Consider the following 61762-nt stretch of genomic DNA (forward strand, 5'->3'; position numbering starts at 1 on the left):
GATAGAAGATAAGTACCCCTCTGTAAACTAATATAACTGACCTAGAATGTCTTATATTAGTTTGTAGAGGGAGTATAATCAAGAAACACTATGTGTAAGAGTTTAAGAAAATAATCGAATTCTCGGATTGCAAATGTATAATCGATGTTTTCTTGTCGTAAGTCCTCGCTTGTGCAACAGCCCGTGAGAACGAAAATAGTATTGCACGAATTAAACAATAACTTGTGAGAACGTAGTAGTGTCATCACTATGTATTCCGAATATGTAAGAATGATATTTCCTTGTGCATAAAGCTCAAGAACAATAAAATGTGCATTACTGTCAGGTCCAAATTCAAAGAGGATCATCTGCAGTTCAAACCAAAGACATTATTAAACGGTTGAACCCTCGGTAAGTACAAATCCACTGACTACAAAGGATATTCAAGAGCATAAGATTGAAAACATAAAAAGAAATGATACATCCAACACCAGATGGTTCGACATATACTAAGATCGAAGATGAAGATGATACAAAAAGCCCATTAGGGTACTTTCTGCTACAAATTAGTCATCCACCACGCTTGACACTAGCACTAACAACCAAGCCTTGTTGAAACCACCAAACATGTGGCCTGACATATTCTGCGATCAAATCCGGGCAGCCGTCTGCACTTCCCCATCAAACATCCAGCCTAAGGCCCATCTTAAATAAGGGCTCAATACATCTACATACCTAAATAAAATACCAAATAATGTAATTTGTAGAAGATAATGTCAACTCTATTATGGGGTTGGATAGGGGGCCATTGCCCCCTCCCTCGCACTTCACCGTGTATATTTATTTAATATTTGTTTATGGTTAAGTACATGTATCCCGGGACAAAGCACCCACTACGCTACTTGCAACTACAAATAAAATCATCCACCAAGCTTGACAGTATCACTAATCCACTGATCTTCTGACATATCCACTGATCTGATGCAAAACTGGCTGCTAAATCCACTGACCTGATGTGAAACCTCTGTTCCTCCAGTCTGCAGACACCAGCAGACGAGTCTGTTCCTCGTCCACATGAACATTGCCAGGCAGTGGCCAACGATTACCTCCAACCGCGCCCTGTCTCCAATGCCCCAGACGACGAGCCAAGAAGGCCACCTCCTTGAAGAAGCAGAACACAAAGAGGAGGATCATCAACCCACGGTGGTCCACCAGAAGATCTCGAAACCCTTCACAGCCTTCTCCATGACGTAATCGTTGGCGGATTTTATTTTTTTTGGCTGTGGAGGCGGAGGGATCGAGGAGGAAGCTGCAGCAGGCTCGTGGCACTGTTGCAGTTGTGGAGGCGGAGAGCTAGATGGAGGAGGGTCGTGGGGGGCTCTATATTCGCCCGTTCGGGTGGTTATATCCCACAGCGAACGGTAGCTCGAAGGTGAGGTTGTAGAGAACATGCGCTAAGATTCGTGCGCCCAAATCCAACGGCTCCCGTGTGTTCGCTGGAAAAACGTTCGCATGAACGTCGGCACAACAACATATGTGATCATATATGGGCTGGGCCGAGCCGGGCTATCCGCGACCCTGCCCTCTTTCCCTCCCACTCCTCCCTCCCCGCCGCCGCCGCCTCCCCAACCTGCTCGATGGACCAGACGCCGCAGCGCCGCCGCCGGAGAAGCGCCGAGGTCGCCCCCTCCGATGGCGCTCCTGTCGCGGCGGAGTACAGCCTCGACGAGCCGACCATGGCGGAGAAGCTCGCGGCCCTGAGCCCGCCCGCCGAGGCGGCCGGTGGCGCCGCCGTGGTGCCCCCCAGCGCGGACTCCGTCCACGTCTTGCTCAGGCAGGCCCTGCAGGCTGACGACCGCGCCGCGCTGCTGGGCTGCCTGTACAACAGAGATGGCAAGGTATCTGAGCTGCTCCGGCCTCTCTGACTTCTCATCTGTGGCATGGTGAATGGTATCTTGATAGCTTGGTAGCTTCATCGTCAGCGCAGCATAGGTTACAGTCTTGTTCATAGGGCGCGAGTCTTGAGTCCGTCGCGCAAATTAGGAAGGGATGTTTGTCCAACTTGTCAGCCTCCCATGGCCGATCACTCCTGGCTTGGTCCAAAGTTCAGGAAGACAGCTAGTTTGAGCTTCTGCTCGATTAAATTTGAGCTGTGTGTTTGTTTTGTTGGGTTGTACATTGCGCATGGGCAATGAATTCCATGAGTGCGGACAATGGCTGTGGAACTTCCCATGGCCAATCACTATTGGCTTTAGCCACACATTCAGAAAGACAGATTGGCTTGAGTCTCGCCGACCCGTGCAGGACCCCGAACCCGTATCCGCGCTCCAGCACCGAGACTGTCTTGGTTTGATTAGCTTGTTACTCTCCTTGCAGCAACCTACTGGTTGTTGGACTGCTGTTATATACTACTACCTCTGTACCAAAATGTAAGACGTTTTTGCAGTTCAATTTGAACTGCAAAAGCGTCTTGCATTTTGGTAGAGAGTACTAGTAAACATTGTGAATCTCTGAATATCAGTTGTTCTTTTTGCTATTAGGTCATCAAATCTGATAGTTCCTAACTCAATGTCTTGTCTTACATGCAGGTTATCGTGAAGTCGGTATCACTCCTGACGCCAGCAGACGCTGTGAAGTTCCTCAAATCCCTGATATCACTCATGCAGTCTAGGTATGATAATGTTTCCGAGGTACTCTGCCAATTTAGTAACAAAACGGCTGGGACAATATGTGGCGTGCGTTCCGTGAACATGAAAGCTTCTAAATTCAGTTAATTTTTTGCGTTAAACGTTTGACTGGGTTAACATGAGCCACTGAAAGTCTCAAACATTGTTTCTTCTTGTGTACCCTCATATTTTGCATAGAGGTTTCATAACTGGTCTGCTTTTCATTTTCGCCTCGGCAGGGGTTCAGTGCTGGTTTGCTTGCTCCCATGGCTTCAAGCTCTGCTTAGCCGACACATGAGCAGCATAGTATCTCAGGATTCTTCTCTGCTGCTGCTCAACTCGCTTTATCAGGTGAGTATTTTGTTTCAAATTAACAGCCGCAGAGATGTACTAATATGAAGTACAATTAATAACAGTTCCTATTTCTGGACTGTAATGTTACTTGTTGCACCCCTTTTCAGCTGATTGACGCAAGAACATCGACCTTCGCATCGTCGCTCAAACTGTCTACCTGCCTGGATTATCATTTCAGCGAGGTAGGTTCTCTCCTGTCTACCTGCATTGCAACTTCGTGCGTGCATGTGTGTGTAATCCAAGCATGTATATTCCAGATCTGCGATGATGAATCCGATGAAGAAGAGGGAGGCCCTCCGCTTATCTACGAGGACATGGATTCTGATGAGGAAGATTCTGAAGTTGATGATGCTATGGAAACTGAGGACAAGGGCACTGATGAGGAAGATTCCGAGGTCGACGATGCCATGGAAACAGAGAGAAAGGGGACTGACAAGGAAGAGTCTGAAGTTGATGATGAGTGAAAGAGATCACAGCATTTGAACTCTGGTTACTAGTAACTGTACTGTAACTGATTGAGACACACTGCATTTGCAATTCTATTTTGTTGTGTCACACACAGGAAGTTTTGATCATGGTGAAAATTCCTTAAATTTGTGTTGTTTGTTGGTTATTAAATCAGGAATCGAATCAACCATGCCATTCCAACTAATCATATTTGCTTTGTGATAACAAAGTCATCATCATTCAGTTTACATGGTACACACCAAACACAATAAAAGAACCAAACACAAATATTTATGAATTGGGACCATAAACAAATGGTGGAATGGCATGAATCAATTTGTAGAGTTGAACATTCATGAGGTACACAAATTCCATCACACATGCTACCAAAATATGTAAACGAGATGGCAGAAACTGCCTGTCGAATTCTAACTAGATAAAGAAAGAACAAGTATTTAACGAAGACCAAAGTAAAAAGGGAAAAGACTCTTGTTTCCTGAAACATAACAAGAGCATATCTTCAGCATATACAGGACACAAACTCAGCCTCCTCTCCACACGTATATTTTTCACGAACGAACATTCTCCACCGGTATCACTTTCCAGAATCCAGAATGATCGAGTTTTCATACAAAGAAACCACTAGATCCTTTGGAGGTTTCGGGCCAAAAATTCGGAAGAAACATACTCCTTTCCACATCAATGAAAACTCATGTTTGTGGCGGCATGTTCGCGTAGAGGAATGTGTAGAAGAGTCCCACCTCAGGCATGCTTCGGATGGTCTGGATGTGCTTGTTCTTGCTTGGTTCCTCGAGCAGCATTGAGCTCAGTTGAGCCACTCTAGCCAAGAGCTTTGCCAAGGGCAGTCCCGATGGTGGAAGCGCGGCTCCAACCTGTGCACGCAAGTCCTCTATCACCAAATCAGCTACCTTCCTCAATGACATGTCCATGATATTTCTGAAATCGTCGCTGCAAACACAGGGTGCCAATAGGATGATGTGAGATACTCATTGAGTTTCTTTCGAAGAAAAATGCAGATGACAAAAGAGTTAGACAATAGATGTGTTCTCGACGACAAACGTGGAAAATTACTATCCTGTACAGTAAGCAAATGCCACAACTCCACTATAACAATCAAATATGTCTGTTCTTGTTTTGCAATAGAGCTAACGGCCTCAAATCGTGTCAACAACAGTTTAGGTTATAAGAAAATGAGATTATTCAATACATACCCAGACACTAGAAAAAAAACAACATTAATGCCAGACTGTTTCTACTAATAAACTGGAACACAAATTTTGAGTAAGGTCAGTTTCTTGATGGTCAGGGCGCTGTTTAGCAATTCAGATTCTTAATGATAACCATGGATTAACTATCATCTACAGTAAGCAAGTGCCACAACTCCACTACAACAATCAAACATGTTTGTTTTCTCGTTTTGCAATAGAGGTAATGGCCTATAAAACATGTCAACAACAGTTTATGCTATTAGAAAAATGAGGTCATTCAATACAAAACCAGATACTAGCATGTACTAAATTTTATACCAGACAGTTTTGCATTATCACTGGAGCACAAATTTTGAATGAAGGTTATTGGTTATCAATTCAAATTATCCCCTCTGTTTTCCTTTGGTTCTCAAAGAACATATTTAAATGGGTAGTAGCTAAATCAGTAAAACCAATAGCTCAAAACAACATAGCAGTCCCAGAGCTACAATACTACCAGTACCCAGCAATACGGAATGGTACAGCTGGCAACAAGCTGTTTTTTGTTGTGTCTGCTCCAGATTTTTTTTTTTCGACAAAGGGTGAATTTTATTGGCTCAAAATGTGTCTGCTCCAGATATGAACATGATATAAATCAATCCCAAATCACAAAATAGAGTACTGTTATTGCTCCAGTAGTAACTATTCATAAGAACGATGCATCATGTATGAGTATGTTATACTGACAGAAAATTTATACCACCTTGCATAACATTTTCCTTGTTTTCATTTCATCAATATTTAAAAACTCAAACAAACACACTAGTTGCTTATGTATGAAACGACATACGGTATATGGATTACAGTGTGTTGATTTAACATCTTGAAAAGATAATTATTGAAAGAAAATGTAATGATGGGTAGCCATATGAAAGATCCAAGACAACAGACGCATTGTGGAGCAAATTACAGTATTACTAAACCCTGCATATATTGTGAATTTACAATACATATTGTGCATTACCTTGCCAACACTATGCGTGTCTCAGTCATTAGCTGGTCAAGCTTTCCAACATCCATTAGAAGAGATGAGTCATCAAAGCCGCTGCTCGACACAGCCATCAATTGTGCATACCGATTGGCGTTTTCAGGTACAAGGAAATTTATCCATGAGTTGCCTTCACACAGACTCATGAACTGCTCCGATATCTGTAACATCGTTTGTGATACTTGGTCCATGCTCATAGGGTCTTTCAGTTGCTTCCTGCATATTTTTTCCATGGTAGTATCACTACGGGAAACACCCATGTTATAAAGTACGAGGTAATTAAGCCAAATGAGAAAGTATAATCTTGACGAAACGTAGTTCTGTGCTATAATAAAAGGATTTCGTCATGTAAAGGTGCACCAATAATCTAAAGAGTCCCTACTCTAAATGATAAAATAAGTATTCTGTTGATGAATCAGAATTCTGCCATAAAGGAATTTTTTTCTTGTAAAAGTGCGACAATAATTTCCCTAGGGGCTTTTAAATTTTAGTCTCTGCTCATTGGATGCTGAACAGCTGTTGAATATGATAATTTACTGACATGTTGGTGACAGAATAATCACGCGGATAGGGGAAGAAATATTTACTCTTTCAAGATTTCTGTCGCAGCATGTTGCATTTGCCTGATCAATGCAGTGATACCATATGTTGCAAGGTAGTCAGCAGTTCCAAGAAAGTCCTTATGTCCATTGCCGCTAAAAGTATCAGATTCCGCCTACACAGAAGCGAGATATTTCAATGTCAGGCATGGTCTCAAGTGAAGTCACCGTTATAGCATAATTCAATTGTTTACGCGTCACATGTGCAATGATCAATACAAGGGGAAAACTAAATAAAGCAGCCATAACTTATGCATATAGGGGAATCGCTCGAGAATAAAATGGATCACGAATTTACCTGCAATTGAGCACCATCTGTACCACGAGCAAAGTCCAAGTAGAGATGTCTGCCTAATATGGTGACCTGGACTCTAACATATAAGCTCAGCAATGTCATGGCCCACATTGAAGACACTGTCCTTGTGAAACCTAGGGGAGTAGAGAGGAAGTACAACAGTTAAATGGCATGGATCAGCAGCCTAATGTTTTGACATCACAGATGAGACAGAGAAGAATTAAACAGGCCATGAATGTGGATGAGATAAACCACAGAACCATACTCAGAATTTTGATCTTCTCCCAGGTCTCGTACTTGTCCTCTGGCGTCAGCTCGCCCTTCCCTTGCAGCAGCCTCTCGGTCAGGTGCGAAATATCCAGCTCCTCCATTACCCGCGAACGTAGGTAGTGCATAGCAAACGGCAGCGTGGTTGTATCCGAGATCCTCTGCACCTTCTCAAAATGGGCTTCCAACCTAACAGAGAGTAGCACAGAACGGTCATGGAGGAGCCTATGATACTACATGAATTTCAACATCTCACTAAATATGCAGTGCATCACAGAACTACTGCCCCATATCGCCACGAAGACATAATAAACTCAATGGGTCAATTGTAGTTTGCTAGCGCTAAGACAATATTGCCATAAGCAGCACATCACAGGGTACCCTGCATCACCCACCAATACATACACAAGAAAAACAAATCTGGTGGTGGTTTGGGTTTGTGTGCTCACTGATTCTTGATGATCTCGTCGGCGGCGCGCTCCTCCTCGGCGCGCTGCTCCACCCGGACGAGCTGCTTCTGGTGCGCGTCGTAGAAGCGGTAGGCCGCGTAGCCGGCGCCGGCGACGCCCAGCGAGAGCAGCATCTTCCACCGGTGCCGCGCCCAGAAGCCCTTCCCGGGGGCGGAGCCTAGCTGGAACATGGCGGCCTGGGCGGGGACGGGAGGTGGGAGGCGACGCGGGCGAAACCCTAGCCGCTTGCCGCGCGGGAGGGACGGCGGCGCTCTGGTTCGCGGTCAGGCGGGCACGCGGTGGCTGGGGCGAGAAAAGGAGGAGGGCGGCGACGGCTGCGGGGAGGAGGAGTTCGGCCGGCCGGCCGGCCGGCGGGTGGGAGGAGAGATCTGCGCGTGGTGGCGGAGACGGGGGGTCCGACTCCGATCGGTGACGTCACCGGTGGGGGATAAGGGCCTGGGGGAAATCATTGGATGTAAAAATGGTTCGAATACAAATCAAACATTTCAGTTACATATATCTTTGCCGGTTCCGTTACTTTGCTCAAATACAGATGTAACTGATGAATGAGAAGAAAGCGAGGCACTACAACCATATGATCGTGACCTTGAAAAAAAAAGATTGAATGTTCCGTTACTTTGCTTTCCAGGAAAGATTCCGTATGCTTCTGCTTCACCTCTATCTTTGCCGGTTCTTCTGTAAGCTTACATATATGCACAAGGGATAAGAACAAAATATCTTCTAACAGATGTCTAAGATTTTGACAAATGCGTGAAAAAACATTGAAAGTGTAATGGTAAGAGCATCTCCAACGGTAACCCGCAAATTTCTTCCCGCATTCGTTCGCGGACGGGGGGGTCAGTCCAGAATTCATATAAACACACCCAGATTTCATATAAACATACCGGATTTCATATAAACATGATGGATTTCATTACAAATACATCAAACCGGTCCTAGGCGGGCTCTGAAGTATAATTAATACCTAATCTAAATGATCGCCGGTGTCCGGTCCCCGTCTCTAGCCATCAGCCCCGAGAACTGAAGCTTCACCGTCTCAAGTTCAGCCTCGGCGCTCTCCAGCTCCGCCTCCGGAGCCCCCGGAACTGAAACTGTCTGCCTCGACGTCGCTGCCAAGCGACTAATCGGCCGAAGATGCTGAGCCCACCAAGCTTGGCGCCGACGGGAGGGGAGGAGCGGTGGCCTTCCTGGGACCCGAGCGATGATGACCTACCGTGCACTACTCTTCCTCGCTGCCGGCGCCGCCCGCGGACGTGTCGGCTTCTTCGTGGTTGTGGCGCCGGGGCGCGGCCTTGGTGATGTCGTCCTCGTCGGTGTCATAGAGCAACGCCTCGCCCGCATAGTAGTCGTGCTTGTTGCCGGCGGCCGCCACCTCCGCTACCCGCTGCCGGTACCGCCAGATCTCGTGGGCGGAGCGGTAGGACTCGAGCAACGCTTCCTGCTCTGCCAGGTCCGCGTCCAGTGTGACCGCCCTGCCGGTGGCGACCTGCTCCTTCGCTTGCAGATGCTCCTGGAGGAGGTTGTGGTTGTAATTGGCGTCGTTCTACGCCTCCTGGAACCGCTCCTCCCGCACCATGTCCATATAATGGGCGTGGGCCTCGCCCATGGTCATGGTGCAATGCACCGGCGAGGGTGGAGCGGAGGAGGAGGGTGCCGCGGAGGAAGAGGAGGGTGGGGCTGGCTCGTCGGAGGCGTCCTCCATTTGCACGTCCTCCGGTTGTTTGTCGGCCTGCCAATCGGCAACAATGCCAACCATGGCCTTCTTATGCTCCGACGTAAGCCTACCCCAGAGAGCTTTGGCCGCGAAGGAATCCATGGCTGGGAGTGGTGTGGAGAGGCATGATTGTGGCTATGGCTGAGGCACCGGGTCAGCGGTTTATATAGCACCGGTGGGCGGCAGAGGGACGGACGGGTGGCCGTCGTGTCGTTTGAACGTGTGGCAGTGGCCTGAAGGAAATATGCCCTAGAGGCAATAATAAAGTTATTATTTATTTCATTATATCATGATAAATGTTTATTATTCATGCTAGAATTGTATTAACCGGAAACATGATACATGTGTGAATACATAGACAAACAGAGTGTCACTAGTATGCCTCTACTTGACTAGCTCGTTGATCAAAGATGGTTATGTTTCCTGACCATTGACATGAGTTGTCATTTGATTAACGGGATCACATCATTAGGAGAATGATGTGATTGACTTGACACATTCCGTTAGCTTAGCACATGATCGTTTGGTATTCTGCTATTGCTTTCTTCATGACTTATACATGTTCCTATGACTATGAGATTATGCAACTCCCGTTTACCGGAGGAACACTTTGTGTGCTACCAAACGTCACAACGCAACTGGGTGATTATAAAGGTGCTCTACAGGTGTCTCCAAAGGTACTTGTTGGGTTGGCGTATTTCGAGATTAGGATTTGTCACTCCAATTGTCGGAGAGGTATCTCTGGGCCCACTCGGTAATGCACATCACTATAAGCCTTGCAAGCATTGTGACTAATGAGTTAGTTGCGGGATGATGTGTTACGGAACGAGTAAAGAGACTTGCCGGTAACGAGATTGAACTAGGTATCGAGATACCGACGATCAAATCTCGGGCAAGTAACATACCGGTGACAAAGGGAACAACGTATGTTGTTATGCGGTCTGACCGATAAAGATCTTCGTAGAATATGTGGGAGCCAATATGGGCATCCAGGTCCCGCTATTGGTTATTGACCGGAGACGTGTCTCGGTCATGTCTACATAGTTCTCGAACCCGTAGGGTCCGCACGCTTAACGTTACGATGACAGTTTTATTGAGTTTTGATGTACCGAAGGAGTTCGAAGTCCCGGATGAGATCGGGGATATGACGAGGAGTCTCGAAATGGTCGAGGCGTAAAAATCGATATATTGGACGACTATATTCGGACTTCGGAAAGGTTCCGAGTGATTCGGGTATTTTTCGGAGTACCGGAGAGTTACGGGAGTTCGTATTGGGCCTTAATGGGCCATACGGGAAAGGAGAGAAAGGCCTCAAAAGGTGGTCGCACCCCTCCCCATGGTCTGGTCTGAATTGGACTAGGGAAAGGGGGCGCACCCTTCCTTCTTTCTCCTTCCCCCTTCCCTTCTCCTACTCCCACAAGGAAAGGAGGAGTCCTACTCCCGGTGGGAGTAGGACTCCCCCCTATGGCGCGCCTCTCCCCTTGGCCGGCTGCCTCCCCCTTGCTCCTTTATATACGGGGGCAGGGGGGCACCCCAGAGACACAACAATTGATCCTTGAGATCTCGTAGCCGTGTGCGGTGCCCCCCTCCACCATATTACACCTCAAGAATACCGTTGCGGAGCTTAGGCGAAGCCCTGCATCGGTGGAACATCATCATCGTCACCACGCCGTCGTGCTGACGAAACTCTCCCTCAACACTCGGCTGGATCGGAGTTCGAGGGACGTCATCGAGCTGAACGTGTGCTGAACTCGGAGGTGCCGTGCGTTCGGTACTTGATCGGTCGGATCGTGAAGACGTACGACTACATCAACCGCGTTGTGTTAACGCTTCCGCTTTCGGTCTACGAGGGTACGTGGACAACACTCTCCCCTCTCGTTGCTATGCATCACCATGATCTTGCGTGTGCGCAGGAAATTTTTTGAAATTACTACGTTCCCCAACATGGCCTGCACCAGGAAGCGACGCGGGGCGGCGCTCTCTCGGCCGACGCGTCGCTTCAATGCCGGCGCAAGTGAGCGGTAGTGTCCGCTCTGGCTGGGCAAGAATGCGGGCGCTAACACTCTAGAGAAGCGCTGACCGAAAACACGCGGGTGGGGGAGGGATTTTTGGTGGGCTAGGGCGGTCAGGGAAATGAGCTTGGGATCGGTCCGGACTCCAGCAAACCTCCCCCACTTTTGGCTCTAGTTTGCGGGAGAAATCGTGTCCGGACCGTGCCGTAGACTGATACAGACCCGCGTTGGATGGCTTCCGCGGTCTAGACAGCGCAGTCCGGACCGTTGCGGGAGGTATGCAGATCGGTGTTGGAGATGCCCTAAGAGAGATGATATGGATTAATTTTCATTTTCTTCTTACACTTGCAAACAATTGTCTTAAAATACTCAGAGAAAGATTTACGATTTTCTTCCTTCATCATGTAAACAACTATCAGAAACTATCGAGCAGGTCTTTTTAATGATAGTGACAGTTGATTATTAGATTTTTTTTTGACAAAGGGTGAATTTTATTACTCAAAATGAAGCATCAAGTGGATACAAACACAATGAGCGTACACCCGGCCTCTGCATAGCTAGGATGCACACAACCAACACTAATGCACGCATACCTAAAACATGCCGGCAAAGAGCAAAGTCATACAAGACCAAAGCTATGCCTAAGCGATAAAAAAGTGATCAAAACAGCGATCGACAAAGTACTACAACGACCATATCCGCACCAACCATCTCTTTGACACCACAAGGACCATGAGATTCTTCAACAGCAACGCCTTCAAGAAGGAAACAACGCCCATGCGCCACCGTCACCGGATTCGACTATCAAAGGTTAAATGCTAGGTTTTCACCCTAAAGAACAAGTCCGAGCATCCAAGCAATGCCTTCAACAAGGTAACGATGCGAAAGCATCGTCATTGCCAGGTATACCAACTCTGTCCATACCTAGGGTTTTCACCCCGGAGCTCGAGACAAGGTACTCGAGAAGCACCACATCACAGTCAACATGTGTTGTCGCCACCACTTTTCCGCGATTCCAGCAGCTACATGTGTTGGGCTAGAAATCACCCTCGTTACTGCACAACTATTCCCTCTGCGTCAAGTCGCTGTCCATAGATTGCATGTCACTGTCGAAGACTGACTGACTGACTGAAGTGAGAGACACTGAAACACATAAAGAAGCCTTCTGCATGCATCTCGCAATGTCGTCAGTATAAACCGCCAACAGTAGTCACTGGATCTGGAGGAAGAAACCATCATAAAGACCTTTCGTGACCATCGCAATCCGCAGCTAGGGTGCAACCATACGTAGGCCGAAGTGACCACTAGACGGACCATCGCTGCGGCGGAGCACACTACACCAGACAGTCACCTCACAGGAGAGAGTGCCGCCCAGGCCCATCGGACGCCATGGCCGGATCTGAGAACGACACCTTGCAGCGTTCATGCGCCGTCACGGACCTCATAGCTGGGTTGCACGTGACCTCTGTCAAGCTTGTCGCCAGGCACACCGGGCTAGTGCTCGTGGCGTCTGCAGCCAGCAAGAGCCGCTCCGAGGCGACACCACGCCCCGCGTGCACCAGATCGAATTGAGCAGCACATCCCGCATCTGCTTGTGCTGCTTCTCCTGTACTGCTGCGTGAATCTGCTGGTCCAACAGCGCTATTTATTACCGCTATGAACCGCCGCATCTACGCAGAGGCTGATGCAGTGCCGCCGGAGTTTCATCGTCGCTGCTGCTCACTTCTACTCGTCGCTGTGGAACTGCTGGGGCCCCGCCGCCACCGTCGACCGCACGGGTTTTGCCCGGCGGCGGCGAGGGAAGAGAGATCGGAAGGGAGGTCGCAGAAAACTGGATCGAGATCGCCTCCCGTGTCACCCGTCCGGACGATGCGGGGGCAGTTACTTGCAAGATGTACTTACATTATTAGATGTTGATGCACATATGGAGATTTCGTACATAATATTTTCTTTTTGGCAACTTTGAGAAAGACATTATAAAATTGTTGCCATGTGCCATTTTTTAACATTGAAATTACATGTGTGCCAAGATGGTATCTTCTGTCTTCAGACTACATCCTGAGTTCTAGGATATGACTTAGCTATGACAGTCTGACCATCAACTAATCAGGTCTATATTATACAATTTGACTATAAATTCTGTCAAAAATCTCTTAAGTGTCCTGGAAGGCCAAACTTTCGTTCAAAAAGCAAACCATCTAAAATACTTACTGTAAGTGATATATGAACTCTTTTCCACACACACTCAAAATCTCAAATGCATATCTCGGAGACATTGATTTTTGCATCTGAAATACCCATGATAACCTGTAGAGCAGTAAGCATAAGTAGAGAAAAGGTGTAACTGATATTCATAGCTAAATGATTGGCCTTGTTGCAACAAGAAAAAAAATATTACACATAACAATCCAAGCGAAGTAACAAGTTGACTTGACAATACTTATATGGGAGAAAGCCAGAGTAATAAATGAATGAATTGGGTCAGCAAACTTCTCACATACATCCAACAATGACTTGGGGATTGCATGGGAGAAAGCCACAACTATCAAGCTCTCTACCCATGTACTTCATAGGATCATTTGTCACCCGGACACAAAACTTCTTCACGTCCCTTGAGCGGTGCGCCTGCGTGGATACGTCTGTCAAGATATTTTCTAGGTCTGTCTACTCTAAAAACATTCTACTAATTTATATAGATATTTAATGTTACTCTATAAAATCTTACATATACACCCAAAAAAAATACATCAAGAGGCAATGAATAATATTGATTTTCTCCGACTTATGTTGAAATTCACTCTAAAAAGATATCTTTAAGCACCCAAAATAAATAATCTAAACAACTTGTACAACAAACTACATGTTAACGTTTATTATTAGAATTTCTTTTGTAATGATAAATATTGAATTGTACCTAAATATAAATCATCAATTTTTAGTTTATTAATGCTTCTAGTACCAAAAAGTAGAAGTTTATATAACATGTCAAATATTTAACAATAAAGATATATTAATGGTTACATAATTAGGAAGAGGTGAAAATGTTTAGCATAAATACATAGATGAGTAAATATCTAGCTCGCTAGTGTGCCGGTAAAATGGTTGTGACAGAAAAACATAGTTATGAAATATTTCTTAATGCTTTTGAGCTTAATGTTGAGAACATCGATAGGGTCATCAGCAAAAACAGATTGCTCCCAAATGCTTTTTTGCTTTCATATAAAAATCCTCATTATTCAACTGACTTAGCTCAAATCTGAACTCATGTTGGTGAAGAGGGCCTATTTTCTCAGAACCTGAGGACATGAGCGAGGGATTATGATCGAAACGCCCCTCACCAATTTGCGGACTGTAACTAAAGGAAACAGGTCTTCCAAGCTAAAACTCATGTGGATTCTATTCAATTTTTCCAGCGTTGGATGTTTTTGCTTATTAGTCCACGTGTATTTACCCCCTCCCATATGGATTTCTCTCAGATTCAAGGCTTGGATAGCAGAATTGAATTTATCCATGTAATGGGAATGGACTAGATTTTTGTTTTTCCCTGCTATATCGGAGAATATTAAAGTCCCCACCCACTATATATGGGACATGAAGTTGAGCACAAATAGAAACTAGTTCTGCAAAGAATTTGTCTTTTCTATCATCTTGGGCTGCTCCATAGACAATTATGAGAGCCCAGACACACTTATGATTCACATCATGTAGATTGACTTGTAAAAGGAAATTACCAACCACCCAAGAGAAAATCTCTAGGGTTTCTTTTTTACACCACACAGGATACCACTTGATTTCCCAACAGATGGAACCCAGTTCCAGACAAATCTATCGAAGGGGTCATTTTTTCTGACAAACTTGGGAGGAAAAATTCTTTTTCATAGTTTCTTGAAGGCCTATAAAATCCAAGGAATGATCTTTAATTAGATCTGAGAAGCAGGTAGTCATTCCTTTCTTACCTGCTCCCCTAAAATTCCAGAACAGGCCATTCATTTGATCACATTATTTGTCCTCCTCCTAGTAACCCTACTAGGAGGCAAAGTAGGGTTACCTTTACTTTCATTCAAGGAAACATTACTTTTCTGACTTTTAGTCACAGGTTTGGAGATAACAACATTAATTTTCTACTCCTTCTTTTTTCTTGATTTAACAACAGTAAAGTTCTCTTGCTCTAAGTCATTTTCATCACTCCAATTCATGTTTAAAGGAGTCTGATTCCCTTTTGCATTGGTTAGTAACATAGGTTTCTCTCTTAGATCAGGATGTTCATTCTTATCTTCTAGGGATTCCATATTTCGAAAATTCTCAAGTTCCCTAAGCACATCAATGCTAGTGAAATCAGAATCTGGTATGTTAACTCCCATTTTAGCAGCTCTAAGAATTAACACAGGATTAGATAGAGCATCAAAATAGTTGGGGCTATTGGATATATCTTCCATGTCCCTCTTCTCATTGCAGCCGCAGCTTTATCATCGTCTCTTTCCATTTACTCTGCACATTACGCAAGTTAAAGTTTTTTCTCAGTGACCAGAGGGGGAGTAGGATCACCTCAACTCCCACAACTTCCTTACGTGATTCAACTCTGTACTCTCTAGTACCAATCAGAGCAGATTCATTGTGCTTGGTCACCTCCATCACCTGTGGAGAGGATCTCACAACATCAGAGTATGACTTTCTTTTCACTATTCCTATTTAAGCATTGTGCAGATTTTTCCTTATTAGCGAGCACACTTGCTTTTTCTTCATACAACCTCTGCTCTTAAGCCATGGAATCAATTAAAAGAGTAGTGTGGAGTGAGTTATCTGACTCCACACTTTCCTGCGACTCCCGAATATGGTCTTGCTTCTCTCCTTGGGGAATGGAAGGAGATTTCCCCCCAAGCCCAGCAGAGAAGCTGCCCACATTAGCTCCAGGAGCCGCCTGCGGCGTCACTTTTTTGGTTGTGCTCTTATCAGAATTCTGCGAGGCTTTAACATTATTTTTCCCTATCAGGTCCCCTCAACAGCGCCTGATCAACTTCATAGAAGAAATCATAGAAATGTACACCAAGGACAGTCTCAGCAATGATAGGAATCTCATCCACATTTCTACACCCCATTTTAACATGGGCAGAGCTAGGGCGATGCAACATAGCAGCATCAATCTCTAAAGGAACACCAACCAAAGAAGCAACATACACAAGGATTCTTTCACTCCTCTTATCCAAAGGAACATTACTCACTTTAACCCAGGCAACTTCCATATCACCCCTTTCGATCCCACAACAGATGACCACTGTGTAGCATGGATCACTGCACCACTTTTTTTAAAGTGTGACCTTCCCCACATATCAGATTTGGGTTACAACTCTAGGGTTAGGAAATTGCACCAGGAAAATCCAAGGGCCAATCGCATGCGCAAAGCAACGCCAGGCCGTGGCCAGGTAATCACGAAGATCTAGTTCCATTTGGCGTGTGGAGGTCTCCCCCTCAATGATAGTAACCACTATACTATTGGATCTCTCCTTCATCTGGTTAGCGGTGCAAGAATCATGAATATAATAGAAACCCTGCCCCTTAAATTGAAAGGCACACATTGGAGCAATGCATTCCCAAGGAAGAAATTGAACACGGATAGGGGCTAAATGCCCTAATTTGTTGCATCGTTCTCAAAAGGCTTGAGGGCATCGAGCAGGAGGGTGCTCAGGCGACTTGCAGATAGGGCACGGGTCGAGGTTTTTGGAAGGAGGCATCTGAGTATTGATTTGTTTCCCATGGGGACGATGTTGAGGTGGCAGAGCTTGCTGGCCAGCACTGACGCCCCTGAGTCCGACGACGCCTGGCTCTTCAGCACCCAAACTCCTCCATCCTGGATCTCGTGGTTTTTCTGCACTACCGCCTCATCCCACCAAGAGGTGTGATGTCTACTACGCAACCTTCTTCTTGTAGACGTTGTTGGGCCTCCAAGTGCAGAGGTTTGTAGGACAGTAGCAAATTTCCCTCAAGTGGATGACCTAAGGTTTACAATCCGTGGGAGGCGTAGGTTGAAGATAGTCTCTCTCAAACAACCCTGCAACCAAATAACAAAGAGTCTCTTGTGTCCCCAACACACCCAATACAATGGTAAATTGTATAGGTGCACTAGTTCGGCGAAGAGATGGTGATACAAGTGCAATATGGATGATAGATATGAGTATTTGTAATCTGAAAATATAAAAATAGTAAGGTAACTAATGATAAAAGTGAGCGTAAACGGTATTGCAATGCTAGGAAACAAGGCCTAGGGTTCATACTTTCACTAGTGCAAGTTCTATCAACAATAATAACATAATTGGATCATATAACTATCCCTCAACATGCAACAAAGAGTCACTCCAAAGTCACTAATAGCGGAGAGCAAACGAAGAGATTATTGTAGGGTACGAAACCACCTCAAAGTTATTCTTTCTTATCGATCTATTCAAGAGTCCGTAGTAAAATAACACGAAGCTATTCTTTCTGTTCGATCTATCCTAGAGTTCGTACTAGAATAACACCTTAAGACACAAATCAACCAAAACCCTAATGTCACCTAGATACTCCAATGTCACCTCAAGTATTAGTGGGTATGATTATACGATATGCATCACACAATCTCAGATTCATCTATTCAACCAACATAAAGAACTTCAAAGAGTGCCCCAAAGTTTCTACCGGAGAGTCAAGACGAAAACGTGTGCCAACCCCTATGCATAAGTTCACGATGTTACGGAACCCGCAAGTTGATCACCAAAACATACATCAAGTAGATCACGTGAATATCCCATTGTCACCACAGATAAGCACATGCAAGACATACATCAAGTGTTCTCAAATCCTTAAAGACTCAATCCGATAAGATAACTTCAAAGGGAAAACTCAATCCATTACAAGAGAGTAGAGGGGGAGAAACATCATAAGATCCAACTATAATAGCAAAGCTCACGATACATCAAGATCGTGCCAAATCAAGAACACGAGAGAGAGAGAGATCAAACACATAGCTACTGGTACATACCCTCAGCCCCGAGGGTGAACTACTCCCTCCTCGTCATGGAGAGCACCGGGATGATGAAGATGGCCATCGGTGAGGGATCCCCCCTCCGGCTGGGTGCCGGAACAGGGTCCCGATTGGTTTTTGGTGGCTACAGAGGCTTGCGGTGGCGGAACTCCCGATCTATTGTGTTCCTCGATGTTTTTAGGGTATATGGACATATATAGGCGAAACAAGTCGGTCAGGGGAGCCACGAGGGGCCCATGAGGGTGGGGGCGCGCCCAGGGGGGTAGGGCGCGCCTCCCTGCCTCGTGGCTTCCTCAAAGCTTCCCTGACGTCTACTCCAAGTCTCCTGGATTGCTTCCGTTCCAAAAATAACTCTCTCGAAGGTTTCATTCCGTTTGGACTCTGTTTGATATTCCTTTTATTCGAAACACTGAAATAGGCAAGAAAACAACAATTTGGGCTGGGCCTCCGGTTAATAGGTTAGTCCCAAAAAATAATATAAAAGTGTTTAGTAAAGTCCATAAACATCCAAAACAGATAATATAATAGCATGAATACTTCATAAATTATAGATACGTTGGAGACGTATCAGCATCCCCAAGCTTAATTCCTGCTCGTCCTCGAGTAGGTAAATGATAAAAGAAATAATTTATGAAGTGTGAATGCTAGTAGGTGCACAAGTTTGATCAATGATAATTTCGATCACCTTTTCTAGCATCATTATATGTCATAACAGTATCTCATATCATAAAGCTTCTCGTGGTCAAGTAACAAGCTATTCACATGTTAAAGTATAGATCATAAACTTTCTTGAAAACTAACAAACAGTTCTCAGTCATCAAACAATTGCAATTCATCTTATTTTCAGGAAGGGTCTATGTAAGAGCTTTGATTTAGCAAATCCCACATACTCAACTATCATATAGTCTTCCATGATTGCTACCACTCAAAGCATATTTTTAGAACAAATAGCATCCCTCGAACACAGAGAAAGATAGGGGCTTAATGTTTCGCCTCCCAACTTATTTATCATATAGATAATTGTCAACAATAATAATTCATGATCAAATATATTTGAATGGCCATATATGCTTAGATCTTTCTCCACCACATGATGCTTGCCAACTAAAAAGTAGGTTGGAATGAGAAGGAATACTACTGACTCTTGCATAAAAGTAAAAGATAGGCCCTTCGCAGAGGGAAGCAGGGATTTGCAGAGGTGCCAGAGCTCGAAGCTAAAATAGAGATGAAAATAATTTTGAGAGGTATGCTTTCATTGTCAACATAACGACCAAGAGTTCCCAATATCTTCCATACTAGATACATTATAGGCGGTTCCCAAACAGAAAGGTAAAGATTTACTCCCCCTCCACCAACAATCACACTCCACGGCTTGTCCGAAACAACGGGTGCCGTCCAACTATCAACAATCCTGGGGGAGTTTTGTTTAAATTATTTGCGAATTTGTTTTTGATCTTTTGATCATAGGACTGGGCATCCCAGTTACCAGCCATTTTCTCGTGAATGATGAGCGGAGTCCACTCATCGTGAGAATAATCCACCTAGCATGGAAGATACTCACAGCCCCTAGTCGCTACATGAGCAATTCGGGCATACAAAACAGATTATTATTTGAAGGTTTAGAGTTTGGCACATGCAAATTTACTTGGAACGGTAGGCAAATACCGCACATAGGTAGATATGTTGGACACTCATGGAAGGAACTTGGTTCAAGGATTTTGGACGCACAAGCAGTATTCCCTCTTAGTACAGATATTTTGGCTAGCAAAGGATTCTAAATAGCAAGCACCACCTGTTAGAGGATCCATAACAATATAACTTCTATACAAATATACCCAAGCATAACTCATTATGTTGTCTTCCTTGTCCAACTTCAACTAATTTGCTCAGGTTTGAAAATATTTAATGGGGCTCACAATCATAGAAGATGTCCAAGATAGTATATTTATATGTGAAATCTCTCTTCCTTCAATATTCTTTCATGAATTGTTCAAGTGACCAATACAATGTTTGCTAACCTTCAATAAATTTACCACCTCTTCTTCTTATATGTGAAGTCATTACTCCCATGGGATAAGCATATGAAACATATATAATTTCAGATTTATGACATTCAAATCATTCAACCATTTACTCATAGGATATAAGTGAAGCACACGAGTAAATGACAAACTACTCCAAAAAGATATAAGTGAAGATCAATGACTAGTTAAATAATTATGTAGCTATGTGAAGACTCTCTCTCATTTAAGAATTTCAAATCTTGGGATATTATTCAAACAGCAAGCAAAACAAAATAAAACGACATTTCAAGGATAGCACTCATCATGTGAAGAAGCAAAAACTTAGGCTCAACCGATACTAACCGATAATTGTTGAAGAAGAAAGGTGGGATGCCTACCGGGGCATCCGCAAGCTTAGATGCTTGAGACTTCTTGAAATATTATCTTGGTGTGCCTTGGGCATCCCCAAGCTTGAGCTTTTGTGTCTCCTTAATTCCTCTCATATCACAGTTTCCTAAATCTCGAAAGCTTCATCCACACCAAACTCAACAAGAACTCGTGAGATAAGTTAGTATAAACCAATGCAAAAACCTTATCAATTTCTACTGTAACAAATCACTAAAATTATTATTCAACATTGCATACTAAATGCCTCTGCATATTTAATACCCCTATCCTCAAATAGAATCATTAAACAAGCAAACATATGCAAACAATGCAAACATAACAACAATCTGCCAAAACAGTACAGTCTGTAAAGAATGCAAGATTCATCATACTTCCCTAACTCCAAGCATTATGAAATACTACCACACTGTATAATATTTATCAGAGCTCAATATGCAAAAAGTCTCAACATTTTATCATATTCTGACTTTTCTAGTGAATTTTTGCAACATCGGTAAACTTTCTGTTTTGAAACAGCAACATGTATACTTGCAAAATAAGCATGGTAAAGGCTATCCTTGACATTTTTATTGAAAATAGAGATGCAAAACATTATTCTAAATAACAGAAAGCAAATACTAACAAAATAAAATGACGCTCCAAGCAAAACACATATCATGTGGTGAATAAAAATATAGCTCCAAGTAAAGTTACCGATGAACGAAGACGAAAGAGGGGATGCCATCCGGGGCATCCCCAAGCTTAGGATCTTGGTTGTCCTTGAATATTACCTTGGGGGTGCCTTGGGCATCCCAAGCTTAGGCTCTTGCCACTACTTATTCCATAGTCCATCGAATCTTTACCCAAAACTTGAAAACTTCACAACACAAAACTCAACAGAAAACTCGTAAGCTCCGTTAGTATAAGAAAATAAATCATCACTTAGGTACTGTTGTGAACTCATTATAAATTCAAATTGGTGTAATATCTACTGTATTCCAACTTATCTATGGTTCATACCCTCCGGTACTACTCATAGATTCATCAAAATAAGCAAACAACACAATGAAAACAGAATCTGTCAAAAACAGAACAGTCTGTAGCAATCTGATTTGTTCGAATACTTCTGGAACTCCAAAAATTCTGAAATAAATTGGTGGCGTGATGAATTTGTCTATTAATCATCTGAAAAAAGAATCAACCTAAAAGCACTCTCCAGTAAAAAATGGCAGCTAATCTCGTGAGCACAAAAGTTTCAGTTTTTTACAGCAAGACTGCATAGACTTCACCCAAGTCTTCCCAAAGGTTCCACTTGGCACAAACACTAATTAAAAATAAAACCACATCTAAACAGAGGCTAGATGAATTATTTATTACTAAACAGGAGCAAAAGGCAAAGAACAAAAATAAAATTGGGTTGCCTCCCAACAAGCGCTAACGTTTAACGCCCCTAGCTAGGCATGATGATTTCAATGATGCTCACATAAAATATAAGAATTGAAACATAAAGAGAGCATCATGAAGAATATGACTAGCACATTTAAGTCTAACCCACTTCCTATGCATAGGGATTTTGTGAGCAAACAACTTATGGGAACAATAATCAACTAGCATAGGAAGGCAAAACAAGCATAACTTCAAAAATGTCAACACATAGAGAGGAAACTTGATATTATTGCAATATGTAGAAGCATATGATCCTCTCTCATAATAATTTTCAGTAGCATCATGAATGAATTCAACCATATAACCAGCACATAAAGCATTGTTTTCATGATCTACTTGCATAGAAATTCTACTACTCTCCACATAAGCAAATTCATTCTCATCAATAGTAGTGGGAGCAAACTCAACAAAATAACTATCATGTGAAGCATAATCCAATTGAAAAATAAAATCATGATGACAAGTTTCATGGTTATCTTTATTCTTTGTAGCATACGTGTCATCACAATAATCATCATAAATAGGAGGCATGCTTTCATCATAATAAATTTGCTCATCAAAACTTGGGGGACTAAACATATCATCTTCATGAAACATAGCATCCCCAAGCTTGTGGCTTTGCATATCATTAGCATCATGGGTATTCAAAGAATTCATACTAACAACATTGCAATCATGCTCATCATTCAAATATTTAGTGCCAAACATTTTAATGCATTCTTCCTCTAACAATTGAGCACACTTATCGGAATCCTTATTTTCACGGAAGACATTAAAAAGATGAAGCATATGAGGCACCCTCAATTCCATTTTTTTGTAGTTTTCTTTTATAGAATAAACTAGTGATAAAACAAGAAACAAAAAGATTCTATTGCAAGATCTAAAGATATACCTTCAAGCACTCACCTCCCCGGCAACGGCGCCAGAAAAGATCTTGATGTCTACTACGCAACCTTCTTCTTGTAGACGTTGGGCCTCCAGGTGCAGAGGTTTGTAGGACAGTAGCAAATTTCCCTCAAGTGGATGACCTAAGGTTTATCAATCCGTGGGAGGCGTAGGTTGAAGATAGTATCTCTCAAACAACCCTGCAACCAAATAACAAAGAGTCTCTTGTGTCCCCAACACACCCAATACAATGGTAAATTGTATAGGTGCACTAGTTCGGCGAAGAGATGGTGATACAAGTGCAATATGGATGATAGATATGAGTATTTGTAATCTGAAAATATAAAAACAGCAAAGTAACTAATGATAAAAGTGAGCGTAAACGGTATTGCAATGCTAGGAAACAAGGCCTAGGGTTCATACTTTCACTAGTGCAAGTTCTCTCAACAATAATAACATAATTGGATTATATAACTATCCCTCAACATGCAACAAAGAGTCACTCCAAAGTCACTAATAGCGGAGAGCAAACGAAGAGATTATTGTAGGGTACGAAACCACCTCAAAGTTATTCTTTTTGATCGATCTATTCAAGAGTCCGTAGTAAAATAACACGAAGCTATTCTTTCCGTTTGATCTATCCTAGAGTTTGTACTAGAATAACACCTTAAGACACAAATCAACCAAAACCCTAATGTCACCTAGATACTCCAATGTCACCTCAAGTATCTGATACGTCTCCGTCGTATCTATAATTTTTGATTGTTCCATGCCAATATTATACAACTTTCATATACTTTTGGCAACTTTTTATACTATTTTTGGGACTAACATATTGATCCAGTGCCCAGTGCCAGTTCCTGTTTGTTGCATGTTTTATGTTTCGCGGAAACCCCATATCAAACGGAGTCCAAACGGGATAAAAACGGACGGAGAATATTTTTGGAATATTTGTGAAATATGGGAAGAAGAATCAACGCGAGACGATGCCCGAGGGGGCCACGAGGCAGGGGGCGTGCCTGCCCCCCTGGGCGCGCCCCTGACCCTCGGGGGCACCCCGTAGGGCGGTTGCTGCTCTTCTTTGGCCGCAATAAAGCCAATTTTCGGGAAAAAAATCTTCGCGAAGGTTTCAATCCAATCGGAGTTACGGATCTCCGGATATATAAGAAACGGTGAAAGGGCAGAATCCCAGAACGCAGAAACAGAGAGAGACAGAGAGACAGATCCAATCTCGGAAGGGCTCTCGCCCCTCCCACGCCATGGAGACCAAGGACCAGAGGGGAAACCCTTCTCCCATCTAGGGAGGAGTTCAAGGAAGAAGAAGAAGGAGGGGGGCCCTCTCCCCCTCACTTCCGGTGGCGCTGGAGTGCCACCGGGGGCCATCATCATCACCGCAATCTTCACCAACAACTTCACCGCCATCATCACCAACTCTTCCCCCCTCTATGCAGCGGTGTATCCCCTCTTTTACCCGCTGTAATCTCTACTTAAACATGGTGCTCAACGCTATATATTGAGTAGATCCGTTTTGTCCTATGAGTTAATTGATGATCGTGATTGTTTGGAGTTGCATGTTTTATTATTGGTGCTGTCCTATGGTGCTCTCCGTGTCGCGCAAGCGTGAGGGATCCCCGCTGTAGGGTTTGCAATATGTTCATGATTTGCTTATGGTGGGTGGCGTGAGTGAGAGAAGCACATACCCGAGTAAGTAGGTTGTTTGCGTATGGGAATAAAGAGGACTTGATACTTTAATGCTATGGTTGGGTTTTACCTTAATGATCTTTAGTAGTTGCAGACGCTTGCTAGAGTTCCAATCATAAGTGCATATGATCCAAGTAGAGAAAGTATGTTATCTTATGCCTCTCCCTCATATAAAATTGCAATAACGATTACTGGTCTAGTTATCGATTGCCTAGGGACAAATAACTTTCTCGTGACAAAAAGCTCTCTACTAAAACTAATTCAGTTGTGTATTTATCTAAACATCCCCTACTTTTTATTTACGTGCTCTTTATTATCTTGCAAACCTATCCAAAAATACCTACAAAGTACTTCTAGTTTTATACTTGTTCTAGGTAAAGCGAACGTTAAGCGTGCGTAGAGTTGTATCGGTGGTCGATAGAACTTGAGGGAATATTTGTTCTACCTTTAGCTCCTCATTGGGTTCGACACTCTTACTTATCGAAAGAGGCTACAATTGATCCCCTATACTTGTGTGTTATCAAGACCTTTTTCTGGCGCCGTTGCCGGGGAGCAATAGCGTGGGGTGAATATTCTCGTGTGTGCTTGTTTGCTTTATCACTAAGTAATTTTTATTTGCTGTTCTTAGTTGTTCTCTATCTTTAGTTATGGATATGGAACACGAAATACCAAAAAAATTAGGTTTACTTTCTACTCATGGAGATGGGGAACCTCCTAAAACCCTCGATGCTCGTTATGTGATAGATATTATGTACTACTTTGATAATCCTGAGAAAACCCCATTCAATTTGGTAATGGGAGACACGTTGGATCAACGTGAATACTTTAGGGATTATCGCTTGACTCAAAAAGGGAAGCTATTATGGGATCAAATTTATATGTTGAAGTGGTATGCTAGGCAACTATGCTTGAGATATGATTATACTTGTTGCTCTAGGATGAAGGCTCCACACCTTCCCTTTTCATGCAAATTTAATGATAATGAAACCTTGGCTTCTTATGCTAGAGGTATATATGATTACTATGATGTGGAACAAATAGAAGAATTTGTTGCTTTTATGGGTGCTTATGAAATTGAATCTTTGTTCAAAGAGTGTGAAAATCTTTATAATGTTGTTTATAGACCTGAAAATTTAGCTATCCTTAAATATTTCTATGAGAATTATGAATACAATGCCGATATTGATGCATTTATTGAGAAAGTCTCCGCTGTCCAAGAGGAGACTAATATTTTGCAGGAGTCTATGGAAGAAGAAATTGATGAAACTGTGAGCTCATTGGATGAAAAAGATGAGGAGGAGAGCGAAGAACAAAAGGAGGAAGAGCGGATTGATCACCCGTGCCCACCTTCTAATGAGAGTAACTCTTCAACTCATACATTGTTTAATTTCCCTTCGTGCTTACCGAAGGATGATTGCTATGATGACTGTTATGATCCCGTTGATTCTCTTGAAATATCCCTTTTTGATTATGCTTGCTATGCTTGTGGCCAAGATCCTTATGTTAAACATGAAATTGTTGCTATTGCACCCACGCATGATAGTCCTATTATCTTTTTGAATTCTCCCGATTACACTATATCGGAGAAGTTTGCCCTTATTAAGGATTATATTGATGGGTTGCCTTTTACCGTTGCACATGATGATTTTGATAGATATAATATGCATGTGCTTGCTGCTCCTACTTGCAATTATTATGAGAGAGGAACTATATCTCCACCTCTCTATGTTTCCCACACGGTAAAATTGCAAGAAACTGCTTATGCTATGCATTGGCCTTTACTTTGTGTGCATGAATTGTTCTTTTATGACATGCCGATGCATAGGAAGAGAGTTAGACTTCGTTGTTGCATGATATATGTTGCTTTGTGCTCACTACTAAATGCTAAATCATTGTTAATTAAAATTGGCTTTGATATACCTTGGGATCCGGGTGGATACACTACTTGAGCACTATATGCCTAGCTTAATGGCTTTAAAGAAAGCGCTGCCAGGGAGACAACCCGGAAGTTTTAGAGAGTCATTTTTTCTATTGAGTGCTTTTATATAGTTTAAAAACAAAAAAATAAAGAGGGGACTTGTCAAAAAGGAAAGTGAAAGTGAGAGAGACAAGCATTGTTGAAGTGGGAGAGCTCCTTGAACTTTGTTCATGCTCACGGAAACTTTGTGAATCTTAATTACAGAAACTTTTCAATAAAAATAATTATCCCCTTGTACAGTTCCATTGTATTATAAAAATAATGTGCCAAGGTTTGACTTTTGGATGTTAACAATGCTTGTTGGTTTGTACGGTGCAAGACAGAAACTTTGGCTGTAGTGCGGGATTTTTCATTTTTGACTGGAACGTCAAACGGTTCTGAAAATTTTTGCACTGTATTTCTATACAAATTTTTTATTTTTCCTAATTTTGGCAGAATGTTCGAAGTACCAGAAGTATGGTGAATGTTCAGATTGCTACAGACTGTTCTGTTTTAGACAGATTCTATTTTGATGCATAGTTTGCTTGTTTTGATGAAACTATCAATTCCTATCAGTGGATTAAGCCATGGAAAAGTTATATTACAGTAGCTACAATGCAAAAAAAATATGAATTGGTTTGCAACAGTACTTAGAGTAGTGATTTGCTTTATTATACTAACGGATCTTACCGAGTTTGCTGTTGAAGTTTTTTGTGGATGAAGTGTTCGATGATCGAGAAGGTCTCGATGTGAGGAGAAGAAGGAGAGGAAAGAGCTCAAGCTTGGGGATTCCCAAGGCACCCCAAGTAAATATTCAAGGAGACTCAAGCGTCTAAGCTTGGGGATGCCCCGGAAGGCATCCCCTCCTTCTTCAACAAGTATCGGTATGTTTTCGGATTCGTTTCGTTCATGCGATATGTGCAAATCTTGGAGCGTCTTTTTCATTTAGTTTTTATTTTTCTTTTATGCACCATGCTGGTATGAGATAGTCCTTGGTTGATTTATAGAATGCTCTTTTATCTTTTGAGTATGGCTTTATAGAATGCTTCATGTGCTTCACTTATATCATTTGAAGTTTGGATTGCCTGTTTCTCTTCACATAGAAAACTGCCATTTGTAGAATGCTCTTTTGCTTCACTTATATTTGTTAGAGAGTGGGCCTATCTTTTGTAGAAAGAATTAAACTCTCTTGCTTCACTTATATCTATTTAGAGAGATGACAGGAATTGGTCATTCACGTGGTTAGTCATAAAAATCCTACATAAAGCATGTAGATTGCTGAATATGATATGTTTGATTCCTTGCAATAGTTTTGCGATATAAAGGTGGTGATATTAGATTCGTGCTAGTTGAGTAATTGTGAAATTGAGAAATACTTGTGTTGAGGTTTGCAAGTCCCGTAGCATGCACGTATGGTGAACCGTTATGTAACGAAGTTGGAGCATGAGGTATTTATTGATTGTCTTCCTTATGAGTGGCGGTCGGGGACGAGCGATGGTCTTTTCCTACCAATCTATCCCCCTAGGCATGCGTAGTAGTACTTTGCTTCGAGGGCTAATAAACTTTTGCAATAAGTATATGAGTTCTTTATGACTAATGTTGAGTCCATGGATTATACGCACTCTCACCTTTCCATCATTTCTAGCCTCTTCGGTACCGTGCATTGCCCTTTCTCACCTCGAGAGTTGGCGCAAACTTCGCCGGTTGCTACCTCTTGAGCACTGCGTTGGTTTTCCCTTGAAGAGGAAAGGGTGATGCAACAAAGTAGCATAAGTATTTCCCTCAGTTTTTGAGAATCAAGGCATCAATCCAGTAGGAGGCTACGCGCGAGTCCCTCGCGCCTACACAAAACAAATAAATCCTCGCAACCAACGCGATAAGGGGTTGTCAATCCCTACACGGTCACTTACGAGAGTGAGATCTGATAGATATGATAGGATAATATTTTTGGTATTTTTATGATAAAGATGCAAAGTAAAATAAAAGGCAAAGGAAATAACTAAGTGTTGGAAGATTAATATGATGAAGATAGACCCGGGGGCCATAGGTTTCACTAGTGGCTTCTCTCAAGAGCATAAGTATTTTACGGTGGGTGAACAAATTACTGTTGAGCAATTGACAGAATTGAGCATAGTTATGAGAATATCTAGGTATGATCATGTATATAGGCATCACGTCCGAGACAAGTAGACCGACTCCTGCCTGCATCTACTACTATTACTCCACACATCGACCGCTATCCAGCATGCATCTAGAGTATTAAGTTCATAAGAACAGAGTAACGCCTTAAGCAAGATGACATGATGTAGAGGGATAAATTCATGCAATATGATAAAAACCCCATCTTGTTATCCTCGATGGCAACAATACAATACGTGCCTTGCTGCCCCTACTGTCACTGGGAAAGGACACCACAAGATTGAACCCAAAGCTAAGCACTTCTCCCATTGCAAGAAAGATCAATCTAGTAGGCCAAACCAAACTGATAATTCGAAGAGACTTGCAAAGATAACCAATCATACATAAAAGAATTCAGAAGATTCAAATATTGTTCATAGATAAACTTGATCATAAACCCATAATTCATCGGTCTCAACAAACACACCGCAAAAGAAGATTACATTGAATAGATCTCCACGAGAGAGGGGGAGAACATTGTATTGAGATCCAAAAAGAGAGAAGAAGCCATCTAGCTAATAACTATGGACCCGAAGGTCTGAGGTAAACTACTCACACTTCATCGGAGAGGCTATGGTGTTGATGTAGAAGCCCTCCGTGATCGACGCCCTCTCCGGCGGAGCTCCGGAACAGGCCCCAAGATGGGATCTCATGGGTACAGAAGGTTGCGGCGGTGGAATTAGGTTTTTGGCTCCGTATCTGATCGTTTGGGGGTACGTAGGTATATATAGGAGGAAGGAGTACGTCGGTGGAGCAACATGGGGCCCACGAGGGTGGAGGGCGCGCCCAGGGGGTAGGCGCGCCCCCCTACCTCGTGGCTTCCTGGAAGCTTCCTTGACGTAGGGTCCAAGTCTCCTGGATCATGTTCGTTCCGAAAATCACGTCCCGAAGGTTTCATTCCGTTTGGACTCCGTTTGATATTCTTTTTCTGCGAAACTCTGAAATAGGCAAAAAAAACAACAATTCTGGGCTGGGCCTCCGGTTAATAGGTTAGTCCCAAAAATAATATAAAAGTGAATAATAAAGCCCAATAATGTCCAAAACAGAAGATAATATAGCATGGAGCAATCAAAAATTATAGATACGTTGGAGACGTATCAAGCATCCCCAAGCTTAATTCATGCTCGTCCTTGAGTAGGTAAATGATAAAAACAGAATTTTTGATGCGGAGTGCTACTTGGCATAATTTCAATGTAATTCTTCTTAATTGTTGTATGAATATTCAGATCCGAAAGATTCAAGATAAAAGTTCATATGGACATAAAAATAATAATACTTCAAGCATACTAACTAAGCAATTATGTCCTCTCAAAATAGCATGGCCAAAGAAAGTTCATCCCTACAAAATCATATAGTTTAGTCATGCTCCATTTTCGTCACACAAGAATGCTCTCATCATGCACAACCCCGATGACAAGCCAAGCAATTGTTTCATACTTTAGTAATCTCAAACTTTTTCAACCTTCACGCAATACATGAGCGTGAGCCATGTATATAGCACTATGGGTGGAATAGAATATGATGATGGGGGTTATGTGCAGAAGACAAAAAAGGAGAAAGTCTCACATCAACGAGGCTAATCAATGAGCTATGGAGATGCCCATCGATTGATGTTAATGCAAGGAGTAGGGATTGCCATGCAACGGATGCACTAGATCTATAAATATATGAAAGCTCAACAAAAGAAACTAAGTGGGTGTGCATCCAACTTGCTTGCTCACGAAGACCTAGGGCACATGAGGACGCCCATTGTTGGAATATACAAGCCAAGTTCTATAATGAAAAATTCCCACTAGTTATATGAAAGTGACAAAACAAGAGACTCTCTATCATGAAGATTATGGTGCTACTTTGAAGCACAAGTGTGGTAAAAGGATAGTAACATTGTCCCTTCTCTCTTTTTCTCTCATTTTTTTGGGCCTTGTCTTTTTTTATATATTCCTCACTTGGGACAATGCTCTAGAAAATGATGATCATCACACTTCTATTTATTTACAACTCAATGATTACAACTCGATACTAGAACAAAGTATGACTCTATATGAATGCCTCCGGTGGTGTACCGGGATATGCAATGAACCAAGAGTGACATGTATGAAAGAATTATGAACGGTGGCTTTGCCACAAATACTATGTCAACTACATGATCATGCAAAGCAATATGACAATGATGAACGTGTCATGATAAACTGGATGGTGGAAAGTTGCATGGCAATATATCTCGGAATGGCTATGGAAATGCCATAATAGGTAGGTATGGTGGATGTTTTGAGGAAGATATAAGGAGGTTTATGTGTGAAAGAGCGTATCATATGACGGGGTTTGGATGCACCGGAGAAGTTTGCACCAACTCTCAATGTGAGAAAGGGCAATGCACGGTACCGAAGAGGTTAGCAATGATGGAAAGGTGAGAGTGCGTATAATCCATGGACTCAACATTAGTCATAAAGAACTCACATACTTATTGCAAAAATCTACAAGTCATCAAAAACCAAGAACTACGCGCATGCTCCTAGGGGGATAGATTGGTAGGAAAAGACCATCGCTCGTCCCCGACCGCCACTCATAAGGAGGACAATCAAAGAACACCTCATGTTTCAAATTTGTTACATAACGTTTACCATACGTGCATGCTACGGGACTTGCAAACTTCAACACAAGTATTTCTCAAATTCACAACTACCCAGCTAGCACAACTTTAATATTGCTACCTCCATGTCTCAAAACAATCATCAAGCATCAAACTTCTCTTAGTATTCAACACACTCATAAGAAAGTTTTTACTATTCTTGAATACCTAGCATATTAGGATTTTTTAAGAAAATTACCATGCTATTTAAGACTCTCAAAATAATCTAAGTGAAGCATGAGAGATCAATAGTTTCTATAAAACAAATCCACCACCGTGCTCTAAAAGATACAAGTGAAGTACTAGAGCAAAAACTATATAATTCAAAAGATATAAGTGAAGCACATAGAGTATTCTAATAATTTCCGAATCATGTGTGTCTCTCTCAAAATGTGTGTACAGCAAGGATGATTGTGGTAAACTAAAAATCAAAGGCTCAATTCATACAAGACGCTCCAAGCAAAACACATATCATGTGGTGAATAAAAATATAGCTCCAAGTAAAGTTACCGGTGGAAGTAGACGAAAGAGGGGATGCCTTCCGGGGCATCCCCAAGCTTTGGATTTTTGGTGTCCTTAGATTATCTTGGGGGTGCCATGGGCATCCCCAAGCTTAGGCTCTTGCCACTCCTTGTTCCATAATCCATCAAATCTTTCACCCAAAACTTGAAAACTTCACAACACAAAACTCAGCAGAAAATCTCGTGAGCTCCGTTAGCGAAAGAAAACAAAAGATCACTTCAAGGTACTGTAATGAACTCATTCTTTATTTATATTGGTGTTAAACCTACTGTATTCCAACTTCTCTATGGTTTATAAACTATTTTACTAGCCATAGATTCATCAAAATAAGCAAACAACACACGAAAAACAGAATCTGTCAAAAACAGAACAGTCTGTAGTAATCTGTAACTAACGCAAACTTCTGGAACTCCAAAAAATCAGCCAAAATAGGAAGACGTAGAAAATTTGTTTATTGATCAGCAGCAATTCGAATCAATATTTTATCACGTTCTGGTGATTTTTAACAATTGTTTTCGTGAACAGAAAGTTTCTGGAATTCTGCAAGATCAAATAACTATCATCCAAGAAGATCCTATAGGTTTAACTTGGCACAAACACTAATTAAAACATAAAAACAAATCTAACCAGAGGCTAGAACAAATATTTATTCCTAAACAGAAGCAAAAAGCAAAAAACTAAAAATAAAATTGGGTTGCCTCCCAACAAGCGCTATCGTTTAACGCCCCTAGCTAGGCATAATAGCAAGGATAGATCTAGGTATTGCCATCTTTGTTAGGCAATCCATAAGTGGCTCTCATAATAGATTCATAAGGTAATTTTATTTTCTTCCTAGTGAAGTGTTCCATGCCTTTCTTTAATGGAAATTGGAATCTAATATTCCCTTCCTTTATATCAATAATTGCACCAATCGTTCTAAGGAAAGGTCTACCAAGAATAATAGGACATGAAGGATTGCAATCTATATCAAGAACGATAAAATCTACGGGCACATAGTTCCTATTTGCAACAATGAGAACATCATTAATTCTTCCCATAGGTTTCTTAATAGTGGAATCCGCAAGGTGCAAGTTTAAAGAGCAATCGTCAAAATCACGGAAACCTAGCAAATCACACAAGGTTTTTGGAATCGTGGAAACACTAGCACCCAAATCACACAAATCATAGCATTCATGATCTTTAATCTTAATTTTAATAGTAGGTTCCCACTCATCATAAAGTTTTCTAGGGATAGAAACTTCCAACTCAAGTTTTTCTTCATAAGATTGCATCAAAGCATCAACGATATGTTTGGTAAAAGCTTTATTTTGACTATAAGCATGAAGAGAATTTAGCACGGATTGCAACAAGGAAATACAATCTATCAAAGAGCAATTATCATAATTAAATTCCTTGAAATCCAAAATAGTGGGTTTATTAATATCTAGAGTTTTGTTCTCTTCAATCCCACTTTTATCAATTTTAGCATCAAGATCTAAAAACTCTGAATTTTTGGAACACCTTCTAGGTAAAGGTGGATCATATTCAGTCCCATCATTATCAAGATTCGTATTGCAAAACAAAGATTTAATTGGGGAAACATCAATAACTTTTAGATCTTCATCTTTATTTTCATAGAAATTTGAAGAACACGCTTTCATAAAGCAATCTTTCTTAGCACGCATCCTAGCGGTTCTTTCTTTGCACTCATCAATGGAAATTCTCATGGCTTTGAGAGACTCATTGATATCATGCTTAGGAGGAATAGATCTCAGTTTTAAAGAATCAACATCAAGAGAAATTCTATCAACGTTCCTAGCCAATTCATCAACTTTAAGCAATTTCTCTTCAAGCAAAGCATTGAAATTCTTTTACGAATTCATAAATTCCTTAACACTAGTCTCAAATTCAGAGCATCTTATTAAAATTTCCATAAGAGTTGTTGTAGGAATTACCATAATTATTAGAGGAATTACTAGGATAAGGCCTAGGATTAAAGTTTCCTCTATACGCGTTGTTACCAAAATTATTCCTACCAACAAAATTCACATCCATAGATTCATTATTATTCTCAATCAAAGTAGACAAAGGCATATCATTAGGATCAGAAGAAACATTCTTACTAGCAAATAATTTCATAAGTTCATCCATCTTTCCACTCAAAACATTAATTTCTTCTATCGCATGCACTTTTTTATTAGTGGATCTTTCAGTGTGCCATTGAGAATAATTAACCATAATATTATCTAGGAGTTTAGTAGCTTCTCCTAAAGTGATTTCCATAAAAGTGCCTCCTGCGGCCGAATCTAAAAGATTTCTAGAAGTAAAATTCAATCCGGCATAAATTTTTTGTATAATCATCCACAAATTCAAACCATGAGTAGGGCAATTACGTATCATTAATTTCATCCTCTCCCAAGCTTGTGCAACATGTTCATGATCAAGTTGCTTAAAATTCATAATATCGTTTCTAAGAGAGATAATCTTAGCGGGAGGAAAATATTTAGAGATAAAAGCATCTTTGCACTTATTCCAAGAATCAATACTATTTTTAGGCAAAGACGAAAACCAAGCTTTAGTACGATCTCTAAGCGAAAAAGGAAATAGATTCAATTTCACAATATCATTGTCAACATCTTTCTTCTTTTGCATATCACACAAATCAACGAAGCTATTTAGATGAGTAGCGGCATCTTCACTAGGAAGGCCGGCGAATTGATCTTTCATAACAAGATTCAACAAAGCAGCATTGATTTCACAAGATTCAGTATCGGTAAGAGGAGCAATCGGAGTGCTAAGGAAATCATTATTGTTGGTATTGGTAAAGTCACATAATTTGGTATTATCTTGAGCCATCGTGACAAGCAAGCAATCCAACACACGAGCAAACAAGAGACGAGCAAAAAGAGGCAAACGGAAAAGAGAGGGCGAATAAAACGGCAAGGGTGAAGTGGGGGAGAGGAAAACGAGAGGCAAATGACAAATAATGTAATGCGGGAGATAAGGGTTTGTGATGGGTACTTGGTATGTTGACTTTTGTGTAGACCTCCCCGGCAACGACACAAGAAATCCTTCTTGCTACCTCTTGAGCACTGCGTTGGTTTTCACTTGAAGAGGAAAGGGTGATGCAGCAAAGTAGCGTAAGTATTTCCCTCAGTTTTTTGAGAACCAAGGAATCAATCCAGTAGGAGGCTACGCGTGAGTCCCTCGCACCTACACAAATCAAATAAATCCTCGCAACCAACGCGATAAGGGGTTGTCAATCCCTACACGGTCACTTACGAGAGTGAGATCTAATAGATATGATAGGATAATATTTTTGGTATTTTTATGATAAAGATGCAAAATAAAATAAAAGGCAAAGGAAATAACTAAGTGTTGGAAGATTAATATGATGAAGATAGACCCGGGGGCCATAGGTTTCACTAGTGGCTTCTCTCAAGAGCATAAGTATTTTACGGTGGGTGAACAAATTACTGTTGAGCAATTGACAGAATTGAGCATAGTTATGAGAATATCTAGGTATGATCATGTATATAGGCATCACGTCCGAGACAAGTAGACCGACTCCTGCCTGCATCTACTACTATTACTCCACACATCGACCGCTATCCAGCATGCATCTAGAGTATTAAGTTCATAAGAACAGAGTAACACCTTAAGCAAGATGACATGATGTAGAGGGATAAATTCATGCAATATGATAAAAACCCCATCTTGTTATCCTCGATGGCAACAATACAATACGTGCCTTGCTGCCCCTACTGTCACTGGGAAAGGACACCGCAAGATTGAACCCAAAGCTAAGCACTTCTCCCATTGCAAGAAAGATCAATCTAGTAGGCCAAACCAAACTGATAATTCGAAGAGACTTGCAAAGATAACCAATCATACATAAAAGAATTCAGAAGATTCAAATATTGTTCATAGATAAACTTGATCATAAACCCACAATTCATCGGTCTCAACAAACACACCGCAAAAGAAGATTACAACGAATAGATCTCCACGAGAGAGGGGGAGAACATTGTATTGAGATCCAAAAAGAGAGAAGAAGCCATCTAGCTAATAACTATGGACCCGAAGGTCTAAGGTAAACTACTCACACTTCATCGGAGAGGCTATGGTATTGATGTAGAAGCCCTCCGTGATCGATGCCCTCTCCGGCGGAGCTCCGGAACAAGCCCCAAGATGGGATCTTGTGGGTACAGAAGGTTGCGGCGGTGGAATTAGGTTTTTGGCCCCGTATCTGATCGTTTGGGGGTACGTAGGTATATATAGGAGGAAGGAGTACGTCGGTGGAGCAACATGGGGCCCACGAGGGTGGAGGGCGCGCCCAGGGGGGTAGGCGCGCCCCCTACCTCGTGGCTTCCTGGAAGCTTCCTTGACGTAGGGTCCAAGTCTCCTGGATCATGTTCGTTCCGAAAATCACGTTCCCGAAGGTTTCATTCCGTTTGGACTCCGTTTGATATTCTTTTTCTGCGAAACTCTGAAATAGGCTTAAAAACAGCAATTCTGGGCTGGGCCTCCGGTTAATAGGTTAGTCCCAAAAATAATATAAAAGTGAATAATAAAGCCCAATAATGTCCAAAACAGAAGATAATATAGCATGGAGCAATCAAAAATTATAGATACGTTGGAGACGTATCACCGGTGCATCCAAACCCCGTGATACGATACGCTCTATCACAGATAAACCTCCTTATATCTTCCTCAAAACAGCCACCATACCTACCTATCATGGCATTTCCATAGCCATTCCGAGATATATTTCCATGCAACTTCCATCATCATCATATACATGACTTGAGCATTTATTGTCATATTGCTTTGCATGATCATAAGATAGCTGGCATGATGTTTTCATGGCTTGTCCGTTTTTTGATGTCATTGCTACGCTAGATCATTGCACATCCCGGTACATGATGTCTACTACACAACCTTCTTCTTGTAGACGTTGTTGGGCCTCCAAGTGCAGAGGTTTGTAGGACAATAGCAAATTTCCCTCAAGTGGATGACCTAAGGTTTATCAATCCGTGGGAGGCGTAGGATGAAGATGGTCTCTCTCAAGCAACCCTGCAACCAAATAACAAAGAGTCTCTTGTGTCCCCAACACACCCAATACAATGGTAAATTGTATAGGTGCACTAGTTCGGTGAAGAGATGGTGATACAAGTGCAATATGGATGGTAGATATAAGTTTTTGTAATATGAAAATATAAAAACAGCAAGGTAGCAAGCGATAAAAGTGAGCAAAAAGGTATTGCAATGCTTCGAAACAAGGCCTAGGGTTCATACTTTCACTAGTGCAAGTTCTCTCAACAATGATGACATAATTAGATCATATAACAATCCCTCAACATGCAACAAAGAGTCACTCCAAAGTCACTAATAGCGGAGAACAAACGAATATATTATTGTAGGGTACGAAACCACCTCAAAGTTGTTATTTCTGATCGATCTATTCAAGAGTCCGTAGTAAAATAACACGAAGCTATTCTTTAAGTTCGATCTATCCTAGAGTTCATACTAGAATAACACCTTATGACGCAAATCAACCACAACCCTAATGTCACCTAGATACTCCAATGTCACCTCAAGTATCAGTGGGTATGATTATACGATATGCATCACACAATCTCAGATTCATCTATTCAACCAACACAAAGAACTTCAAAGAGTGCCCCAAAGTTTGTACCGGAGAGTCAGGACGAAAACGTGTGCCAACCCCTATGCATAAGTTCACAAGGTCACTGAACCCGCAAGTTGATCACCAAAACATACATCAAGTAGATCACGTGAATATCCCATTGTCACCACAGATAAGAACATGCAAGACATACATCAAGTGTTCTCAAATCCTTAAAGACTCAATCTGATAAGATAACTTCAAAGGGAAAACTCAATCCATTACAAGAGATTAGAGGGGGAGAAACATCATAAGATCCAACTATAATAGCAAAGCTCGCGATACATCAAGATCGTACCACCTCAAGAACACGAGAGAGAGAGAGAGATGAAACACATAGCTACTGGTACATACCCTTAGCCCTGAGGGTGAACTACTCCCTCCTCGTCATGGAGAGCGCCGGGATGATGAAGATGGCCACCGGTGAGGGATCCCCCCTTCGGCAGGGTGCCAGAACAGGGTCCCGATTGGTTTTTCGTGGCTACAGAGGCTTGCGGCGGTGGAACTCTCGATCTATTCTGTTCCCCGATGGTTTTAGGGTATATTGATATATATAGGCGGAAGAAGTCGGTCAGGGGAGCCACGAGGGGCCCACAAGGGTGGAGGGCGCGCCCAGGGGGGTGGGCGCGCCCCCTGCCTCGTGCCTTCCTCGTTGCTTCCCTTACGTGCACTCCAAGTCCCCTAGATTGCTTCCGTTCCAAAAATAACTCTCACGAAGGTTTCATTCTGTTTGATATTCCTTTTCTGCGAAACACTGAAACAAGGGAAAAAATAGAAACTGGCACTGGCCTCTGGATTAATAAGTTAGTCCCAAAAATAATATAAAAGTGCATAGTAAAGCCCATTAAACATCCAAGATGGATAATATAATAGCATGAATACTTCATAAATTATAGATATGTTGGAGACGTATCAGCTCCCCAAGCTTAATTCTTGCTCATCCTCGAGTAGGTAAATGATAAAAGAAATAATTTATGAAGTGTGAATGCTAGCAGGTGCACAAGTTTGATCAATGATAATTTCAATCACCTTTTCTAGCATCATTATATATCAACAGTAGCTCAACTCATAGGACTTCTTATGATCAAGTAACAAGCTATTCACATGTTAAAGTATAGATCATAAACTTTCTTGAAAACCAACAAACCGTGTTATTAGTCATCAAACAATTACAATTCATCTTATTTTCAGGAAGAGTCTATGTCAGAGCTTTGATTTAGCAAACTCCACATACTCAACTATCATTTAGTCTTTCACAATTGCTAACACTCACGCGATATTTATGGGTCCAAAGTTTTAATCAGACACAGAGAAAGATAGGGGCTTATAGATTCGCCTCCCAACCTTTTACCTCAAGGATAATGTCAACAATAATAGTTCATGATGCCTTACATCCAATTGGATATATATATATATATATATATATATATATATATATCAGAATCTTTCCAACACAAGGTGCTTGCCAAAGGATAAAGTGTAAAAAGGGAAGGTGAAGATCACCATGACTCTTGCATAAGGTAAAAGACAATAATAAAAGATAGGCCCTTTGCAGAGGGAAGTAGAGGTTGCCATGCGCTTTTATAATTGGATGCACAAAATCTTAACGCGAGGGAACGTCACTTTATATTGCCACTTGTGATAGGGACCTTTATTATGCAGTCCGTCGCTTTTATTTCTTCCATATCACAATGATCGTATAAAGCTTATTTTCTCCACACTAAAAGATCATACATATTTAGAGAGCAATTTTTATTGCATGCACCGATGACAACTTACTTGAAGGATCTTACTCAGTCCATAGGTAGGTATGGTGGACTCTCATGGCAATACTGGTTTAAGGGATGTTTGGAAGCACAAGTAGTATCTCTACTTGGTGCAAATAATTTGGCTAGCATGAGGGGGAAAGGCAAGCTCAACGTGTTGGGCGATCCATGACAATATACTTTATTTCGGATATAAGAAAACATAACCCATTACGTTGTCTTCCTTGTAAAACATCAACCTAATAGCATGTCATATTTTAATGAGTGCTCACAATTGCAAAAGATGTCCAAGATAGTATATTTATATGTGAAATCTCTCTTCCTTCAATATTCTTTCATGAATTGTTCAAGTGACCAATACAATGTTTGCTAACCTTCAATAAATTTACCACCTCTACTTCTTATATGTGAAGTCATTACTACCCATGGAATAAGCATATGAAACATATATAATTTCAGATTTATGATATTCAATTCATTCAACCATTTACTCATAGGATATAAGTGAAGCACACGAGTAAATGACAAACTACTCCAAAAAGATATAAGTGAAGATCAATGAGTAGTTAAATAATTATGTAGCTATGTGAAGACTCTCTAACATTTAAGAATTTCAGATCTTGGGATTTTATTCAAACAGCAAGAAAAGCTAAAGAAAATAAAATGACGCTCCAAGCAAAACACATATCAATTGGTGAATAAAAATATAGCTCCAAGTAAAGTTACGGATGAACGAAGACGAAGGAGGGGATGCCTTCCGGGGCATCCCCAAGCTTAGGCTCTTGGTTGTCCTTGAATATTACCTTGGGGTGACTTGGGCATCCCCAAGCTTAGGCTCTGGCCACTCCTTATTCCATAGTCCATCGAATCTTTACCCAAAACTTGAAAACTTCACAACACAAAACTCAACAGAAAACTCCGTTAGCGAAAGAAAACAAAAAACACTTCAAGGTACTTTAATGAACTCATTCTTTATTTGTATTGGTGTTAAATCTACTGTATTCCAACTTCTCTATGGTTTATAAACTATTTTACTAGCCATAGATTCATCAAAATAAGCAAACAACACACGAAAAATACAATCTGTCAAAAACAGAACAGTCTGTAGTAATCTGTATCAAACGTATACTTCTGGAACTCCCAAAATTCTCAAATAAATTGGTGGACCTGAGGAATTTGTCTAGTAATCATCTGCAAAAAGAATCAACTAAATAGCACTCTCCAGTAAAAAGTTTTAGCTAATATCGTGAGCGCTAAAGTTTCTGTTTTTTAGAGCATGATCATAAAGACTTCACCCAAGTCTTCCCAAAGGTTCTACTTGGCACAAACACTAATTAAAACACAAAACCACATCTAAACAGAAGCTATATGGATTATTTATTCCTAAACAGAACCAAAAAGCAAGAAACTAAAATAAAATTGGGTTTCCTCCCAACAAGCGCTAACGTTTAACGCCCCTAGCTAGGCATGATGATTTCAATGATGCTCACATAAAAGATAAGAATTGAAACATAAAGAGAGCATCATGAAGAATATGACTAGCATATTTAAGTCTAACCCACTTCCTATGCATAGGGATTTTGTGAGCAAAAAGCTTATGGGAACAATAATCATCTAGCATAGGAAGGAAAAACAAGCATAGCTTCAAGATTTTCAACACATAGAGAGGAAACATGATATTATTGCAATTCCTACAAGCATATGTTCCTCCCTCATAATAATTTTCAGTAGCATCATGAATGAATTCAACCATATAACCAACACATAAAGCATTCTTTTCATGATCTACTTGCATAGAAATTTTACAACTCTCCACATAAGCAAATTTATTCTCATCAATAGTAGTGGGAGAAAACTCAACAAAATAACTATCATGTGATTGAAAATTAAAATCAAGATGATAAGTTTCATGGTTGTCATTATTCTTTATAGCATATGTGTCATCACAATAATCATCATAGATAGGAGGCATGCTTTCATCATGGTAAATTTGCTCATCAAAGCTTGGGGGACAAAAAAATATCATCTTCATCAAACATAGCTTCCCCAAGCTTGTGGCTTTGCATATCATTAGCATCATGGGTATTCAAAGAATTCATACTAACTGTGACGCCCGGATAATTAAGCTACCGTAATTCCCTGCTAATGAGGCCACGTCACCACGATTACTGTTGCTAATCTCATGATGATTCAAATCTCGTTCAAAGTCAAATTCAAAATCAAGTCAAACAAATAAGGTTTTCAAAAGTTAAAACTAAAATGTTCAAGATGGGTCAAATACATCATGAGTAATTATGGTGGAGAAACCACATTTTGATAAAATAGTTAGATGCTCAAAAATAAACAAACAATAACAAAAACAAATAAATAAATGCTTTTTTCAATTAATAAAATATTAACTAAGTTATTTAATTTCCCAAAACTATTGGGGCAGTGGCATGTTTATTAAAACTAAATTAGGTACAACTTTGGTATTTTACAAAACTATAATAAAATAAAAAACTAAAAGAAAACAGAAAAGAAATAAAAGGAAAATAAAAACCAAAGAAAAGAAAGGCAAAGCCCCCTCCCCCTGGGCCATTCGGCCCAACTGGGCATCCAGGCCACCAGGAGGCCCACCCCATTCCCCCTTATCTCCCCAAGCGACCGAACCCTAGCTGCCCACGCCCCCACTCCCCCCCGCAGCCCTCCCTCTCCCCCCGATCTGGATCGGGGCGCAAAATGCCTGACCTCGCTGCCCCACAACTCCTCCCTCCATCCTCGTCCTTTGGCCTTGACCTTCGCCGCCCCAATAGCCAAGTCCGGCTGGCCTTCACCGCCCCTTCACGTTCCCCGACGGATCCGACTGCATCCACGTCATCCCCGGCGCCAAGTCCGTCCTCCTATGCTGCCTCGCTGCCTGAGGAGCACCAAGTTGCCGCCTGGAGCTCCATCCTGAAGCTCGCTGCCGCCGCCTCCCCGACCTCGTCGGGATTCGCGCCGCTGGCCTCGTTGCCTCAAGCACCACCACGAGCCCGCTGCCATCCCTACAGCTCCATTGTGAGACACCGTCCGTTTTCCCCCTCCCCTTGCTCGTTTTGGTCATCCCTGGCATCGTTTTCCGAGAGGCTGAGCTCCAGCCGCCGCCTGCCGTCAGCGTTCCCGGCCCCTGGTGACAGTCACGACCACCGTCCGACGCGACACCTCCCACGCTGTCGGACACGCCCAACTACGTGCCCGTTCGTGGCCGGTGGGGTGATTCCGGTGAGGTCCCGCGTGGCGCCGCCGTGTTCTGCATCACCGGTGTGGCCGGCCGTTCGAGCCGTCCCATGGGCCACCGATAGGTGGACCCCACGGGATTAGCCGCTAAGCTAGACTCTAATCCACCACCCATGTGTAAGTGACAAACAGGACCCACACCTAATTAATCATGGGCATAATTAGCAGACTAATTAAACTAATCTTGACGGCCACTAACGGTGATCCATGCGACTGTAGCAATTAGGTTTAACTCTAACAAAATCTGTTAGCAATTTGACCCATTGACCACTAGGCCCCACCCTTACTAATTAAGTTAATTAGTGTAAATAAACTTTGTTAATATTGCTACTGTCTATGACATATGGCCCCATCTTGACCGGTTTGACCAGTCAAAGTGCTGGCTGTGTATCCCCTAGCCAATGACAGATGGCCCCCACCTGCACTGTTCAATGTTGACCTGGTCCGCTTTGACTGCTGAGTCAGCAGTTGACTAGACCCACCAATTCATTCTCTGACTGGGTATAGTACTGGGTGCACTTAATGAAATAGCTATTTAATAACTCGAGTTTAATTAAATGCAGTAATGTCAGAAATTTATTAAATCCTTATAAATTAATATAAAATAAACCGTAACCCGGATGAAAAAACTTTGTACATGAAAGTTGCTCAGAACGACGAGACGAATCCGAATACGTAGCCCGTTCATCCGCCACACATCCCTAGCATAGCGAATATGCAACTTTCCCCCTCCAGTTCATCTGTGCGAAAACGTGAAACACCGGGGATACTTCCCGGATGTTTTCCCCCTTCGCCGGTATCACCTATCCCTGCGTTAGATCACCCCTGGCACCGCGTATGGCCTTGTTATATTTTGTGATGCTTTGTTTGCTCCGTATTTACTGTTTCTTCCCCCCTCTTCTTCTCCGGTAGAGCCCGAGACCGGCGCTGATGCCACTGAGTACGACTACATCACCGACTCCTCCTTCTTGCCAGAGCAACGAGGCAAGCCCCCCCCTTGATCACAAGATATCGCCTATTCCTTCTCTCTACTGCTTGCATTAGAGTAGCACAACATGTTACTGCTTTCGGTTAATCCTATTCTGCTGCATAGCCTGTCATTGTTGCTACAATTGTTACCCTTACCTGCAATCCTAAATGCTTAGTATAGGATGCTAGTATTCCATCAGTGGCCCTACACTCTTGTCCGTCTGCCATGCTATACTACTAGGCCGTGATCACTTCGGGAGGTGATCACGGGCATATGCTATATACTTTATACTGTAACATTACTTATGATACTGTTCGGAGATGGGGGCTGAAGGGGCAGGTGGCTCCATCCCGGTAGAGGTGGGCCTGGGTTCCCGACGGCCCCCGACTGTTACTTTGTGGCGGAGCGACAGGGCAGGTTGAGACCACCAAGGAGAGAGGTGGGCCTGGCCCTGGTCGGCATCCGCGGTTACTTTAAAATAACATGCTTAACGAGATCTTGGTATTTGATCTGAGTCTGGCCACTGGCCTATACGCACTAACCAACTACACGGGAACAGTTATGGGCACTCGACATCGTGGTATCAGCCGAAGCCTTCTTGACGTCAGCGACTGAGCGGCGCGCGCCGGATTGGACCGTAAGCCTGCTCTTGTATTAAGGGGGCTAGGTCTGCTTCCGGCCGCCCTCACAACATGCAGGTGTGCAATGGGCGATGGGCCCAGACCCCTGCGCCATAGGATTTAGACCGACGTGCTGGCCTCTCTGTTGTGCCTAGGTAGGGCTGCGACATGTTGATCTTTCGAGGCCAGGCATGACCCAGGAAAGTGTGTCCGGCCAAAGGGGATCGAGCGTGTTGGGTTATGTGGTGCACCCCTGCAGGGAAGTTTATCTATTCGAATAGCCGTGTCCCTCGGTAAAAGGACGACCCGGAGTTGCACCTTGACCTTATGACAACTAGAACCGGATACTTAATAAAACACACCCTTCCAAGTGCCAGATATAACCCGGTGATCGTTCTCACACAGGGCGATGAGGGGAGGATCGCTGGGTAGGATTATGCTATGCGATGATACTTGGTGAACTTACCATCTACTCTCTTCTACATGCTGCAAGATGGAGGCTGCCAGAAGCGTAGTCTTCGACAGGACTAGCTATCCCCCTCTTATTCTGGCATTCTGTAGTTCAGTCCACCGATATTGCCCCTTTACACAGATACCCATGCATATGTAGTGTAGATCCTTGCTTGCGACTTTGGATGAGTACTCACGGTTGCTTTTCTCCCTCTTTTCCCCCTTTCCATTCTTCTCGGTTGTCGCAACCAGATGCTGGAGCCCAGGAGCGTGACGTCGCCGTCGACGACGACTCTTACTACAACAGAGGTGCCTACTACTACGTGCAGGCCGCCGCCGACGACCAGGAGTAGTTTAGGAGGATCCCAGGCAGGAGGCCTGCACCTCTTTCGATCTGTATTCCATTTTGTGCTAGCCTTCTTAAGCCAAACTTGTTTAACTTATGTCTGTACTCAGATATTGTTGCTTCCGCTGACTTGTCTATGATCGAGCATTTGTATTCGAGCCCTCGAGGCCCCTGGCTTGTATTATGATGCTTGTAAGACTTATTTATGTTTTTAGAGTTGTGTTGTGATATCTTCCCATGAGTCCCTGATCTTGATCGTACACATTGCGTGCATGATTAGTGTACGATTGAATCGGGGGCGTCAACCAAGAACATCGATAAGTGAATTGATTCCGCGCTCTGATACGATAACTCTAAGTAATTTTCGTTGCTTATGAGTTTAATAATCCTTCAAGTCATTCCTAGCCTGATTGGCCATATCCTTATCGTGCTAAATTTTAACTGTGCTACCTGGTCCTTCTTCCCGGAGCACAATTTTTGACGATGAGCTAAGCTTACGTCGATCTTCCTCATCATAGCATTTCGCTTTGAACAGCAAGCTTGGTTTGGAGTTTGTGTCGTACCCTTGGTTCCATTAACCTATCGCTTCATCATTACTTTGACTTGATGTCATCGCCGATCGATTACATCTTCGTGGAGCCTCTCGACAAAATTTGCCGTGAACATCATCAACATTTTGACTCCTTCCAGGATATCAATCGATTTCATGATGGTAAGTACCATACTCATCCCTTGGTAATTTGAGTTACCATCGTCAACATCTTTACCTTCTTTTCATCACAAACTTGTTCATGTTATGGATGCAACTTGCTATCCAGTTTGTATTATGTTCTATCTTGAAGTATTATTGTCCTTTATGTCAAGGATGTTGCAAGGATTGCTCCACCTCCTAAGAATTCTTGGTATAGTGATACTTTTCGCCATCACCATTGTTTCTTGGTCCCCGTGTTGAATTTAACCGGGATACCAACAAGTGGACGATGCTGCTTGGATTCTATACTTCTAGCAGCCCTATTGCTTTGAAGTTAATGGTCGACAGTTCGTTCTTAGACTATTGATTATTGAATCACCATTCTAACATTGATCATGCAACCTAAGGCCATATTTCAGGCGCACCTTTCAACCAATGTTTATTTGTGTATGTTTTTCCTCGAGCATACATCATTATATCAATTGATATGACAAATGTTATCTCCTTGTTCACATCATTGTGGAAATCCATCTTTTGGAAATCTCGATGATATGTCGCTGAGTCCATCAGCCACCTCCTCCTCCTCTCCTTGGTTTAATGATGAACTATGGTTTCGGAACTTGCTCCCATGGTTCATTTCCCGAGAATCTTAAAATGTCCTTGCTTTAGTTTGTGTTACACCTTTTCTTCTCGGGCATCCTGAGTCTGAGGTATCCTGACACCAACCAGATATGAAACTCTGTTAGATATGATGGTTGGAACATTTTCCAAGAGTCATAGCATTGGTCTTTCTATAACCCAATAAGGTGATGTCATGCCTAGCACACCTGGTTGGAGGACCTATTGCAAGACTTATTCTACAAGTTGTTCCTGATGGATCCTTGCTGTATCCAAAGTCTGACCTTTGCTTGAATACCTTGTCAATGCTATCTCGAAGCATGTCACGGGTACTCCGATTTTCAATAAGAACATTTGAAGCACAATGCTAAATTTTCTTTATCTATTATCCAAACACCGTTGTATGGGTAATGTCATGAAGTTTCTCTCCCCTTACCTAAAGGGTTTTCTACTTTATATCCTGTCATGGATATCATGCCCTACTTGTCCGTGGGAAGGGTCTACCCCTGGTATATGTGTCAAACACATTTTCCTTTCCATTGTTCTGTTTGATCTGATGATCACATTTTCCTTTCCATTGATTTGTTTAACCTTCCTTGTGATCTAAGCAGTAATATCCTCCTGCTTTTGTAAACACCTCGGTGTACAATTCTGTCAGAAAGACCCTGTTACTTTTGTTGATGACATTCCGGTAACCACCGACGGACGAGAACCTTGCCTACTGGTCCGCCTCGTTCAACGAGCAGGAAAATGGTTCTCTTCGTCCCTCACCCTTGGTACCGATGTTGTTGCCAACATAACCGACAGACTATCCTCTAACATGCCTTGCTTACATGATCGTGCAAGATGTCACTGACCTTCCCACTTTTAACCACATGGTGGGCCCATAACCCACAGTTCCACGGGATCGAAACCTGACTCTCCTGTACCCCTTGTTGACAAAGTTACCCCTTGCTCTTGGTTTCGTAGGTAATTTGTGAGCCACCTTCCTAGTGCTCTATTCTGGTATCAAACGCAATACTTACTCTCGCTGCTCTGAACCCCTTTTCCTCTCTGGTTCAGACTTCGAGCAACTATCTATCCGCTTGGAACCTCTTATTGTACCTTCGTACCTTACTCTCGATGTATTTTATATGTTCAACTCGAGAGATACTCATGTGTTCATTCCTGGGATAACCCCAAATGAGTTCCCCTTACACCATTCTATCGTTTTAGAGCAGCCCCTTACCTATTTGTAAGTACGGCGGTATTTTCCGAAGAAAGGAGGACGACTTCATCATGATGACCTGGAGCAGAGGAATGAAGGCATCAACGTAATGGATTGACCTCTTCGAGAAGAGCAACCAACACCGAGAAGACCCGTTGGAATTTCGTAACCAAATCCCTTCCCCATTACTCCCGCTCCTAAATCTCGGGACGAGATTTCTTGTAGTGGAGGAGAATTGTGACGCCCGGATAATTAAGCTACAGTAATTCCCTGCTAATGAGGCCACATCACCACGATTACTATTGCTAATCTCATGATTCAAATCTCGTTCAAAGTCAAATTCAAAATCAAGTCAAACAAATAAGGTTTTCAAAAGTTAAAACTAAAATGTTCAAGATGGGTCAAATAAATCATGAGTAATTATGGTGGAGAAACCACATTTTGATAAAATAGTTAGATGCTCAAAAATAAACAAAACAATAACAAAAACAAATAAATAAATGTCTTTTTCAATTAATAAAATATTAACTAAGTTATTTAATTTCCCAAAACTATTGGGGCAGTGGCATGTTTATTAAAACTAAATTAGGTACAACTTTGGTATTTTACAAAACTATAATAAAATAAAAAACTAAAAGAAAACAGAAAAGAAATAAAAGGAAAATAGAAACCAAAGGAAAGAAAGGCAAAGCCCCCTCCCCCTGGGCCATTTGGCCCAACTGGGCATCCAGGCCACCAGGAGGCCCACCCCATTCCCCCTTATCTCCCTGAGCGACCGAACCCTTCCTGCCCATGCCCCCACTCCCCCAGCAGCCCTCCCTCTCCCCCCGATCTAGATCGGGGCGCAAAATGCGTGATGTTGCCGCCCCATAACTCCTCCCTCCATCCTCGTCCTTTGGCCCTGACCTCCGCCGCCCCAACGGCCAAGTCCGGCTGGCCTTCGCCGCCCCTTCACGTTCCCCGACGGATCCGACTGCATCCACGTCATCCCCGGCGCCAAGTCCGTCCTCCTATGCCGCCTTGCTGCCCGAGGAGCACCAAGTCGCCGCCTGGAGCTCCGTCCTGAAGCTCGCTGCTGCCGCCTCCCCGACCTCGTCGGGATTCGCACCGCCGTCGCAACTTCCGCCCTGGCCTCGTTGCCTCAAGCACCACCACGAGCCCACTGCCATCCCTACAGCTCCACTGTGAGCTGCCATCCATTTCCCCCCTCCCCTTGCTCATTTTGGTCGTCCCTGGCGTCGTTTTCCGAGAGGCTGAGCTCCGGCCGCTGCCTGCCGTCAGCGTTCCTGGCCCCCCGGTGACAGTCACGACCACCGTCCGACGCGACACCTCCACGCTGTCGGACGCGCCCAACCACGTGCCCGTTCGTGGCCGGAGGGGTGATTCCGGCGAGGTCCCGCGTGGCGCCGCCGTGTTCTGCCTCACCGGTGTGGCCGGTCGTTCGAGCCGTCCCATGGGCCACCAATAGGTGGACCCCGCGGGATTAGCCGCTAAGCTAGACTCTAATCCACCACCCATGTGTAAGTGACAAACAGGACCCACACCTAATTAATCATGGGCATAATTAGCAGACTAATTAAACTAATCTTGATGGCCACTAACGGTGATCCATGCGACTGTAGCGATTAGGTTTAACTCTAACAAAATCTGTTAGCAATTTGACCCATTGACCACTAGGCCCCACCCTTACTAATTAAGTTAATTAGTTTAAATAAACTTTGTTAATATTGCTACTGTCTATGACATGTGGCCCCATCTTGACCGGTTTGACCAATCAAAGTGCTCGCTGTGTATCCCCTAGCCAATGACAGATGGCCCCCACCTGCACTGTTCAATGTTGACCTGGTCCGCTTTGACTGCTGAGTCAGCAGTTGACTGGACCCACCAGTCAGTCCCTAACTGGGTATAGTACTGGGTGCACTTAACGAAATAGCTATTTAATAACTCGAGTTTAATTAAATGCAGTAATGTCAAAATTGATTAAATCCTTATAAATTAATATAAAATAAACCGTAACTCGGATGAAAAAACTTTGTACATGAAAGTTGCTCAGAACGACGAGACGAATCCGAATACGTATCCCGTTCATCCGCCACACATCCCTAGCATAGAGAATATGCAACTTTCCCCCTCCGGTTCATCTGTGCGAAAACGCGAAACACCGGGGATACTTTCCCGGATGTTTTCCCCCTTCGCCGGTATCACCTATCCCTGCGTTAGATCACCCCTGGCATTGCGTATGGCCTTGTTATATTTTGTGATGCTTTGTTTGCTCCGTATTTACTGTTTCTTCCCCCCTCTTCTTCTCCGGTAGAGCCCGAGACCGGCGCTGATGCCACTGAGTACGACTACATCACTGACTCCTCCTTCTTGCCAGAGCAACCAGGCAAGCCCCCCCTTTGATCACAAGATATCGCCTATTCCTTCTCTCTACTGCTTGCATTAGAGTAGCGCAGCATGTTACTGCTTTAGGTTAATCCTATTCTGCTGCATAGCCTGTCATTGTTGCTACAGTTGTTACCCTTACCTGCAATCCTAAATGCTTAGTATAGGATGCTAGTATTCCATCAGTGGCCCTACACTCTTGTCCGTCTGCCATGCTATACTACTGGGCCGTGATCACTTCGGGAGGTGATCACGGGCATATGCTATATACTTTATACTGTAACATTACTTATGATACTGTTCGGAGATGGGGGCTGAAGGGGCAGGTGGCTCCATCCCGGTAGAGGTGGGCCTGGGTTCCCGACGGCCCCCGACTGTTACTTTGTGGCGGAGCGACAGGGCAGGTTGAGACCACCAAGGAGAGAGGTGGGCCTGGCCCTGGTCGGCATCCGCGGTTACTTTAAAATAACATGCTTAACGAGATCTTCGTATTTGATCTGAGTCTGGCCACTGGCCTATACGCACTAACCAACTACACGGGAACAGTTATGGGCACTCGACGTCGTGGTATCAGCCGAAGCCTTCTTGACGTCAGCGACTGAGCGGCGCGCGCCGGATTGGACCGTAAGCCTGCTCTTGTATTAAGGGGGCTAGGTCTGCTTCCGGCCGCCCTCACAACATGCAGGTGTGCAATGGGCGATGGGCCCAGACCCCTGCGCCATAGGATTTAGACCGGCGTGCTGGCCTCTCTGTTGTGCCTAGGTGGGGCTGCGACATGTTGATCTTCCGAGGCCAGGCATGACCCAGGAAAGTGTGTCCGGCCAAAGGGGATCGAGCGTGTTGGGTTATGTGGTGCACCCCTGCAGGGAAGTTTATCTATTCGAATAGCCGTGTCCCTCGGTAAAAGGACGACCCGGAGTTGCACCTTGACCTTATGACAACTAGAACCGGATACTTAATAAAACACACCCTTCCAAGTGCCAGATATAACCCGGTGATCGTTCTCACACAGGGCGATGAGGGGAGGATCGCTGGGTAGGATTATGCTATGCGATGATACTTGGTGAACTTACCATCTACTCTCTTCTACATGCTGCAAGATGGAGGCTGCCAGAAGCGTAGTCTTCGACAGGACTAGCTATCCCCCTCTTATTCTTGAATTCTGCAGTTCAGTCCACCGATATTGCCCCTTTACACAGATACCCATGCATATGTAGTGTAGATCCTTGCTTGCGAGTACTTTGGATGAGTACTCACGGTTGCCTTTCTCCCTCTTTTCCCCCTTTCCATTCTTCTCGGTTGTCGCAACCAGATGCTGGAGCCCAGGAGCGTGACATCGCCATCGACGACGACTCTTACTACAAGAAAGGTGCCTACTACTACGTGCAGGCCGCTGACGACGACCAGGAGTAGTTTTGGAGGATCCCAGGCAGGAGGTCTGCCCCTCTTTCGATCTGTATCCCAGTTTGTGCTAGCCTTCTTAAGGCAAACTTGTTTAACTTATGTCTGTACTAAGATATTGTTGCTTCCACTGACTCGTCTATGATCGAGCATTTGTATTCGAGCCCTCGAGGCCCCTGGCTTGTATTATGATGCTTGTAAGACTTATTTATGTTTTTAGAGTTGTGTTGTGATATCTTCCCGTGAGTCCCTGATCTTGATCGTACACGTTGCGTGCATGATTAGTGTACGATTGAATCGGGGGCGTCACACTAACAACATTGCAATCATGCTCATCATTCAAATATTTAGTGCCAAACATTCTAATGCATTCTTCTTCTAGCACTAGAGCACAATTTTCCTTCCCATCATTTGCACGAAAGATATTAAAAAGATGAAGCGTATGAGGCAAACTCGATTCCATTTTTTTGTAGTTACTTTTATAAACTAAACTAGTGATAAAACAAGAAACTAAAAGATTCGACTGCAAGATCTAAAGATATACCTTCGAGCACTCACCTCCCCGGCAACGGCGCCAGAAAAGAGCTTGATTGACGGGGTGTGAGTGCCGCTTACCTAGCCTCCCCGGCAACGGCGCCAGAAAAGAGCTTGATGTCTACTACACAACCTTCTTCTTGTAGACGTTGTTGGGCCTCCCAGTGCAGAGGTTTGTAGGACAGTAGCAAATTTCCCTCAAGTGGATGACCTAAGGTTTATCAATCCGTGGGAGGCATAGGATGAAGATGGTCTCTCTCAAGAAACCCTGCAATCAAATAACAAAGAGTCTCTTGTGTCCCCAACACACCCAATACAATGGTAAATTGTATAGGTGCACTAGTTCGGTGAAGAGCTGGTGATACAAGTGCAATATGGATGGTGATATAAGTTTTTGTAATCTGAAAATATAAAAACAGCAAGGTAGCAAGCGATAAAAGTGAGCAAAAACGGTATTGCAATGCTTTGAAACAAGGCCTAGGGTTCATACTTTCAGTAGTGCAAGTTCTCTCAACAATGATGACATAATTAGATCATATAACAATCCCTCAACATGCAACAAAGAGTCACTCCAAAGTCACTAATATCGGAGAACAAACGAAGAGATTATTGTAGGGTACGGAACCACCTCAAAGTTATTCTTTCTGATCGATCTATTCAAGAGTCCGTAGTAAAATAACACGAAGCTATTCTTTCCGTTCGATCTATCCTAGAGTTCATACTAGAATAACACCTTAAGACGCAAATCAACCAAAACCCTAATGTCACCTAGATACTCCAATGTCACCTCAAGTATCTGTGGGTATGATTATACGATATGCATCACACAATCTCAGATTCATCTATTCAACCAACATAAAGAACTTCAAAGAGTGCCCCAAAGTTTGTACCGGAGAGTCAAGATGAAAACGTGTGCCAACCCCTATGCATAAATTCACAAGGTCACTGAACCCGCAAGTTGATCACCAAAACATACATCAAGTAGATCACGTGAATATCCCATTGTCACCACAGATAAGCACATGCAAGACATACATCAAGTGTTCTCAAATCCTTAAAGACTCAATCCGATAAGATAACTTCAAAGGGAAAACTCAATCCATTACAAGAGATTAGAGGGGGAGAAACATCATAAGATCCAACTATAATAGCAAAGCTCGCGATACATCAAGATCGTACCACCTCAAGAACACGAGAGAGAGAGAGAGATGAAACACATAGCTACTGGTACATACCCTTAGCCCTGAGGGTGAACTACTCCCTCCTCGTCATGGAGAGCGTCGGGATGATGAAGATGGCCACCGGTGAGGGATCCCCCTCCGGCAGGGTGCCAGAACAGGGTCCCGATTGGTTTTTCGTGGCTACAGAGGCTTGTGGCGGTGGAACTCCCGATCTATTCTGTTCCCCGATGGTTTTAGGGTATATTGATATATATAGGCGAAAGAAGTCGGTCAGGGGAGCCACGAGGGGCCCACGAGGGTGGAGGGCGCGCCCAGGGGGTGGGCGCGCCCCCTGCCTCGTGCCTTCCTCGTTGCTTCCCTTACGTGCACTCCAAGTCCCCTGGATTGCTTCCGTTCCAAAAATAACTCTCACGAAGGTTTCATTCCGTTTGATATTCCTTTTCTGCGAAACACTGAAACAAGGGAAAAAACAGAAACTGGCACTGGGCTCTGGATTAATAAGTTAGTCCCAAAAATAATATAAAAGTGCATAGTAAAGCCCATTAAACATCCAAGATGGATAATATAATAGCATGGATACTTCATAAATTATAGATATGTTGGAGACGTATCAGCATCCCCAAGCTTAATTCCTGCTCGTCCTCGAGTAGGTAAATGATAAAAGAAATAATTTATGAAGTGTGAATGCTAGCAGGTGCACAAGTTTGATCAATGATAATTTCAATCACCTTTTCTAGCATCATTATATATCAACAGTAGACAACTCATAGGACTTCTTATGATCAAGTAACAAGCTATTCACATGTTAAAGTATAGATCATAAACTTTCTTGAAAACCAACAAACCGTGTTATTAGTCATCAAAAAATTACAATTCATCTTATTTTCAGGAAGAGTCTATGTCAGAGCTTTGATTTAGCAAACTCCACATACTCAACTATCATTTAGTCTTTCACAATTGCTAACACTCACGCGATATTTATGGGTCCAAAGTTTTAATCAGACACAGAGAAAGATAGGGGCTTATAGATTCGCCTCCCAACCTTTTACCTCAAGGGTAATGTCAACAATAATAGTTCATGATGCCTTACACCCAATTGGATATATATATATATATATATATATATATATATATATATATATATATATATATATATATATATATATATATATCAGAATCTTTCCAACACAAGGTGCTTGCCAAAGGATAAAGTGTAAAAAGGGAAGGTGAAGATCACCATGACTCTTGCATAAGGTAAAAGACAATAATAAAAGATAGGCCCTTCGCAGAGGGAAGCAGAGGTTGCCATGCGCTTTTATTATTGGATGCACAAAATCTTAATGCGAGGGAACGCCACTTTATATTGCCAGTTGTGATAGGGACCTTTATTATGCAGTCCGTCACTTTTATTTCTTCCATATCACAATGATCGTATAAAGCTTATTTTCTCCACACTAAAATATCATACATATTTAGAGAGCAATTTTTATTGCATGCACCGATGACAACTTACTTGAAGGATCTTACTCAATCCATAGGTAGGTATGGTGGACTCTCATGGCAATACTGGTTTAAGGGATGTTTGGAAGCACAAGTAGTATCTCTACTTGGTGCAAAGAATTTGGCTAGCATGAGGGGGAAAGGCAAGCTCAACGTGTTGGGCGATCCATGACAATATACTTTATTTCGGATATAAGAAAAAATAACCCATTACGTTGTCTTCCTTGTCCAACATCAACCTTTTAGCATGTCATATTTTAATGAGTGCTCACAATTGCAAAAGATGTCCAAGATAGTATATTTATATGTGAAATCTCTCTTCCTTCAATATTCTTTCATGAATTGTTCAAGTGACCAATACAATGTTTGCTAACCTTCAATAAATTCACAAGGTCACTGAACTACTCCCTCCTCGTCATGGAAAGCGCCGGGATGATGAAGATGGCCACCGGTGAGGGATCCCCCTCCGGCAGGGTGCCAAAACAGGGTCCCGATTGGTTTTTCGTGGCTACAGAGGCTTGCGGCGGCGGAACTCCCGATCTATTCCGTTCCTCGATGGTTTTAGGGTATATTGATATATATAGGTGAAAGAAGTCGGTCAGGGGAGCCACGAGGGGCCCACAAGGGTGGAGGGCGCGCCCAGGGGGTGGGCGCGCCCCCTGCCTCATGCCTTCCTCGTTGCTTCCCTTACGTGCACTCCAAGTCCCCTGGATTGATTCCGTTCCAAAAATAACTCTCCCGAAGGTTTCATTCCGTTTGGACTCCGTTTGATATTCCTTTTCTGCGAAACACTGAAACAAGGGAAAAAACAGAAACTGGCACTGGGCTCTGGGTTAATAAGTTAGTCCCAAAAATAATATAAAAGTGCATAGTAAAGCCCATTAAACATCCAAGATGGATAATATAATAGCATGAATACTTCATAAATTATAGATACGTTGGAGACGTATCAGTACACCGCCGGAGGCATTCATATAGAGTCATATATTTGTTCTAGTATCGAGTTGTAATATTGAGTTGTAAGTAAATAAAAGTGTGATGATCGTCATTATTAGAGCATTGTCCCAGTGAGGAAAGGATGATGGAGACTATGATTCCCCCACAAGTCGGGATGAGACTCCAGACGAAAAAAAGAAAAAAAAGAAAAAAAAAGAGAAAGGCCAAAAAAAGAGAAGGCAAAAAACAAAAAACAAAAACAAAAACAAAAAAAATGAGAGAAAAAGAGAGAAGGGACAATGCTACTATCCTTTTACCACACTTGTGCTTTAGAGTAGCACCATGCTCTTCATATAGAGAGTCTCTTGAGTTATCACTTTCATATACTAGTGGGAATTTTCATTATAGAACTTGGCTTGTATATTCCAACAATGGGCTTCCTCAAATGCCCTAGGTCTTCATGAGCAAGCAAGTTGGATGCACACCCACTTAGTTTCAGTTTGAGCTTTCATACACTTATAGCTCTAGTGCATCCGTTGCATGGCAATCCCTACTCCTCACATTGACATCAATTGATGGGCATCTCCATAGCCCATTGATTAGCCGCGCCGATGTGAGACTTTCTCCCTTTTTGTCTTCTCACACAAACCTCCATCATCATATTCTATTCCACCCATAGTGCTATGTCCATGGCTTGCGCTCATGTATTGCGTGAGGGTTGAAAAGGCTGAAGCGCGTTAAAAGGTATGAACCAATTGCTCAGCTTGTCATCAGGGTTGTGCATGATTTGAATGCTTTGTGTGGTGAAGATGGAGCATAGCCAGACTATATGATTTTGTAGGGATGAGCTTTCTTTGGCTATGTTATTTTGATAAGACATAATTGCTTGGTTAGTATGCTTGAAGTATTATTGTCTTAATGTCAAATGATAGACTATTGCTTTGAATCACTCGTGTCTTAATATTCATGCCATGATTAGATTATGTGATCAAGATTATGCTAGGTAGCATTCCACATCAAAAATTATCTTTTTTATCATTTACCTACTCGAGGACGAGCAGGAATTAAGCTTGGGGATGCTGATACGTCTCCGTCGTATCTATAAGTTTTGATTGTTCCATGCCAATATTATACAACTTTCATATACTTTTGGCAACTTTTTATACTATTTTTGGGACTAACAAATTGATCCAGTGCCAGTTCCTGTTTGTTGCATGTTTTATGTTTCGCAGAAACCCCATATCAAACGGTGTCCAAACGGGAAAAAAACGGACAAAGAATATTTTTGGAATATTTGTGAAATATGGGAAGAAGAATCAAGGTGAGACGGTGCCCGAGGGGGCCATGAGGCAGGGGGCGGGCGCCCCTGACCCTCGTGGGCACCCCGTAAGGTGGTTGCTGCTCTTCTTTGGCCGCAAGAAAGCTAATTTTCGGGAAAAAATCTTGGCGAAGGTCTCAATCCAATCGGAGTTACGGATCTCTGGATATATAAGAAACGGTGAAAGGGCAGAATCCAACAACGCAGAAACAGAGAGACAGATCCAATCTCGGAGGGGCTCTCGCCCCTCCCATGCCATGGAGACCAAGGACCAGAGGGGAAACCCTTCTCCCGTCTAGGGAGGAGGTCAAGGAAGAAGAAGAAGAAGAAGAAGGAGGGGGGGCCCTTTCCCCCTCGCTTCCGGTGGCGCCAGAGTGCCACTGGTGGCCATCATCATCACCGCAATCTTCACCAACAACTTCACCGCCATGATCACCAACTCTTCCCCCCTCTATGCAGCGGTGTATCCCCTCTTTTACTCGCTGTAATCTCTACTTAAACATGGTGCTCAACGCTATATATTATTTTCCAATGATGTATGGCTATCCTATGATGTTTGAGTAGATCCGTTTTGTCCTATGAGTTAATTGATGATCGTGATTGGTTTGAGTTGCATGTTTTATTATTGGTGCTGTCCTATGGTGCTCTCCGTGTCGCGCAAGCGTGAGGGATCCCTGCTGTAGGGTTTGCAATATGTTCATGATTTGCTTATGGTGGGTGGCGTGAGTGACAGAAGCACATACCCGAGTAAGTAGGTTGTTTGCGTATGGGAATAAAGAGGACTTGATATTTTAATGCTATGGTTGGGTTTTACCTTAATGATCTTTAGTAGTTGCGGACGCTTGCTAGAGTTCCAATCATAAGTGCATATGATCCAAGTAGAGAAAGTATGTTAGCTGATGCCTCTCCCTCATATAAAATTGCAATAACGATTACCGGTCTAGTTATCGATTGCCTAGGGACAAATAACTTTCTCGTGACAAAAAGCTCTCTACTAAAACTAATTTAGTTGTGTCTTTATCTAAACAACCCCTACTTTTTGTTTACATGCTCATTATTATCTTGCAAACCTATCCAAAAATACCTACAAAGTACATCTAGTTTTATACTTGTTCTAGGTAAAGTGAATGTTAAGCGTGCGTAGAGTTGTATCGGTGGTCGATAGAACTTGAGGGAATATTTGTTCTACCTTTAGCTCCTCGTTGGGTTCGACACTCTTACTTATCGAAAGAGTCTACAATTGATCCTTATACTTGTGGGTTATCAGTATCCGTGGGTATGATTATACGATATGCATCACACAATCTCAGATTCATCTATTCAACCAACATAAAGAAATTCAAAGAGTGCCCCAAAGTTTCTACCGGAGAGTCAAGACGAAAACGTGTGCCAACCCCTATGCATAAGTTCACGATGTTACGGAACCCGCAAGTTGATCACCAAAACATACATCAAGTAGATCACGTGAATACCCCATTGTCACCACAGATAAGCACATGCAAGACATACATCAAGTGTTCTCAAATCCTTAAATACTCAATCCAATAAGATAACTTCAAAGGAAAAATTCAATCCATTAGAAGAGAGTAGAGGGGAGAAACATCATAAGATCCAACTATAATAGCAAAGTTTGCGATACATCAAGATCGTGCCGAATCAAGAACACGAGAGAGAGAGATCAAATACATAGCTACTGGTACATACCCTCAGCCCCGAGGGTGAACTACTCCCTCCTCGTCATGGAGAGCGCCGGGATGATGAAGATGGCCACCGGTGAGGGATCCCCCCTCCGGCTGGGTGTCGGAACTGTAGGAGATATGCCCTAGAGGCAATAATAAATGATATTATTTATCTCCGAGTTCATAATTATGTTTATGTTCCATGCTATAACTGCAATGATTCTCGAGTCTGCAATATCCACGAGGCTCGGAGGAAGACTCAAATGCACGTGTGGAATAATAAACGGTAAGAAGTATTCCTAGTCTGGCCTCTAAGACTAGCTCAAGTGTTGCATGATGATTCTGTTTTCCTGGTCATGGGCATGTCTATGCCAGCAACTTTGAGGGCACAATGTTAAGAGAACATTTGTGTTGAATCGACCCGGATTGATGTTATGCTATGAGATTCATTCGTCACAAGTTTATTGGTACATAACACAGAGATGGTTAACGTTTGCATGACTCCTTAGACCATGAGAGTATCGAGTTTCTTCATGCTTGCTTCATGAACTTTGGGGTTTGTTAAACGTCATCCGTAAATGGGTGGCTATTACGGCGGCTTACGGGTTCATGGAAAAGTGTGTCAAGTAACTTGATAGCTCAAGATTGGGATTTGCTCCTCCGATGATGGAGAGATATCTCTGGGCCCTCTCGGTGTTACGGTATCCATCATCGTCTGGCCAGACACTTTGTGATTTGATCACGGGGATGCCGGAACACGATAACGAGAAAAGAGAACAATACCGGTAACGAGGTAACTAGCATAGTGGACAAGTTGTTGATCCACGGGAATGCCAACATGTCTCACCTCGGGTATTTGTAACATATCGCGAAGCAACAGGAATAGCACACGGCAACTGGAGGTTCACTCGAATATTTATTCGTGTGGGTATAGGGGTCAATATGGGTGTCCACGGCTCCGATGTTGATCATTGATCGGAAGGGGTTCCGGGTCATGTCTATACTTCACCGAACCTATAGGGTCACACGCTTAAGGGTCATCTATCTGCTGAATACTAGACAGGGAGTCTGAGAGAAAATCACCGAAAAAGTTTCGGACACCGAAAAGCTTCGGACAGCGGAATCGTACCGCAGAGAGAGGTCATCGGATAAGTTTCGATGATACCGAAAAGTTGTTTCGGGATACACCATTAAGTCAAATTGGTTTCGGCACATGCCTGATAATTCTTGGAGGATGCCAGAATCATTCTGGAAGCTTTTTGGAATTTTCTGAGATAAAAACCGGAAATGTTCCGGAGCTGCCGGAGCCACTTCAGATGCGTTTCGCAGATGAAAATCACTAAAACCGGAATTGTTTCGGAACGCGTTGAAAATCATTTTAGTGGGTACTGGAAATGTTCTTAGCCCACATAAATATTTTCAGTTCGATCAGACGCTGAAAAATGTCGTCGTGAATAGTGAAAATCAGCTTTATGGTTACTTTATGAAAAGCCACCTTTTGGGGCTTTGCTCCAAAAGATCTTGGGGATGACATGGATGGATAGGAGCCATTTTTTGGGCCCCTCATGGGGGTGTGGCCGGCCACATGGGGTATCCCCCCTTGGGGACCCTCTTGTTCCTTGGTTTCACTCCTAGGTCCTTGTGGAAGGACTTCATTCATGTGCATTTTGGGTTTTTTGTGAAACTACCCTACCCCCTTGGGATTTCCTATAAATAGAGGTGGAGGGGCAGCCCTCCACACTCATCCCTTGCTCTCATACACATGCCATGCATTATCTGGCTTCTTCTCTCCCTCCCACGAAAAGAGTTTCGTAGAGCCGTAAGGCTGTCTGGGTTCCGGCAGGAACTAGTTCTGGACGGCGAAGCCCTGCCGGATAGATGACACCGTATGTGTGCAACTATGTAGAGAGATCGTAGTTTCGGTCTTAGTTCGTGAGTGCCTCCCGAAGGGCTGTCCGTGTGACCGTCCGAGTTTCGAAGGTCCTCCCGAAGGGCTGTCCGAGTGACCGTTCGAGTTTCGAAGGTCCTCCCGAAGGGCTGTCCGCGACACGTCCGGGGGGCTGTTCGATCGCCTCCCGGAGGGCTGTCTGAGGAGCAGATAAGGGTATACATCCTCGCGGTTGGGAGGTTGTAAATCCTAGCTGCGGGGATCTGCACCGCCGATCGTCATCGACTCTACTTCCCGCTGCGCTACGAGTCGATAACGAAAAAGATCAAACCATGTATGCAGTCTCCATAGTGGTCCTGGGCTGGTGCGTAGGTCGGAAATTTTTTGTTTTCTGTCGCGTTCCCCTTCAGTGGCATCAAGAGCCGTGCTATGCGTAGATGCAGGTTTCGATCTAGAATACATGGAGATGTATGGGTATTGCATAATATAATTTGGTAGTAGATGAGATCTATTGCTGAAAATTATTTATGCGGGTGACAGATGAAATCTGTTACCCGAGGTTCTTGTTGCTTCCCTAGAATTTGCGTTTGCTCAATCTCGAGACAGCATGGTGGAATTTGACAAAGTTCTGGCAATCCGTGATCCTGATTGATCATGGAAGTGCTATCAGTTCTTTGGGTTCTGCCGTAGTCAAAAGAAAGATGAAATTCGCAGATGAAAGGGCATTGCAGATATGATCTGCACGGGGGTCATGCGTATGACGAAGTTTAGTATGGGGCTCGAGATTTAATTATCCCGTGTTTCATACACCCCGAGATGTTAATCTAGCAACTTGAATAATCATACTTGATGATAAAACGTTGGTCGTTGCGGTTTAAGTCAAAACCTTAGAAGCCACGTAAAATAAATTTTGCATAAACCGATTAGAGGCGTCTAACTTGGTTTTGCAGGATGTGCATATGATGTGGTATAGTAGTGCTCATACTAATTCGATTATGTATGAGATGACTATATGATGTAATTTGATTAACATGACCTGCGTGTCATGATTCGGCATGATGGTTGGAGCCATATGATTGCACTTTAATGACCTGCGTGTCAACCTTGTTGTAATGCATTATTTTGTTAGCTATAGAGATAGCAATATTATCTGGTGCATCGACAAGGTGGTGGCAATCTTCGCGAAGGTGAACACCGACGCGAATGCCGAAGACGAAGAAATGAAAGACTTCTCCGTCAGAAAGGGCTATACCATATCATGCTATTATGAATTGCCTGAGATGTTTATCCCTTATGATGCACCCTTCTTGATTGCGCGGTAGTCGCTTTTATTAGGGTGATCTCTCACTTAAAATACCAAGTAGTTAGTGTTCTCCCAAGTGTAGCACCGTCACGGCACCTATCTTTTCGGGGTGCGCCGTGTCACACGGGTACGAACGATTAGAGAAGTGTGAGGCGGGTGAGTTGAGACCTCGCAGCGATATCACTTGGTTGTCTTGACGTTCAGGCATGACCGTCATGAGCTCGGAACACACGCATCGAAAGATGAACAAGAGTCACATAG

The 61762-nt window shown here is 42.9% G+C and overlaps 2 protein-coding genes across 2 annotated transcripts; one reads left to right on the plus strand and one right to left on the minus strand.

The window, feature by feature from the left end:
• Positions 1–1532: 1532 nt before the first annotated feature.
• Positions 1533–3592, plus strand: LOC109742470 (uncharacterized). Its single transcript, XM_020301555.4, has 5 exons — positions 1533–1877; positions 2568–2650; positions 2885–2996; positions 3107–3181; positions 3257–3592. The coding sequence occupies exons 1-5, from the start codon at positions 1617–1619 to the stop codon at positions 3461–3463; spliced, it is 738 nt and encodes a 245-aa protein (XP_020157144.1). The 5' UTR covers positions 1533–1616; the 3' UTR covers positions 3464–3592.
• A 144-nt stretch (positions 3593–3736) lies between these two features.
• Positions 3737–7833, minus strand: LOC109742472 (peroxisome biogenesis protein 3-2). The gene is made up of 6 exons (XM_020301556.4): positions 7313–7833; positions 6862–7052; positions 6600–6730; positions 6290–6417; positions 5679–5918; positions 3737–4415 (listed from the first exon to the last, which is right to left on the minus strand). The coding sequence occupies exons 1-6, from the start codon at positions 7501–7503 to the stop codon at positions 4157–4159; spliced, it is 1140 nt and encodes a 379-aa protein (XP_020157145.1). The 5' UTR covers positions 7504–7833; the 3' UTR covers positions 3737–4156.
• Positions 7834–61762: the final 53929 nt, after the last annotated feature.

Source organism: Aegilops tauschii, chromosome 5, assembly GCF_002575655.3.
Source record: "Aegilops tauschii subsp. strangulata cultivar AL8/78 chromosome 5, Aet v6.0, whole genome shotgun sequence".
In the NCBI taxonomy this organism is placed as follows: domain Eukaryota; kingdom Viridiplantae; phylum Streptophyta; class Magnoliopsida; order Poales; family Poaceae; genus Aegilops; species Aegilops tauschii.

Excerpts from the sequence above, each read along its gene's own strand:
- LOC109742470 (XM_020301555.4), top strand. The coding sequence starts at position 1,617 with ATGGACCAGACGCCGCAGCGCCGCCGCCGGAGAAGCGCCGAGGTCGCC. Across the intron at positions 1,878-2,567 it reads TGTACAACAGAGATGGCAAG|GTTATCGTGAAGTCGGTATC; the intron begins GTATCTGAGCTG and ends TCTTACATGCAG. Across the intron at positions 2,651-2,884 it reads ATATCACTCATGCAGTCTAG|GGGTTCAGTGCTGGTTTGCT; the intron begins GTATGATAATGT and ends TCGCCTCGGCAG.
- LOC109742472 (XM_020301556.4), bottom strand. The coding sequence starts at position 7,503 with ATGTTCCAGCTAGGCTCCGCCCCCGGGAAGGGCTTCTGGGCGCGGCAC. Across the intron at positions 7,053-7,312 it reads GACGAGATCATCAAGAATCA|GTTGGAAGCCCATTTTGAGA; the intron begins GTGAGCACACAA and ends ACTCTCTGTTAG. Across the intron at positions 6,731-6,861 it reads GGAGAAGATCAAAATTCTGA|GTTTCACAAGGACAGTGTCT; the intron begins GTATGGTTCTGT and ends CTACTCCCCTAG.